The following is a 60,008-nucleotide window of genomic DNA, read 5'->3' on the forward strand; positions in this document are numbered from 1 at the left end:
CAGCTCCCCCGGTACCCGGGGCGAGCGGGACAGAGCGAAGGCAGTGTCCCCGGCCGCGGTCGTCCCGGGCTGGCCACGGGGCTCCCGAGCGGCCGCCCGGGCTCCGGGGCCGCCGTCCCTGCGCAGCGGCACTGCGGCGCGGGCAGCGTGGGAAAGCCGCGCTCGCAGCCGCCGCCGTCCCGGGCGGCAGCGGCGCCTCCGCCCGCCCCCTGCCCGCCGGCGGCCGCCCCGCCTCGGGCCCGCAGCCCCGCGCTGCCTCCCGCCGCGGCTAATCGCGGCGGTAATAACAGTAATACTGCAAACAGCCATTGCTAATAATAAGAGGCAGATGTTTGCAAGGTCAGTGATCCGCGCGTTTGCGATACCGCCTTCTCCCTCCGGCCTCGCGGAGTTCCCTTGCGCCGAGCCTCTAGAGGGGCTTCTTTTTTCTTTTCTTTTCCTTTTTTTTTTTTTTAATTTATTTTTTGCTTTCGCGCTTGCAGGCCCCCCCTCGCGGGCCTGGCAGCGGGGCCAGCTCGGGAGCCCTGCGGGGGGCGCGGCGCGGGGGCGGCGCAGCGGGCGCGGCGCGGAGCAGCGCGGCTGGTGCGCGGGAACGTAGGCAAGCGCCGGCGGAGCAGGGGAGAGGCGAGTGCGGCTGCCGGCTATTTGTGCAGCGTCCGTGGCGGGGGCGGCTCCAGGAGCGTGTCGCCCCCTTTCACACCTCCCGCTCCTGCATCGGGGCTGGGGGGAGCTGTGGATTTCGTAACCCGCTGCTGCGTCTCCCTGCCCCGGCTGCGCGCAATTCACTGCAGGCGGAACAAAGCTCGGGCGCAGTTGTGCTTCCCGGCTGTCGCCTCCTGCCTGCAGACCGCTGAGCGCTTCCCCCCTTGGTACCATCATGCCGAAAGCGAGAAACGAGACGCAGTGAGCGATTCAGGTAACCCACCGAAACGTGCTCGATGTTGGTAACTCTCAGTTTGGTCTCTGGAGGGTTGCAGTGCACAAAGATTACTTTGAAATCTGGCTGGGTTATATCTGCAGTCACATCAACATTGTTTTAAGTGGAGTGTGCTTATCCGTGTAGTTCCTTAAAGTAAATCCAGGTAACTTGTAGACTGGGTGGATTTTTTTTTTGTTTTGATTTTTTTTTTCTTCTTTATGCTGGCAGTTACAGGAGAAGATATCCAGTAACTCTGATAGCATCATGTAACGCTAGACATCTTGCTAGGCTTTTAGAAAATATTTTATTTTATTTTTTTAAATAGACAAGAGGAGGGAAATAAACTGCTCTATGTAGGTATATTCCAGCTCTGCAGAGTGACAGAACTGTGAGTTTGTTGTAGCTTTAGATGCTGCCTGCTAGCTAGGGTTGCGCTGCAAAAATATGTGATTTACAAACGTTACCAACATCTACCATGCTTTGTTTCAGCATGCCGTCTGGTGGAGTGACTTTGGAAGCAGTTCTGTGTTTGCCTCTTTTAAAATGTGGATATGATTAAGATGTGTGCACTAAGTTGTTAGTTGGGGAAGCATTAAGGGTGTGTGTATGTGTAATATATGTATGAAAGAAAAAGAACAAAGAAAACAGGCTTTTGATAACGTCCCATTAATTCAGCTATAAATACTGTAATTCCTCAGTTCTTGTTTACTCAGTAAAACTCTTTTCCTCCTCACAGATACGGGCCATGATTTGTTTGTTTTTTATACTCCCTTTTGTAGAGCTCTTCTTCTGATACAGATTTCCTCAGGTTTTGGTTCTGAGTGAGGCTGCTGGAAAATATTTGTAACCTTCTAACTTCTGCTGCATATGAAGGTCTTCTTTTTAGCCTTTTTGTATCCAGGCTGAGGTCACAGGCCCTTTAGAAATGCCCATTGAGTCTGAACTAATGCAGAACTCATGGGATAATAATAGTAATTTAGATTAAAAAAAGACCTTCCGAAAACGCTATTCTTGGCCATGTAACAATGTGTGATTGGCTTTGAGCTTCTTAATTGAATGAAAGGTAAAATGTAAAAAAGAATCATGGCTGAGGACTACAGAGTTAGAACAATCTTGTGCTGTTGCTGTCTGTGGCACTGGCGTGTCGTCAGCACAGGCTTCTGTGGAAAATTCCCTGCGTGCTCACGCTTTTGTTGGCAATACAGTTAAAAAGCCCAAATCGCTGGTTCAAACCTGTAATGTCTGTCTGTCAGGTTTTGGACAGCTTGCCAGGTATGAAAAGACAAAGGAAAAAGACATTTGTTTTCTGCTTCTTGTCTGGGGGGAAAATTGGTTGGGCCACACCTGATCAAAGTTTTGTGTGTGTGTTATGAAGTCTCCTTGGAAGCACTGGCCAGTGCTGTGGAGTATCCAGATAAAAAAGGCCAGTAGGACAATAAGTATTCAGCCTTAATGTAGTGTGTTTAAATTATACACGTGAATGCAATAACTCGAAGGAGCCGCTCATCCTGAGTTACTGTGACTTAGCAGAGTGCTCAGGGAACTGGCAGATAGAGCCCTCTGGGCACTGGTCTTGATCTTGCGACTGACTCACTTGGGCATCCCGCTCTGCCAAAATCCCTGTGTGTTTTTTCTCCATGCCTGTTTCTGCTTCCAGTTCTGGCTTCTCACCTTGACCCTCTGATGAAGTGGAACAAGAGCTCCATCAGCTGCAGTCTGATGGAGGCTTCATCACAGTTTTAACTTTAGTCTCACCTGTTGTCCCAGTGAAATCAGAGGGCTACACACAAGCAAGCACTTGTGCAAGGGCTTTAAGGTCAAGGCTTCTTATTATAAGCTTTCTACAATGTGAACTGCACTTCTTTTTTACTTGTATAGTGCTTAGAACAAATGCCATATTGTGTTCGGGTTCAGTGTGAAAGAACTGACCTTACTTGGGGACCAATACCTACAAAAACATGAGCAGTGGTGCTTCTCTGCTGGAGTTTTCTGGAGAATTAGTTTTCACTTGGGATCTGAAGTCTTGCTGGAAGCTGGTGATATTTAGACTCTTAAATTCTCCAGTCATCTTTTCCAGTGGAGCTTAGTTTCCTAAGTCACTGAAATATTTTTCAGAATATGACCCCAGTCAGTTGGTACCTGGAGGATATGGGTCTAAAGTGATCCACATGGCCTAGATGATGCCCTGATCAGTTGATGTGACTCTATCAAATGCCTGGGAGCTCCTGGGTGATTTGTGTTTCTGACCATATGGCTGTTGACTTTGGGCTCTAATGTTAGGGCATTGACCTTTTAAAATGGTGGTTTTATATTGCCTTGGGATCTAGTGTTAGGGAGCTGGCCTTTTAAAATGTTGGTTTTATATTGCCTTCTGTATATCTATATTTATTTGTCAGCCAGTTCTGCAGCTCTTCTATGCATCAAGTAGCAGTTATTCAGGCAAGTAGTTCCACTGTCTTGAGTGTGGTTATTCAGCTGAGTAAATGATGTGCGATCTGAGTAAAAGGTGGTAGATTTGGGGCATGAGTGCTCTCTTTTTGTGGAAAATGTAGGGAATGAATTCCAAAAACCTGGGATCTTAGCATGCCTTAAATTCTGTCCTGTTCTTATGCTTTGCCTCTAGCTACTGGGTGGGCTGGAAGTGAGATTTGAACCTGGTCTTTTCCTCCCCTTTACAGTATGTGGGTGTTCTAGAGAAATTCCACAGCTGTTCTTGAGTCTGTCCAGAGTTGCCTGCTTGCTTTGCTGATGCTATTTTCTACACAAATAGCTTTGCTGCTGCTGTGCTGGGTTCTGTGGAGGGAGCAGAGAAGCCCTTGGAACTAATGCAGCTCTGTAGTGCAGTCTATCAGAATAAACAGTGTTAGACGAAAACCTTCCAGCTCTCATGTGTGCAAGTTAATTGTGCAAAATCTCCCTGAGTCCTGAGCAGGCAATGGTTTTGCCCCCCTTCTTTCAGCATTTCGTGTTCTCACTGCAGCACAGTTGACCCCTGTTTCAAAGGCACCTGCTTGCTGCACGTCACTGAAAGCCAGTGGTAGCCATCCTATGGACTGAAAACCCCACTGGATGACTTGGGGTCGGGCCCGAATCATCCCAGGGGAGGTGGGCAGAAATCTTGACCTTTCCCTCTCCTGGCCGAACACCTCTTTGGGAATTAATTCAGTCGTGTTTCCTCTGAGGCCCTGTCAGTGAAGTAAGGGCGATGAGGCCAGCTGGCACAGCATGGGGTGAGGCTCCATAAATCCTGACCAGGAAGCAGCAGAGGAGAGAGAAGCTGAAATCTCTGGGATGAGATCAGCTTCATGCCTGGAACTTCTGAGGAGCTGACAGAAATGAAAATGATTGCGAAGGAGACAGGAGCCCTAGCAGCTTCAACGGTTAAAGTTGAGTAATAGTCCCTCAGCCCTGACAAGCCACTTCACCCCTTTCAGATGCAAAAGACTTTACCATCTCTCTTTCTTCCTGCTGCAAAAATTACCCCTTCCAAGTAACCTTAAAATGTAAATGATTTTGTAATTTGCCCCTTACTGCTCCAGATGCATAAAATCTGGAAAGTTACAGAGCAGACTGCAATATATGCTGTGCAGCTCAGATGCTTGATTAGGCAAGAGTGTGTTAAGGCCCTGTTTCCTGGGATGTAACAGAACGTGGAATTGTCACTAGTCAAATGGACCATAGTGTGTTTTTTGTTGTTGTTGTTGTTGTTGTTGTTTTGTTTTTTTAAACCTAGTTTCCTGAGGAAATGAGTTCTGTCTGTCTCCTGCCCTTTACGTTTGGCCAATTTCAATCAGATTTGACCAACGGGTGGCAGTCTTGAAGATCATTAATTTCCCATGTTTTTTTCTTTAGATTAGTGGCTGGATAGATGGGAAATCTTGAAGTAGTCCTGCTTTTAAAGAAAAGGCTTTAGGCATTATTTGTTCTGCCTGATAGCAGTTGACTGGCTGGTCATCACATGGGTAGTGCTTGAACATCCAGCACATATCCCTGGACAAGTCACAAGGTGCGTGTGGTCTCCAGCATAGTGGTTGGTGTGAAAACAACTGGTAGCAGCTGCAGTTGCTGTGATGGAGGGGCAGGAGGGTAGATGTAGATGACCTGCATCTGTAGCAGACTAGGTCTGTTTGTTATGCTTCTTACAACACAGCTACTCTTATTTTTAAAGCTAAACCAACTTGAGATTTAGGAAGGATGGCAGGCTGACAGTCATAGCTTGGAGCCTGCTTCTCTTGACCTCCAGGACACCTTGGGCCTCAACGGAGGTGAGAATTGGAACAAAAAGGAATGTGCAGTGTGGGTGGGACTTATGCAGAGGTTTGTGTGTTCACAAACACACATGCGCAATGGCAGTGTGATTATTTGGGTGATCACACACCTTCCCTGTTGAATTCAACGATAGTTTGAGTGTGCTGAAAAGATGAGATTCAGTGCTGTACATTTCTCTCAAAATATAATCTGTGAGAGAATACAGTCTTAAATGCTCACACAGCCCCTTCCCCAGAGTTATGGTAGGCCAGGTGTGCTTCAGCTGATGCAATGCTGTGAGATTTCAGCCACACATTTCTGCATGGCTAAGAGCCCCAGTGTAGATGTGGCTATTCTGATATAGGTATCTTGGGAATCTGGTGAAAACAAGGAAAAGCAGTCCCACCCTGATCGAGGTTGTGCCTGTTCTGGAAGGATTTTCAGTACACCTGTGCTGAGCATAGTGGGCAAATCTTTCATAGACCTAGGGTAAGTAAAAAGTGAGGCATCTGTTCAGACAGAGGCATAAGAAACAGGGATGTCAAGGTGTCATGAGCAAATACACATATTTTGTCAGCCCATGCATGTTATGCTACCCTCTCTGTTGTTGCTGATCTTGAGAGACTATCTGTCTACCTGTTGTCCTCAGGCACAGTGTGGCATTTTCAGAGCTCTTCAGTGTCAGTCTCTAGTGTCAAAATAGTAAGCATCACCCTGGAGGGCCGAGCTGAATCTCAAACACCCATGTGTCACTTGTCACTCCTCTTAAGACAGCTTATGAAGCAACTAAGAACAAATACATCTGTCAAGGTGATATGAAGGGAGAAACTGTGTGGTTGGTCCCCCATCACGGGACAGAGCATGTGGCACACTAAGCTGTGCAAACAGGGTAAAGGGGGCTGTTGTTCCCTCCTTGCCTTTGCAAAATCTGCCCATTAGCGACTGGGTTGGAGACCTCTGGAAGTAAAAGCATGAGTAAAAGAACCAAGTTCTTGGGCAGAAGTTGTGCTACCCTTATTTTCTGGGTCTTGAGCGAAGTCAGGGTAGCTTGATTCACACTGACTGTTGGGATGCCTATGTTAGAGCCATGGCACTTACTAAAGGAGAATTTTGCTTTCCTTGCTTTCCTTCCCACATGTACCAGCCACTACCACTGGTAGTGCAGCTCGGTAGATTACTGTGATCATTAGGAACAGCCTCTTGGGCTCAGACCAGACATCCCATGCAGTTCGTTCCTCTGATAGTGCCGTACATGGGAGCTTCAGAGAAAGGTGTGAGAAATGCTGAAAAAGGCAGTTTTGGAGTAACGTGCTTAGAGAGCACCAATTCCTTACCCCTCCCTGGCAGAGGTGGCTCTGTTACCAGAGACAGAAAGACTCCTTCTGAACTCCAGGTTTAGTAAAAGGAACAGAACATTGCTGCAGTAATGTTCCTGCCTGCTTTTGCTAGCCGTATATGGCTAACACGATACAGCTAGCACTATGCATTTAATGCTGGTAGTACCATGTTGCTCTATTATGTTTTAAAAGAAACTGAGTGACTTGCATGCCAAAAGCCAAAGTGCTGTCATCAAGACAGACTTTTCTGCAATGGAGCTTTTATGAAATATGTGAACTGGAGAGAGATGGTGTGGTCAGAGTGCTTGGGACACTCTGCAGGCTCTGACTGGCTGAACCTGAGGGACTTGATAGCTCCAGATTTTGCAGGCTGTACTCTTCGATATTGGGGAAAGATGGAAGTGAAACTTGCACTGTTAGGAACAAGAGAATGTGTAAAGCTTGTGACAGTAGCTGCCAGCAGCTGTTAAACAAGGTAAAAGTACTGCTTAAAAAAAGACAGGGGAGGGGTTACAAATGGGGGCATACAAAGACCAATAGACTTTTACACTTAAAAAAACCAACAACAAGAAAAAAACACCTATACAGTGCCATCAGGCACAGTGCCTCTTGCCAGCTAATATCTGCAAATAAAACAAGTCAGGTTGTTGCTGTTGCAGCTGCTTTCCGTCATGAAGTAGGGTGAGCCAGACTTGTCTGACTCTGAGAAACATGTTGGCAATTTGTCTGAAGTCCACGGCGCACAGGGCAATTTACTTAAAAAAAACCCAATATAACAATTATCATTCAGAATGAACACATACAACTGTAACATTTGCTTGCAGTTGTATTTTCTATGACACACTCTTAGAAGTTGCTTGTTGGCTGCATTTACCAGCAAACACAGGCTGGAGGTGATTGGCTTCATCCCTGACCTGCAGTTAACAGCAATATTATACTTAAACAAGTTTTAATGTGGGAGGTAGGAGGGATTCAGCAGCTTGGCCTGCCAGTTGGGTTATCTGGGGTCCAGGCCTTGGGAGCTTTCATTCTGACCTTGGGCAAAGCTCGTTGATGGCTCTGTGCCTTTGCTTTTAAAATCTGATCCGTTATAACTCATTTCAGAGTAATTAATATCAGTCTTGGTTTCCTCATCTGAAACAACCCCAAATTCCCCAAATGTTTGTACATGAAATTGAAGCTCAAATATAAAATCTCCCTCTCTCCTCCCTCTGATAAAGGTGGAAGAAAAAGAGAATCATTCATAGCCATCTGCTGGAGACATCAATCACACTGGGAGCAGAGTCTGCCAGTTGTTCCACACATTATTAATGATGAAAAGATATAAACATATGAGCTCATAATTATGTTGCATTTAAATTACTTACAAAATAATGACATTAGGAGAACAATGAGGTTACAAAGTCAAGCGGACAAAAGCAAGGAAGTGCCAGAACTAACGTTGCATAGCTCCCCTTTGCATCTGCATTATGATACAATCTTTAATTCTATAATTGCATCATTTTTTCCCTTTCACAGAGTACCTCTTTCAGTGGATAGATAATTACCGCATTATTCATTTTCTCTTCCCCATTTACTTTCTGTGAGTGCCTCCACATCTATTTATTTTACACCCCACCCAAACCTTGAACTGAGCAGTGGTGTTAGTTCCTTCCCAGGGGCTTTGCAAATGGGGAAGTTCTTATTCTTGCAACATCTCAGATGCGGTACTGTATTCATTTTCATAGCTGAGGAATGGAGGCAAAGAGCAAATGCAACTCACTGTTGAAATTCTTTCAGTTTTGGCTACCTAAAAGAGATACTTAGGGATGATTTTATTTTTCACTTGCCTCAGAATACCCAGCATGATATAGCAGCTCATATTGAAAGCACAGGGACAACTGACCTGAGCTGTAAGTCTCAGCACTGCTGCAGGTTAGCCCTGGATGTTCTGGATTTACAGAGAGTGGGGACTGCACCATTAGGGGTCATCTGAGGAAAAACTGGTTTCAGTGATTGCTGAACATCTTACAAAGACTGAAGCAAAGAGAGAGGGAACTCCGTTCTGCAGGTGGCACGTCCAACTTCCTTAAGGGATGTGGTTGTCTTTTTTTTTTTCTTTTTTTTTTTTTTCTTTCTGCATTGCCTCATTCACTGTTCATCTTTCTGATCTCTGCTGAATGAGGTGGCAGGGTCTGAGACAACCTGTCTCATTCCCAAAGCAATTGATTTCCGTGGCACAAAGGATTTGTGATCGTTGAGTTAGAGACAGAATCAGTGTGGATGCATAGGGGAGCTGGATGAATGTTGTTCAGGCAGTCTTCATTATCGTACTTCTTTAATTTTGAGTACTCCCATTTGCAGTCTTTTTATTAGAAATTAAACATAGCTGGGTTTTAATGTAATTTTCTAACTATACAAATGGAAGAGGAGGGAGATGAATACAAATCAGTCCTGTCACATGAAACTGTAGTGATTTGGGTCATCCCTGGCTTTAGACCTTTGAGCTGCACCATGAATTTCTACCCCAAGAGCTAACAGCCTGGCTAGTAGCAGTAGTAGGCTGTGGTTGCCAGAGTAGTTGCCAGAGCAGGGTGACATGCTCGGCAAGTTGTCATCAGCTTTGGTAGGGAGTTTCACAGCCTGGAGCCAGCGTGGTGGGAGACTGGGGAACTTCAGGTCCTCATCCAGGGTGGGGAGGGCAGTGCTCTCTGATGGGTCCCGATACATCTGCGACTTGCTGGTGTTGGTGCTGTTCTCTCCATTGCAGGCAAGTTTCTCATTCCCTTAAGCTCACCCTTTGCAGTTCTGAATCCATTCCCTCTGTTCCTTTGCACCTCTAACAATACCACCTGCTTCTTCCCTGGCTTTCTGGTACCTTCGCTCTAACCTATGCCCTTCTGTTCGTACTGCCAGCACCACCTATAAATTTTCAGAGGTACCAGATCTAGATATCCTGTTAGCGCTGTGTGGAATCTTGATCCCAGTTTAGATCTAAAAGTTTTGCATGTTCAAACTGAGGATAAAGGCCAGCCCAGCATCTTTGAATTAAGCATCTTTGGTGGTCATCTTCCTTACTTTTAGTTGAGAGCCTTTATTGTGTGCATCCTCTGAGATGCAACGGGTAAATGGCTGCTTTAGACCAACTCTATAAAAATGATTTACACCTAAAGAATATGCTGCGTTCTGCCCTGTTTTTCAATGTTTCTTTTTGTGCTTGATCCCACTTATCTTGTTCTACAATTAAGCCTAGGTGGACATGCCATTTTAGGGGGCTGAATGTGAGATTTAAATTACATAAGTTCATAGAAAAGTGAGGCAGACTGGACACTCATGTTCTTTTGGGTTTTGGGGGTGAATTAAAACATTATAGTTGCTATCAAGGGTATGCAGGTTCTAGAGACTGGGCTTCCCACTGAAATGCAAATTAGTGCAATTCTGCTGTTTCCTGGAGAAATAATGTGTGTAGTTCCAAGCAAACATTCAGATGCTCTCTGCCTGCATTTCAATTTTCTGACCAATTTACAGTGAGTTTCTTCCTAAAGCCCCATTTGCCTAAAGGAGGGGAGGGGAAGGAAAGTTAGTACTAGCCCCACACTACAGTAAGAGGGAAGGGGACAGAGATTTCTGATTATGCTCAAATAAGCATAACAGTTGGCTTTCTTTAAATGCTTTGTACCTTTTTGTTTCATTAAAACACGTAAGGAAAAGTGGATGATACGAGCTAGAGAAAATACAGTTGCCAACAAAACCTGATTTTGGAACAGACCAGACTGACCTGCAACAAAACAATCGGCATGAAAATGATTTTAAACTCAGACTTGTGTTCTCGGGAATTTGTGATGTAAATTAGGGCCTTGATGGATATAAATCATGTCAAATTAGAATAATAAAATCATGACAGAACAAAGTGTCTTAATGTTTTGGATGACTCAACAAATTGTACACCTTTATAAAATAAATAATAAGCCAGATACTAAAAACTTGCATCAACCAGTTCTCACTGCATTATCGCCTTGTATGAATAAGTCCAAGGGCTAGTACTACTGAACTCCATGTATTTGAAAAGGAGAGAGTTATCAAGAGGAACATGGGACTGGTTTTCAGCTCTGGTTTGTAGGTGCTTGAGGGGCCAAGAACATCGTCTAATGGGTCTGTGAAGGATAACTGGGAAAAATGAATTGTATCAATATAGAGATCTATGTATTTTTCAGGGGACAAAAAAAAGGTTCTGTGAAACAAAAAAAGATTGTGTATTGCTGACCTAGTCATCTCTAGCTGGGAAGCCAGCAGTGAGACTGTGTACCTAGGATTTGGGCTGAGTTTGGATAGGGGTTGTGTTTTGGCTTCAGTTAATCTCTGATACAGACTTTTTCTGTATGGTCTATGTGTGTGTTTTTCTTTTGAGGTAAACTTATTTAGGCAGATCTTCAGGCACTGTAAGCTGCCATAGTGCCCAAGGGACAGAATCCGCTCCTTGGTGGGGTGGCCCCAGTGCTGCCCCCAGCACTGCACTGGCATCTCTTCATCTTCAGTGCTGCCTCCCCCTCTCTTTTTCCTCTCAGCATCTGTGGTTGGATGCTGAAAGGCAGGGACAGGACTTAGAAAATGCTGGCTCAGCAGAAGAGGTGGAGAGCCAGCTGATGCCAGTATTAATATTCTTTCAAAACTGGTGGATGAGATGATTATAAAATTGCAGAGGGAAGTGAAACTTAACAGAATTCATGTTTTAATTGTATTCTGGATTTTTTTCAGTACCTAGCTTCTAAGGTGCAGGACAGATTGAGCATTTTTTTAGGGATGTTGATGTAGACTGTACAATGTATTGTTAAAAAAACAAACAAACAAAAACCTCAGGCCAGTCTCTTTTCTACACTTTGCTCTTTGCTCTCAGTCTTGTTCAGTTGCACTGTGTGGTAGTATGCTGTGTGTAGACAGTAAATCAGATTTAAAATTCTATCCTAATGCAGCTAGAGGAAAGAGGAATATATCACAAGCAGCTCCAGCTTTACCCATGGTGTTAAAATGCCCAAGCCTGCAAGGTCTACCTGGGTTTGGACTTTGAATTTCTACTGTATGCCCTTCATCTCTGCTGAGAGAACTGAGGATGTCGGAGCTATTAGTCTTCCAGTGATAACTTGAGTTCTTGCATCCTCCTCTCTGCGTGCCAGCCATCTAGCACTCGCACCTGCTTGCCTCTAACCTAGAGAACTTATTCAGCTGACAAGCCCCTGGCTCAGTCTGTGAGTAGCACTTCTAAATTGATAGCCTGCCTTGCAATGGAAGCTTTTTGGCACTTCAGTTTATACCTTTTTCTTTTTTGCTTGTTGTTACTCTTATCGCTACGAGGAAGAATCCCTTCCTGACTGCAGGGGGTGCCTGCACCGCATGCCAGGCGCAGGTATGCATCACTCCGGAGCAGGGATGGAGGCAGCACATACTCCTGCATCATTTCCCTGCATGTCAGATTGGGGCTGCTGTTGCCTCCCTTGAGTTCATCAATCTTCTGCCCCAGTTGGGCCCATTTGTGGGCTGTTGATAAGCCTGTGGCAGCCATCACTGATGGCACTAGTACAGCTCCCTTTGATTTGTGGGCCTGTCTTGAACTCTGCAGTGTGCACAATCCTGAGCTGTAGTGTCAAGGTCCTGTAAGTATGCAGTGAAGTGTACTTTTAGCTTTTAGGCTCTTTATGAGATAGCAGTTCTTTTTTTTTTTTTCTTTCTTTCTTTCTTTTCCTTTTTTTTATAGCCTTCCCAAATGGCATTGAATAATTTTGGTAGGCTGGCTAGCATGACAAAAGTATCATTGTGTCTTACTTCGTGGAGCCCTAATAGCCAGTGTGCCAATGTTTTGCTCTAGGCAGAAGAAGTATATTTGGGTGGTCTAAACAGAAAAGTGGAAGGCTGTAATACCAGGAAAATAATGATCATCATTACCAATGTTGCTGAACTGGAGGCAGTAGATAACTAATTTCTGATGCATTTTATTTTGAAAATATGGTCCACATATTTGTGTCTTGCATAAAGTTTTCTAATGAACAGGAGTTTTGCTGGAGTATACTTCATTTATAACTAGACCAAAACCTTCTCCATTCAAATTTGATTTTCTTCAAGCTTTAACAAAAACAATATTTTCTTAGTAGTAATTTTTCCTAGCCCTTTTTACCTCTTGGGCTGAAAACTTTCCTGTGTAATCTCCTCAGCCCAAACATGATTTGCCCTAACTTCACTTATTTTTAAAAAGCACATGTGTAGGTGTTTTGGTTAAGAGGAGGAACCATCAGTTTTTTCTCTTGCCTCTTTCTGCCTTCTCCCAAGTCAAAAGTTGAGAAGGAGACACCTTTCAAGATATTCCTGTTTAGGAGTGGTCTCTCAGTTAAAGTCCCACTCTTACAAAGTGCTGACATCTTCTGCAATGTGCCTTTTGCTCCCCTCAGCTGCAGGTGGAGTTGCATAGGAGGTATGCTCTGGTGCATGGAGGACTGCTCTTTGTTTCTGAAAGTGAGTAATTTTGGGTGGAGACACTCTTCTCTCTAAGTGTGTTAGAGTGCCCGTTTTCAAGCTTAGTGCCCTCTACCTCTCTCAGTTTTTTGGAAGGACTTCTGGGGTCTGACCAAGATGTAATAAGCTCCCCCTTTTCCCCCTGCTTATCTCCCTGGGGCAGCCGCTTATAATCCAAGTGGTGAGAATAGATTGTGTCTCCCTATATAATTTTAGTTCTTCTTTCTGCGTTTCCTGTTCTAATGTTGGTTGGTTGTTTTAATGTCTTCAAGCTAGAATTAGGGAAAATAATACACTGAAGAAACCGACTGCTTTGAGAGGAAGAGTTTCTTATGGAGGAGTTTCTTATATTCTCAAAGCCGGTATATTCATGTTTAATAAAAATGGTTGCGTAATGTGATTGTGATCGGAGTTACAGAAGCTTCTAGCTGAATAAGTACCAAGTCCTGAAGGTGAGTGGCAGATTGCTGTGGCCTTCTGACATCCTAAATGATGAAAATCCTTGTGTTGTTTACTCTGAAAATATTCTCCCTCTCTCTACAGAGGTGTAATGTTTACACAAACACACACATGTTAAGATTTTGCAGTGCACTTGTGGTTGCTGTGCTTGGGGCACAGCTGGTAATGCTGATAGGAGGATTCCTATTATACAAATGCTTGCTGCTTAGAAAGTAAAAATTTGCTGATAGTGACATAAGTCCAACAATTATCCCATCAACTAAGAAAGGAAATGGTTGCGGTTGATCTATGCTAGGAAATGTGTACATGTATGGCAGCCATTCCTGCTTACAGCAGGATAAGGGATGGTGGAGTGTTCATGTTGTTACTTGAAATATTTAAATTCTTCAAGCTTAATTTCCTAATAATACTTTCTAAATATAATTATTTAAAAATAAACCTCATTATGCTGTTTTCCAGACACTTGGAAGCATGTTTTCTTAATTCCACCACAGTAGATCTGTTAACATCAGTGACTACAGCTACAAATTGCTTGTCCTCTTTTAGCTTGTCTTGGCTTTTGTGGGATCAAACAGGACTTTCCTTTTGTTTGCTACACCGGACTGTCTACCAGTTTTCCCATAACTTTTATGAGAACTGGCAATATGGAACTGATGTCAAGGGTAAGGGGCTAACCTAGATATAATTTATGTCTGATGTTTCTTTTTACCTTGGAAGACCTTGTGATCCAAACTTCACTAACACAGCAATAATAATGCTTCATGAAACACAACACTGTTTTCATCATTTGATCTCAAAGCACTCTTAAGAGAAGGTCAGATCATGATACCTGTCTGTAAAATGGGAAATTCAGAGAGTGAAAATCACACAAGAGCTCACATATGAGCTGTTATCGGGAAGCAGCAGGAGCGGGGTTGCTCCATGAGGGATGACGAGCAGGGAGCTGAGGGTGACCCCAGCATGGGCAGTGCCCTCACTGCCGGGTGCTGTCCCACAGGGTCCAATCATGATGGGCAGAGCTGGGGGTGGGTAATGGGAACCCTCAAGGGCCCCAGGCATGGTGAGGGGTGACCAGGTCCAGGGTCCATCCAGGGGGCCTAGTTGGGAGAGGCAGGAGACAGAGACAAGAGCCTGGGTTGGAGACGAGAACCGCGTCCATGTGGGAGAAGGGACTGGAGCCAGCACCCCTCAGCATCGTGGGGCAGGGACTGTTGGCCCCGGGCTGGACTGAAATGGGGGCCTGAGGCTGGGTGAGGTCCATGGGGTGGGCAGGGACTGGTGGGGCTGGAGGTGCCCCCAGGAACCTCACAGCCATGGAGCAAAACTAGGGATAGAAACTTTTTTTTTTTTTTTTTAAGTGCCAACCCAGGACTTTATTCATCGTGCTATGTTGCTTATTCAGCATTTATTTTTAGGAGGCCTGAAGGTACTTTGTTTTATCTGAACATCACCTCATCCATGAGCTCACTGCATTTGCAGTATCTGGCTGATTTTTGTTTGCTTAGCTAGGGACAGAAGGGCTTGGGAAGTGCTTGTGAGCTGTTATGGTAGCTGGCGATCTCTTAGGCTTAAAATACATGGCTGTATTCAGTAGACTGCTTTCAGCTGCCACAAAGCATGAAATACACGGTGTTATCACACTGAGCTTATTTCGGAGGCACATGGCAGCTTTTGCACATAGGGCTTTGCAATCTAAAGGCTCATTGTTTAAGTCTTAGAGATACTTGATGAGAGGCCAAGATGGTTATTTGCATTAGTGATGAGATGATTAGTAGACTGTTCATGTTTCTCATTAGAGACCTATGGAAGATTGTGATCAAACAGAAAAGATTTTTTGTGTGTAATTTATGAGACCTGCTGCTTAAACCTTCATTAATACTCTCATTTATTATCTTCAAAACTGGCAATGGGGAAGGAAAACTGGAAAATGCCAATTGTATTGTGCACTGTCAAATAGAAACAAAGACGGCTATTGCATCAGGGTAATTTCACTTCCCATAGAGGCTCAGGTGCTCCTGAATGCTCGTGTCAGTGTTGATCAGTGCGGTACTACAGAGCCAGTGTGCTGGGAAACAGTAGAGGGATCTGATTTTCATATCTGAATATATCCTCTGAACATCTAGTCAGAGCTGATGATTTGTAAATGGTATCTTTATTTTTACAGGTGAAATCGAAGGGTCAAGCTCTTTGGTCCAAACCTGTTTGTTCTTGCTATTTGTCACACGTTCAGTTGAATGAATTATTTCAAACGGAAAATGGCTTTTCCAAAACCAAAGAACTTTTACAAAAAAATTTTTAATTCACTTTTTTTTTAAATTTAAAAGCAAAATGTAAAAAGACCCCTCTTGTCTGCTCCCTTCTCTCACTCCTCTTTCTTCTTCTAAGTTTCTCTCAATGGTAAAATGAGAACAGTGGAAGGCTGAAGAAAAAGTTTTGTGTGTATGTTCATATACATATTTATGGAGGGAAAATGAAATAATAAGAAAAAAGAATGCTTTTGGCTTACCAGGAAACTGTCAGAGAGAACCAGCAATTTGTGAAAATTTATTTTTATGGAAAAAGGCACTTTTTTAGCAACTTAAAATAGCTTTGTAAGTTATTCTGTCATGTAGCCTGGTGGTATATAAATGTAGGCTTCATTCTCCACTTTCTTGCCTTAACTTACTCTTTTCTACCCACAGCACAGCTGTATTGGTTTAAACCTACTCTAGGGTATTGGATAGCCATGGCCAATTATTCTTCTAAAGCCAAATGTTCACTTTTTTTAAATACCAGATAGTACCACAGGTGGTAGCGACTCATAGCTCTGTATTGTGCCGTGCACCTCTTTGAGTGATTTGCCTGCTGCATAGCTGTCCCTGGGTCACAGTTTGGGAGTCTCTTTTCTTCATTGCTTTAATGTCGCACAGGTCTGAGCAAAAGCCAAGCACAGCTTTTGAAGGATCTGAAGTCACTGGTGTGATATACTAGATACTCTTGAGATGTAGCAGGTTCCCCCTTTCGCAAATCAAACGGGGTTGCATGCAGTAGCTTTAGCTGGGCATGGCTTGCTTATGCAGTGGAGAGGACACTGGAAAATGCGTGCAAGCATTTAGGTCCGTGAAACCCCCTTTGAATATTTCAGTAATGCCAAACACAACAGAAAAGCTGGACTTCTGTGTTAAATAAATGCACCTTTCCCAAGAGAGAAAATCCCTGACAGTGCTTATAAAAGCTATCGGGAAATTGTGGAGTAAATAACTACATCTATGACCACACTAACATTTATTTTCTGTTCTTGCTGCTTCTCTGATTTTGATATTGAGGTGCAGGGAAGAAGCACAAAAGGGGTGAGAGGAGGGAACAGTTAGTTTGTTAAGGTTTTTGTTTGTTGTACTTCTTTAATGCATCTTTCTTGTCTGCCTCTGATTCCTGGCAGTGTTTTATGGCCTCCTCTCTGCAGGACACTGGTGATAAAAAGTGATCCAAACCAGTGAATCCCATCAGTACCCTCCACTGAGAACTCCCTGCGTGCGGATAAACCTGCAAGCCAGCGTACTGAAAGCCCTGACCTGCGTGAAGGGAACAGTGCGTTCAATCAGCTCTTACTCTTTTCTCTCATGCTGGTGAACATAGGAGGCAACTGTTTAAAGCAGCGGAGTGGTGCTATTGTAAAAACAACAAAAAAAGTTCAATCCTCATTAAAAGAAGTAATGTAAATGATTACAAAAAAGGATTAAGCACTACTCTTCTTCCTCAGGAAACTCCTACTTGCATAGTTGGCCTTATTTTAATAACTTTTTAAAGTTATTGAAGATTAGCTTCATCTGAAAAGAGTACTATAACTTGGTGTCAGTGCACCTGGGAAGTGTGAATTATTCTCTTGTGTCAGGATATATGTGTTTAGAGCTTAAGGGAATACTCTTGAAGTGAAAACTGGAAGCATTTAAGCATTACTTAAGGAGGAAAACATCTTAGGCCACTGAAGGACTGCAGAAATCATAAGCAGAAGAAATACAAGTTGCAGTTCTTCAGTGCTACATAGAAGGAAACTACTAAATGTGTTTGGTAAACTACTAAATGTGTTTGGTAAACTAACAAATATTTGTGAACTGTATTCTATTACTACTTTTATACTATATATTACTATATTACTACTTTTATACTATTCTATTACTACTTTTATAGATTTCTCCATGTCATTGGCTCTTGTTCTGAGGTAGATTGCTGGCACCCTTTGCATCTAAAAAGCTAGAAGAAACTACTTTGTGGGAGTAGCAATTTCAGGAGATTGCTTGGAATCTTAAACTTGTTTATTAGGTTTCTTTGAATTACTGGGTGATGTATTTGGTACCTGATTTTTTTTCAGTACATAATGTAAATAAATTTGATCAGACAAGTGCTCGTATACTTTCCCTCAGTCCTTTGGCTGGGTTTCTCTAGCCTGTGAAAGCACAAAACTCCAGGTAGCATTGGCAAGTTCTCTTCCTGTGAATGCCCTTCCTGTGAAAAGCTGGTGTGGAATAGCAAAAGGATAGACTAGTAGGTGTGCTGCACTTCCCAAATCTGTACAGGTCTGCGTGCCGTTTTGAAAACATGTGCATGTGATGCAGTCAGCCTGGCATCATAGGTCAAGAGTCTTTTTTACTATGCCCCAGTCGCAACTGTCTGGCCTGCTTATGAACCTCACACCACTAGAGGAAGGTAAATGTAGCATCTACCCACCCTTGCCTATTCCAAAAGGGTGCTTGGTATCTGGGAGACATAGACGTTGCCTTGCAACCCTTCCTCTCCCCAGGAAGCTGGTGCAAGTCAGAAAGAAACAGGGTCTTAAAATCACTGTTGTCTTCCTAAGTGTTCAGAGTGCTGTGAATGTTCAGAAGCAATGAAAGCAGATGGCCATGTGCCCAGTGCAAGAAATGATTAACTCCACTGCATTTATTTTTATAGTGAAATTACATTTTCGCATCTCCACGAGGGATACTTTACCAGGATACTAACCTAGCAAAGCATTTCTTTTTGTGGACATAGTGATTTTGGCACAGATGTGATAAAACCACCTACTCTCTTGATGAAAACACACTGAGCTGGTAAAACTGCAATTTTGCAAGTATAACTGAATCCTCTTTAAGGAGACTTGGCAATGCAGCTGTAGTGGTTTGAGGTCATATTTCTTCACGCTCCGGGTTGACACTGCTGTGCAGGAAAAGGTATGTCAGACAGGCATAGCTTTAGCCAAGTTAAATGATGGTGTTTTTAGAGCCAAACATAGGATTGATAACTACCTGGAGCATTATTTGATGGAAATGTGATTTCACTTTTAGTGATTCAGTAGTGTGAAGATTTGAGACTTGTGAGTCATGTTTTCAAACGTGTTTTAACAGGACTTTCAAAGTTATGGGTACATTTTATTGCATTGAACTTTATATGCATGTACAAGCTTGTGAGAACTAAAGCTGTTTGTGCTTGTGAATTGGACAGTTAGTTGCTTTGCCACCTGCAATTTGTGTTTGCATGCAAAATAATTTGCATTAGCAGTAGAACATTTCATGTGCATATAGCACATGTTATAACAAATCTTCATGCAAATGAAGTAGACCTAGGAAATATAACTAGAGGCCACTTAGGAAAGACTGGCTCTTTGCTGGAGGTCACCAGACTGTGTCTTGTCTTAAAAACAGAAGAAGGGGAGGGGAAAAGAAAAAAACAAAAACCAACCAAACAAAGAAACAAAAAAACAAAAGAGGGTGGGGGTTACCTGGTTGTTAGGATCCAGTCTACTTTAATCAGTGCAGTGCAATGTTGATGTCAGAGAATTATGCGGGACTCTGTTTCAATGGGTTTCTAAAATGACTCAGTATAAGAAATGACAATGAGGTCATGTGGATTTTTTTTTTTTTTTTTTTTAAAGGACCTGTTGTACTAATTAGGGTATGTTATGCGGCTTAGTATTAGTTAAGCATGCCCGGAGTTACTGGTAAGAGTTCAACCTTTAATTTTGCGCTGGAAGCAATTTCCCTTCAAGTTTCGGAGATGTACAGCAGTTGTCATTAAAGATTGTAACATATTAAACCCCAAAGCGCTGTATAAATAATGGGGGAAGAAAGTAGCTGCAGAAAGCAAGAAGGAGAATTAATTGCATAATGGGGGACATACTGAACTAGTGGACTGTTTAATACTCGGTGTCACAGTGAGAAGATACGTCATATCAGTGTTTAGTATGTACTTATGTTAAGTCTGTTCATGTGCATATAATATATATAAATTAGTGGCTTCCGTGATTACATATAATGGCTTGTTATGTAATTGTTTGAACAAGGCAACAAAGAAAGTAATACTTCCAGACCCTAATTCTTTTGCTATCGCAAACAGAAGTTCCTCCCACTCCACCTTCAGGCACTCCAAACTGCTCACATTCTTTTTTTTTAATCTTTGTTTGCCCTCACTTCCTGCTGCTTCTCTCTCCATCGCCACTCAATTTCCTTTTGTTTCTGCCTTGGCCTCCAGCTCCTGTAGTGAGTCTGGTGTCTTTTCTTGTGCTGCTTTCTGTATCCTATCTGCTCTCCCTAATCTTCAGTAACACAGTCCTTCCCTTACAGATGTAAATCAGACAGACTGTTTTTCTCTTAATTTCTGTGGCTTAAAAAAAAATCTTTTTAAAACATCTTTGTTCAGTGTTAGTCTTCAGATACTGTAAAGCATGGATGGAAACCTTAGAAAAGATTATTGCTACAGTGGAGATAAGTTAAAACTCTTTATCCATAAAAATCTCACCAGAATTTACATGGCTGAAAAAATCTTCGTCCCCTGATCTATAATTCCAATGAGGTAACTTTAACGAAGTTCAGACTCAAGGTTTTATATCTTAGAAAGTTTGTTTCCACTAAAGCCACACTGTTGGTTCTTTGACATCCTGATATGAAATTCAAGTCTCCAATTTCATCGAGAAATTGTGCCCATGGGAGAATTAGGCCGCAGCTCTGTCTCTACCAATACTAGGGTCTTTGTACTGCCAGATTGTGTGGCTATATGACCGCATTCAGGCTGAATTAGCCAGAACATGCAATGTAGTATTTTTACTGTTTTTTTTTGCTGATTGCGGGAGGAGAGGGGACTACCTGATTGTGTGCAGAGTCTGCTGGGCAAATGCATTTTACCAGTGAAATGAGCTTGAACTGATGTTGCGTGGCATGCCTGTGGCATTTCTGAATGGGTGAGGGGGGCTCAGGACCAGCTTTGCTTTTTTGTGACATGATGGCCTCACGCTGGCAAAAATTAAGGGGTGGCATTGGCAAATCCAGTTGTCTCAGCATCACATTTGGCCTAGTGTTCTTCTTCAATACAAGATTGGCTTGTTTTTCTGGGTGGTTTTTATCCAGACCAAATACACCCATCATCAGCGAGTGAGTGTAACATGCATGTCCTAGAGGACATATCCCATGAACATAACATACCCTGCTTATCAGTGTTTGCCATGAAGCTGTCAACTTTGAGTTCTTTCCATTTGAGCTGTGTCTGGTGTTGGCACAGTCTAAGCTAAACTTAAGCCGTTTGGATACCAGTTTAGCTCCCTTGTTATTCTTTGGGACTGTTCGTTCTTCCCAGTCCAGGCAAATGTCACTCTGTTCCCCCTCCCCAAAGGCTGTTGTAATCCATTTTTTTTTTTGTTGCAGGACTAACAACTCTGTGGCACCTCCAGTAATGCTTCATTGCCATGCAAAAGGAAGAAAGCACTTTGTCAGCAGCCTACTTCAGGCAGAGAAATTTGTATCAGTGAGAAGCATATGTAGAGAACGCCAATTACTCAGATCATCAATATTTATACAGCAGATAATAATCATCATGGACAAGATGAATATTGTCACAACAGCAGTAGCTGCTGTGGGGGGGGAATACAAAATATAATTGCTAGGTTTCTTTAAACAGGATAATTATTTACCTTCTAAGTGATTGGTGAAAACAGTTTAGGGGTTGAATTAAATGTTCAGTAGGGACTCACCTTCTAGATTCTAGAAATTAATAGAAGTGCCCCTCCTTTCTCTCTAGCCTTGTGTCCCACAGCGAAAACTGTCTGGGAAATCATCCTTTACATGCGGCTTTTGCTGAAGCCAGTGAAGGTGCGAGTCACTGAACAAAGCATCATAACCTCTCCCCCAAGCCCCCAACTAAGCAACTTGTTTTGAAAATGAGCATTTTGTACGTCATCTATGGACAGGCACATGTTTGTGGATGAGACAGAGACACGGCTGCACATGCTTTGTTTTTAAACAATGTCATCCAGCACCCAGTAAAGGCAGCCTGCCTTTGGGTGGCCGTTTTACCAGAGCTTTGTAGCAGCAATGCCTTGGCTTCCCTGCTGCGTGCTGAAGCCGCTGCCATTGCCTGGGCCATGCCGGGCTGCATGGCAGCCCGGGAGAGTGGCTCCCCTTCCTGGCTCCCCTTCCCGGCTCCCCTTCCCAGCTCAGCCAGGCGGAGGGAAAGTCTGGGTGGTGGCTTCCTGTTTGCCTAGGAAATGCAATTCTGATTTCTATAGAGAGAACAGTTCCTTCCACCCACCCTTTTTAACCTTTTTATGGCAGCGTGATTATTCAAAGGATGCACCTTCAGTGACAAAAAACTCTGCTAGGTTGCTATGTTTTTAAAAAAGCATTAAACCTAAAACTACCTGCATGTGAGCCATTTGCAACAGATAATTTACTTGTTGAATCTTTTTTCTCCTGCTTATGAAGTACATTGTATTTATTGACACTTCAAATCTGACTATTTGAGCCTTTGAACCCTGCCCCCCCCCCCCAAAAATCTTTAAATTCATTGGGAACAGTACACTTTAGTGTGCCGTACTTGATATTGAGAATTTGAGCTCTGTTGGGTTGGTTGTCATTTGTAAGATAAATCACACAGCTTGAAGTTTTTGAAACACTGAAGTGATTCAAGCACATTTTCAACAGAGTAGATCCACAAAAGACCTTAAGTACTGCGGTATCAAACATCCAGGTGCCTTGTCCTGTGGGATACAGATAATGAGGCTCCCTGTGCAATTCCAGGAGAAAAGTAGGCCCAAGAGTGGTGTTTGCAAAAGCCAAGATCCCAAAGACGAAGCCACATAATTTGCCTATAACAAGACAGGATCAAGAACAGGTCTTTTAAGTCTGCCCTTTCTGTTGCAGGGAAACAGGCGGAACAGCTCACTTGGTTTATTCCTGTCTGGAATTAGGTACCATTTTCTGAGATGTAAGCAGTGGTGGAGCTAGTGATTGCTCTCTGTGACTTAGGCCTGATACTTACCCTGAAGGAAGCTAGGATTGTGTTCCTTTCTTTGTCTGAGGGAATTTGATCATGGATCTTTCTCTTCGTAGGTAAACCCATTAGATAGCCTGGATTCCAGCCCTTCTGTAAATGAATTCTTAATATAAAATAATTAAACATTTGTTGGAGCAGGGGCAGGGACCGAGGTCTTTGCCTTCTGCTCATAGTTATTTTTCCTTTCTGACCTGAATATTGAATTATGTACTTCAAACTAGAATAGGTTCAGCCAGAGGGACTGGCAGAGCTCTGCTGAGCTACTGAAATTACTGGTACTTAAAGCATTCATCTTGGATATGGGAAAATAACATTATTATTTTGTCACATTCACCCTTAGTGAATGAATGTTTTCTTCTGCGGTGATTATACCCAGGTTCTTATGTGAGTTCACTGAATTTGTCTGTGGTACATGGTTTGGAAAAGTCTTGACCCCCGCTGCATGAAGATTAACTTGGACTGGATGCATGTCTGAAGCTAAATTGTTCAGTTTAGATTTTCCTGGTGCAGGTGAAACTGAGGCATCCAGGAATGGCAGTGTTAGTGTTTAAGATGATTGTCACGAGTGCATAGTTCTTACTGCAGATGCTTTCTAAATTAAAGATCACAGACCCAGTATTGTATCTGTGTCTTTCAACTTTTTCTTATGTAGTGTCCCCTAACTTTTTTACTCATGTGGTGTGATCTTTACACAGAACTTAAGCTTGCTGACAGATTTACTTAATTACCTTCCCCATATCCCGCTGAGGCAGTCACTGCATGAAGAGATCATTGCTGTTAAGATTGTTGCAGTATTATCTGCAAAGGTGTGTTAATCCAAGTGTTGATTGCTCCTGTTGGGGAACTCAGTGTCCAGTCAGGAAGGGCAGCAGGACAAATACCTTCCCAGATTCCTCTGGGCAAGGAAGACTGAGTTGAAGGGGGGATTGGTGCTGTTGAAGGGTGCAGTTGTGTTTTGCTTGAGGTCCTGCAAGTACTGGTCACCTCATGGAGAGATGGCTGCAATTTATAAGCCTGCCCCTTAAGTGAGAGAGCCAGCCCTGAGACAGACCCGTGCTTGACACTGATTGCTCCATCAGTTATATTGGAGCTCAAGATAGCTTGCTTTCTTTTTTTTTCTTTTTCTTTTTTTCTCTCAGAGTAAGGAGAAGAGAGCAAGGGACCATTGAAGAGAGCTGAGAGTCAGCACTACTGATATTCCAGATTACTGAATTGTGTTGAAAAAATGAGGTTTCTCATCAGGTGAGATTGTTTGTACATAATTCTCTGAATCTTCTTTTCATTATGGATAGTTGTACTGGGATCTGGAGATTATGAAAGGGATCATTTCTCTTCCCCTCCCCTCCTCCATTTAATAGGGTATTGTGGTTTGATTGTCTTGTCTCCTGTCTAAGCCCTGACCCATTTATATTATGATTCCATAACGAGATATGAACAATGAGAAGAAACGGGCTGCTTTACAGCATCCAGAACCCATGAGCCTCTCTAATTCTGCTCCTCTTCAATGCCAAGCACTGGAGCACCACTGTAAAGATGGTAGATCAAGATAATTCTGCTGTGCTGATGCAACCTAGCTAAAGCCTTTAGGGGTTTTGATGCGTCAGAATTTAGAGATTCTGTCCTATGTAGTAGTGTTCTTCTAAACTAGATGTGGGAAGAATTGTATGGCAAAGGATGAAGTCAGGGATATGTTGCTATATAGTTTAGGTATGCTCCTGAGCAGAGAAAAAACACCTTCTTTGCTTCTGAACTGTAAACAAGTGAAGCTGTTTGCCTCTTTAGTTGATTTTATAGCTGGTTTGAAAACTCATCCTGCATTTCGTTCTGGAAATCTTTTCTGCATCCCAATTTCGTCAAAGGATTCAGTGAGATTTTTTTGTTAGGTGTCATGGAGGGGAGAAAACAAGTCTCCTTTCACTGAAAAATCAGGATGAACAGTTAGGTTTAGGAATGCTAGCGCAATCTCCCATGGGAACTGTACTTAGTATACTTTGTTTTCCCATTCTTTCCTTGGGGCTTGGCTTTGTGGCTGACTAGCATCTCTTCTTTTCATGTTGAGTTGCTGTTGTGGTTACGGAAGATGTAATCTAGCTGGGAAATCCAATCTGTGTTGGTGAATGGGAACATGGGTCATCTTATATGTAAGTACCTCAAGCTAGTATGGGTAGCATTTCAAGACGCTAAAATTGGGCCACCAAATTTCCAGTTTTCAATAAAAAGGCAACACTTCCCTTAGCACAGGTGACATAACTGTGTAAGGTGTTCATTTGAAAACCCAAATTTCAATTGAAACACAGTTTTGATTAATTTTAAATCAACATCTTGGCTTAATTTGGCAAGAATAAAATACCAGGTTTTTAGGGGCTTGGCTTGCAGTAATTAAGCGAGTCGAGGGTATTGGAATTTGTTGTAAGGTCAGAGTACAGGAAGTAGGAGATGGTGATTTGATTTGTCTGAGGGACCTCTCTTGCTTGTCTGGAATAAATATTTCTGAAGTGGAGAATGGAACTAGACTGGGAAAGGAAATAGGCATAAAATTCACTTCAGACTTCAGATTTTACTTTTGAAATCAGATTAACTTGTTAAAATAGAAATCAACAGAAATATTGGGGTTGTATTGACTGAGGCAGACTGATTACGTAGTCAGACTGTTGGGGGAGGAAACATTGCAGTTTATGAAGTTCAAGTATGCCTAGAAATAAAAGCTCTTTAGTAACAGCAAATTGGTAAGAATTAGTGAAGTAATATTGCTCTCAAATTAGACTTTAATAAGCAATCAGCTATTTTTATGAAGACACCGTCGCTGCTGGTACAGTTGGCTAATTAGCAACCACCCTTCAGAAGAAACCTGACCTTCTCGGAAGTCTTCAGGTGTACAGAAGCTCAGGCTTTTTATTCTCTCAGTTTCACTGGGTCTTCTCTCTTTCTCTGCCTTTTTGTTTATGACCTCTTGGAAGCTGTCACTCTCTGTATTTGTGTGACTTCCACAGAAAACATAAGTAACAGCAGTTGAAAGGGAATTTTAAAATAGATCAGAAAATCTAGGGCATGTCAGGATGATTTTGAGGTGTTCTTAAAAAATCCAGCAGCTGCCGTTTTTGAGAGGTTTTGCTGAATATTTTGAGACTTAGCCTCCCTCTTTATCCAGTGGTCAGGAAGAGTGAAGCTTTCTTCTCTCTCTCAAACAGCATATCGCGTGCATTTACATTTGCAGCGAGTGGGACTGCGTGTGGATGACCTGTTCTTCACTGGAAGGATTTGTGGGGAAAATCTGGCTGAAATCCACTTGTGAAAACAATTATCATGAAAGAGGCTTCACCCAGCTCAATGAAACTGCTTCATGTAGGAATTACTGATGCAAAGAAATACTGGAAGGACTGGACCCAAGTTGTCTTTGAGGCTTCAGAGAAATGAGACTTTAAAGAAATTGTTTATCTATCTGCAAAGGCCACATGGTTATTTGTCATATATAAATTTCTAATTATTTTCATATGTAAAATAAACAAATTCATGCTATTATACTGGTGCTCCTGAACGTCCTTGCAAAAGGGCAGCAGATGCTGGTGGAAGGATTTTGATAAGGAAATGTGAATTTTAAGAGAATATTATGCTCATGGTCAAAAATAGTTTAGGGAAAAAACCTCACACTTTGATTTCCATCTCAGAGTCCTGATCTGCAGTCCTGGTATTCTCTCTTCTGATGCAGCCAGATCTGTGACACAAGAAGCTGTGAGGCTGTTTATGGTCTTACCTTGGTAATGAAGTTATTTAAACGAAATTTGCCGTTTTATGACATGTTTGCCTTCTTCCATATGTCCAGTCTTTTGGAATCAGCACAACCCAAAAATGAGTTGTGGTGTTTGGTGAAGGGCAATGGAAATATGTCTCCTCTACTACAGGAACCATTGGAGAATCCCGTTATAGTTCAGTTGGCTGGCATCATCAAGATTTCTGTGTTTTTCTTTCCTTCTCCCCCTGCCCCCAAGCCTGTGTGTCTATAATCATAAGATTCTGTGAGAACCCCAGATTGTTTTAAAAGACAAAACTTAAATTCTAAGCATCAAGATTGTGGAGAAAGGTTTCAAAACACGACTGCTGAAAAATCAGCAAGGGGATTCCCCCCACCCCACCTTTTAAAAAAAGCAAAAAAAAAAAATCCCCAAACCCAAAACATATTTTGAGGAATCTGACTCTTTTCCAATGCTTAGGATTACATTCCTGCGCTGCCACCTTTTCTGCTGGCTGAAATTCCTCTCTGTGGTCCATGGGAGAAATTCTTATCTTCTTACATTAATGGGTGGTTATGAAACAAGAACAAAAAAAATTGAAGATCATGTGCTGGCAATTTAATGAAATGATAAGAATCTACAACTTTGTCCTTTAAAAAGATGATAAAACTGTTGTATTTTCAAATGGAGAGACAGAGAGGTGGCAGTAACCTCTACAGGGGCGATTTTAAATCGGACGGTGAATCAGAGTTGGAATTTTCAGTTTGCTCCTTTAGAGGTCTTATTTTTTGGCACTTGTGCTCATTTCTTTGGTGTAATTTTTAAACAATATGCAGTAGCATTTTTCCATCTGCATAGGCCTGTGCATTTCCATGACCTTTACTGCATTCTTTAGAGGGGTTATGCAATCAGACATAAGGGAATGAAAATACTTAATGGTGTGTTTTTAGAAAAAAGGTCTTCGGCTTATGCCCATGTAGAACATGGTTGTATTACTCACATTTAAGCACCTGTGTTTTGCACTTGCACTCTTATTTTGAGGAGCCTGAAAGTCCACTTGCAAAAGCTGAGCTAATTCTTGAAAATCAAACTAAAAAAACTATATAGGTGGATAAAACGATCAACTTTAAAGAGGGAAGCTTTCATTCTGATATTCCATCACTCTTTGGTATCACATCCCCCTTTAATATGTGATTTTTCTTCTAAACTTGAATTCTGTACTTACAAAGAGATCAACTCTTTTTATTTGTGCAGAGTAGTTGATGACAGAGATTTTTGTGTGCCTTTGTGAACCCACTTATCAGCACTTGCCTACGTTTTGCTGCTTGGGAGCATGAGTGCATATTAATTGCAGTCTCCTGTATCAAGAGGGGTTGCTCATTAGAGAAGTAAATTTGTTAAACAGAGATAGGAAAATATTGAAGTCTCTGCACCCATTAGTTCTGTTTCCATATCCAGCAGATGGAATATCAAGCAGAGTATGTATCTGTTAAGGGAGACCCATGGAGACAGCAGATTCAAATAAGTTTTTACAGCAGCAACTGCATAACCTGCTAACTTGGAAATATTTCTGATGTCTCCTGATAATCACCAGACAGTTACACACTTCATTGCTGCTCAGTGTTAAAATTGGTATGGGTTACAGTTATGCCTCATGACTTGCTTTTCCACATATGAATTCTTTATGAACCAAATCCACATTGGGATAGCTGCTAAGAAGGCAGAGTAACCAAGAACAATTGACCCATTCCTGTTTCTGTGCCATCAGCCCATTTCATGTACTAAAAGATAGTTACTCTGAAAACGTGTATTGAACAAACATTCTTCTGTGCCGTATGTGTCATACATTAACCTTAAGCTGAACTGTGCCTCTTTCAGTAGGTAATGGTAGAGAGCCATCAAGAAAAAAGATATGTGTCCATTGCTTGTTAGGAAATGAGTTTGGAATTCCAGACATAAATGTATTTTCTAAAACACAACGAATATCATGTGGTGGTGATTGTGAACCCCGTTCTCCAAGAAGGGCATGTTGCTTTGCCTGGTTTTGTTTAGGTTGTGTGTGTTGTTCATATCCATGGAGATGACCTTAATTTTTTCCAAATTTGTGTCTATTTATGTGAGGTGTCAATTAGGAGGGAAAATAATGCGGGTGATATACTAAAGTATACATGAGTGGAAAGGTGATCACTTTCTGGCATATCTTTTCTGCTATTTCCACGTCAGCAGGTATCCCATGGTACAGGTTTGCCTTTGAGGAGAGTTTAAGCAGTATATACTTTTGCTTGTGTGCAAGAGGGCTGGTTATTTTCAGTATTTGTGTAGTTTTTAGGTAATTCATAAGGACATCTGATAAAAATGCAGTTTTTTTTCTTTTTTTCCAACCAGTTATATGACCTTTAATGTTTTAAGCTCTAAACTTTTCCAGGGGAGAATAGCACGGGATTATCGTCTTTTGTCAACTGAGCTGATTCATTACCTCTCTTAATGTTTAATGGCTGTGCTGCAAATCGAGAGTTAGACAAAATAACTGGCCTCCATAGCTCATCTTTAAATTTTCATTTTCTAAGAAAACAGCACAGTCTTCCTAGATATAAGGCGGCCTCTTCCTATCTCCTCCAAGTGGTGTTTTAAAGGGCTTTGTTTTGGAGACAAAGGGACTGGGAGGTTTTCAAACAGGAGCAAAACAAGAAATTGCTGTTACAGTTGGTAAGAGTTGCAAAGAGTCAGTGAGCCACAGCTCTTTGAGCTAGGTTTCTTTGTTCTGGCTGACATAGAGGCTTTCCTGACAGTCAGTGTTTAACTGGGAGACGTGTTGGTTTGACTGAATCTGCAAGCTTTGGAGTGAGGCAAGAAGCTTCAGAAGAAGGTGGGAAACTTTACCATGGCTTCGCTAAACAAACAGTAGTGATGCTTTGTAACCGTGCGAGTGAGCACTGTATTTTTTTATGAATGTATAGAGTATTGCTAAAAATAGAAGCGAAACTGGTTTCTTAATCTTTGGGGCGTGTTTTTTTGTTGTTGTTTTAAAGCAGTAGAAGCCAGCATTATTTCAGCTATATCCCAGCCTGCTCCTTGTTTGGAGAAGTGTAGGAGAATGGTGGGAGGCAGTGGGACGCCGCCATCTCTCCATGCAAAATATGGAAGGTAACTCCACCTGCCCTACAGGAGCCCTGCCCTTAGTCAGGGAGCGAGTCATGAGCTAAGCACTTTGGGACGCAGTCAACAGATGTGCTAGTGCCCTGTTCTCTTTTAGAAATGGCTGAGCAAGGTGCATCTCACCTTGCTGATGCATCTCATTTGGCGCCAACATAGTATTATGGTGATAAAAGGTAGGACTGGTAGCTTTTTGTCCCTTCTGTGGGAAAGTGGAGACAGTCGTCTTAAAGCAAACCAAACCTCCTGAGGGGTGCTAATGCAAGGTAGTGGCAGGGCACAAGCAGAACAAGCTTTATTGGTCCTGCAAGCCCTGGTGCTTAATGCTTTATATTCTGGAGTGCCACCTACTGGCACTTGCTCTATTAGCTCTCTCTCTTCCAGAGAAGATGAGAGTTCAAACCAAAGCTCATGGATGTTAGTAATAATAGTGTTAATAAAAACAGTATTAATAATGATATTAACAATTTTATTGATCACTACATTATTGTCATAGGACTTAAGTGCCCTGTTCATAGACAAAGACCTCGCTCTGGCAGGTGGTCTGCAACTCGGTGTGAAAGAAACTCTGTCACAAGCTTCACAGCTTAAAAAATAAAGAGCACAGTATGAAGGAATGGTTTAAAGTATAGAAAAGTTTTTTTTTCTGATTTATGCTGTTTTTGGCAAAATATAAAGTATTGTCTTGACTTCATAAAATATTTTGGATTATTTCTGTGGTTGTCAAAAAACGAAATTACCTTTCAAAAAAAAAGCAAGCAAGCAAAACCCCTTTTAAGTGGTAGTAGTTCACCTGACTGTGAAGTCACTTAGACAAAAATTAGTAAAACATTACCCAGCTCTAAATAGTAACAATGATGTCTGTAAAATAAATAGTTCTGAAAACTTTTTGGCTAGAAAGCACTGGGTGTTGCAGTTTGGCACAATGAAAATCTAGGTCCAGAGCTGGGAAACTCATCCTAATCAAGAACTTGTTTTGGGTGGTAATGAAGAGGTGTTTTTTGAATCTGTTTTGTCACATTGATTTTCTATCTGTGGGCCAAATCCTCAATGGCTGGAAGTCAGTGTGGTTCCTTTGGCATGAGTTTGACTGGATGCATTGATACTTCCTGTGTTGAGTGCGCTACTATAAGGCACACAGATATTACTATAACAAAAATGGAATAAAGATCTTGACTCGCTAGATCTGATTTACGTCCTGCATAGATACTGAAAGCTGCCTGCACCCCATGTCTTCTTAGATGGTATCTTCCAGTCCAACAGTTTCTAGAGTTACGGCACAGACTTTTTTCCTTCCTTTTAGCAGTCCCTAAAGCACCTTTTTGATTTATAACTGCTATTCTATGTGATGCTGCATATAGTATAATTGGAAATAGGTGATGAACCTTGCATGAAGTTACGTCCTCAGAAGTTACTATTGACTTTGGGGATGTACTCTTGAGATCCTAGGGATGAGGATGATTTTTCAGAAAGTAATAAACTACCTGCCCTTTCAAAATAAGATCCTATAGATACTTAGCAAGAAACACCTCTGAAAACTCAGAATCACATCAACCACATAGTCCTTTTCAGGCTTTGATCACACCATGGGATCTGACTTCTCTGTTGAAAATTTCACAGCAACCAAAGGGGCTGAGAGATTGTCTTTGTAAAGCACTGGTATGAATCTGTTGCTGATAATTTTGGTATGTTTATCTCATTTGCTTTCGCTAGGCTGGGAAAGAAAGTGGTGTACTGCTAGACCCAAGCATTACAAATTCAGCAGTAGAGCCATGTGAGTAATACTACATTTTTTTATTTCTAAATATATATATATATATATATATATATGTGAGTAAGAGATGCTTCTGGCTCAGTCAATGGCTGACCAAATCAGAAAAAAAAAATTCCAGAATTGGTACAAAAAGCTTTGCACTTTGCTTTACCTTTTTATAAATTTCTTCTGAAGAGAAATAGTTAAATTGAAATACAATTTGAAATGACCTGAAATTTTAATGCAGATGACCATTTTTGCCTAGGGAGAAAGTATTTTCTTAATTTGGTCTGAAATTGTTAGTGAATTTGATCCCCTCAAAACTACATTACTTTAGTTAGAGCTAACTTAGATTCAGAGTTCCAAGAAATCATGAGACTGTCTTGCAAATTAGAGGCTAAAATTTAGGATGTTATATCTAACTGTGGGATTTAAGGCTTCTGAGATTCATGTTTTCAAGCTTTTTTTCTGAAAAATGGGACTAGATGCTGTTTTTAATGAATACTGAATGGATTCTTCATAATCATGTGAGCCTAGGATCCACTGTGGCCATATACTATCAGGATTGTGATGAAATCTGGAGCATTAGCAATCCTATGCTAGTTACCTTTTCTAAGTTTGTTCTGCTATTACATTTCAAGGACTGCAGGATCAGGCCCAAAATTAAGAGGTAAGGCAGTTTGCTTCATTTTGACCTCTTGCTCGAATGTAGCATAACACAGTCCTTTCCCAGCATTTGCACTCCCTCATACAGCAAAAATGCTATAGACTTTGTGTAAGTGCTGACAAGTGAAGGATATTTAACATGAGGATGTTTCAAAACCAGCCAGGTTTTGACTGGCAGAGGTATGATGGGTGATGTCTGGCCTAAACTTTGAAATGCACTGTAAAGAATGAAATACAACCTGACAAATCTTGGCAGGTCTGATTAAACTCCTTGTAGCTACAGAAGGTGAATGGCTCTTGGAATTGAATACAGTCTCTGTGAAGGAAAACAACCACAGATTTCAAGTAATGCAGACAAAAATAGTTTATCTTCACATGCCTAAGCATTTGAGCGGCTGATTGCGTGGCTGCCAGAGCAGAGAGGCTAGTGGCCAGCAGCTTTGAGCTCAGTCTCAGGGGGCTATAATTTATCTCAGCTCACCAGAGAGAGTTGTGGTGATGTGCCCCAGCAGGCCCAGTTGTTAACCCTGGACTGTGGCTGCTGACCACGAGAACGCTGTATTGCTTAGCTGCAAGATGGCTTTGGTCTGCCAACTGTGCTAGTTCGTTTGAGGGAAAGAGAGACTAGATTAAAATTCCCTCACCCTTTTCTAGGCTTCATTTGAAAACCACCGAAGCTAACAGGAGTTGTCACCTTGCCCTCTGCCCCATGGACTGACAATGAGAGTTGAGGACCTCTCCTGGCATCAAGTTGTTCGTTGCCTACTAGTATGAAATATCTCCCAGCGATGCCGGGGTTTTGAGTCCCCATGTGCAGCCTGTCGGGGTAGTTGCAGCTGTGTTGGGAAGGTTGGGTTGTGTTTCCTCAGGGCGCGTGTTTTTGGGGTGGCGCGGAGGGAGCAAAGAAGAGCTTGTCTGCAGCTACTGACTTGCTTGATCTGCCTGTGGCTGTTGCGATCAGGTTCTGCATTAGTTGTATTGATTGATAGTGTTTTAAGTATGTAAATGTGCAACCAACTTCACGAGTGTGTGTTGTCCCATTAACTTCAATGGCTAATGTCAGGCCACGTAATTAATTATATTTGACTGAACTGGGACCTTGTGGAACATTTATCATCATGGGTAGAAACATGTGCTTTGGAAAAGTATTGGAAGAAATTATTTATTCAGGATAGCCTACTAAGTCTTTATAAAGGATTTTACTGCTGTAGAAACAGTGATATAAATCAGGACAACTGATCACTTAGAAATAGGAAATCATCAATATGTATGCAGTTCAGGCTTGGTTTAACTCTGCTTGTGATCCATATTTGCAGTGGGAGTTGGACTGTTCCAAAAATCCAGGAAGTGAGCATGGTATTAATATTACCAGCTGCCAGAAGTATTACAAGGTGAATGATTACTTTCCAATAAGAAAGGAGCTTTTGGGCTGGTGCCAGTTCCTTTTGGGGTTGTCAGCAAACCAGAATGACCAGTGCTGTGACCTGGAGCAGCTGTAGTGCTTATCAGGGACTGGAAATGCACGAAGATCATGATTTGTCTGCATTAGGAAATGACATAGTTAGCAGTTGACCTTGAAGAGTTGTATTAGTTGGCTATTTACTGCTCTCTTGTGAAGATAAGCTCTTGGAAGTGGTTCTTCTGTGTTATGACATCAGTTACACTTTTTCTCTTGATGAATGGGGGACTTTAATCTATTGTACTGCCTATTTAGAAAATTTCATGAGAAAGATAAAAAGATGAAAATGCCCCCCCCATCTTATTCAACTTCCTTATGGTCTATGAAAGAAGAGAATTTCTTTATTATTATGAGGCCTTTAATAAAATACTTTTATGATTTCTTAATACCATCTAATTCAATGTAAAATGGATGTTTTACTTTGATTTCCTGAGGTTTGTTTTTTTTTTGTTTTTTTTTTTTAACTAGCTGAAACAAAAAGAAACAAGCCCTTCCCACACCCAAACAAAACAAAACCCGAACCAACCCAGCCCTTGATGTGAATACTGTGAGTGTAGCTGCTTAGTGATGTGGGTCTCGGCATCGCTTCCTCAGGAAGTTGTGTTTTGTGAGGGCAGAGCAAGCTGAGCAGGTTGCTTGTCTGAGACAGGAAAACAGAGCACAGTCACAACAATTAAAACCCTCATTTGAGGGACTCCAGTTTCCTGCGGTAAGTGCACAATTGAATTTTCAGTTTGTGAATTATCTAGGAAATGTGTTAGTATTGATTCCTTTCTCTCTTCCTCTCTTTGGGCTTAATGCAGGTAGAGTTTGACCTAGTTTTGTCAAAAAATACTCAATGACCCCAGAGAGCTGTAGCATTCTCTCCTGTAATAGACTGGCTGTCTTAATACACTAATTCAAGCTGATTACCACTCAGTCACCCACTGACCTATATCAGTGAGAAGCTTCTGCATTTGAGATATATTTAAAATTAGATTTTTTTTTTTTTTTGATAGTGGTATTTTGTAAGTCTAATACCAGATTCTCGGGGGAGGGAGGGAAGAATCTTTTAATTAAGTTTCTCTTCAGGTATCAAGCAAATTCCATCAATGGCAGGTTAAGCACAAAGCTCTAATGGAAGAGCAAAATTTGTCGTTTGACTGATAAGGTGCTTCATGTCACCTCAGTCAAAAGAGATGAGAATTTTCTCATTCTCTCTCTCTCTCTCTCTCTCTCTCTCTCTCAGCATTTTCAATACCACAAAATTCTGTATATTATCGCAGCAAATGAAAATCTCTTTTGCAGAGAGGATGCTGCATTGCAATTAAAAGCTGTTACTGAGAGCATGTCTGATGACTACACCTTTTACTCTTTGCATGGGCAAAGCTCCTCCTGTATGTAAGGTTGCAGGATTCTGGCCTTACTGACTTAATTTGTGACATCACTTTAAATTAGGCAAGCAACTTCTAAATCTGTCTTTGCCATTCACCTACTCCTTATGTTCTGAACAGAAATGACTACTGGTACTGCTTATTTTTAGGGTATGAGAGGTAGACTTCTTCCTCTCCTCTCCCCCCCACCCCCACCTTGTTCCTCTTGATAGGAACTTGAATAGCAAATAGGTTTTTCACTTGGTAGTGGAGAAACCTGTGCTTTTTTAATTCTTCTCACTTGGGAGTTTAGGAGCGAGTCAGGCATAATTAAGAGCAGCCAACAAAATGGAAGAAATGCTAATGGGACTGTAAGAGTTGTACTTTTGTACTTAGAACGGACTGTAAAAATGAGCGTTGTCCCTTGGGATGTTCTGAACACTGGAGATTTTATTTCCAAGCTGGAAGGGAACCTTGGAGTTTCATTAGAGGGGAAATTTGCAAATTTGGGAATATCTTAGCACTATTGTTGAGTGTCTCATCCTGTCAGGGCCTCATTCAGAAAGGGAAACTCTGGGGCTTATGGACAACACGGAAATGGTACCTTCAGATGCATAACAGGCCAGGACCAGAAACTGGAGTTCCTTGTAATCTGCCAGGTTGCCGTGAGCCTGCGAGATTCAGATACCTGTAGCTCCAGGGCAGCTTGGCAAGTGAACCGTAAAAAAGTTGGGCTGGTAAGGAGCAGGGTCAGGGCTTGCAAACCCTGAGCTCCATGTCTACCCGCGCGGAGGGCTGCCGAGGGGCTGAGTAGGCAGCCTGGCAGGAAAGCTGTCTGCTTTCTGTCTCAGTCTGATTGAAATTGGCACGTTTCTGTGGAATATTTTGATTTCAAATAGCATTTCCCACTGCTGAAGCGCTCCACATGAAACTTTCTGATGAGATGTAGTTTTACTGTTTTGACTCAGCAGTAAGAAACTGAATCAGTCGTTTGCTGATCTGGCACATTATGGGTGATTAGTAGTGTTTGCTGTTGGAACAAAGTGCAGCTTATCCTGATCATATATTTGACCAAAATAAGTTCTTTGGAACCGGGGAATGTGGACGTGTCAAAGTTTGCAGATAAAAGGAAGGAACAACACAGCTGGTGAGGAGAAATGGAACAACATGCAGCATGTGAGTGTTTCTCTCTGCTTTCTGTAAACACCTAAGTTTGTTGTTTGCACCTGAGCTATTTTTTGGTCCAAAAATGTAAGCTTTTTATGTTTAGTTACGTTCTTAGGCCCCCCCCTTTATGTATCTGGCTCTTGTTGCTAGGGCTGGTGGGTGACAATTTCTAATGTAAATGCTCTGGGTTAATATGTTGCAACCAGACTCCCTTCTCATGATTGCACCTTGGATTGCTAGGCTGCCAAAGCAGCAGGAGAGAGGCCAGCTTCTGTCTCGTTTGATCTGTGCAGCTGAGATCTTCCAGAGCTGTTTCTCCAACCTCCCGTCAGCATGATTCCCCTGGCTGTGGTTCATAGGATGTTTTAGGTTCATACGTTACAATTTCACTCAGCTTTATTTTCCATGGCTTTATGCTTCCGCAGGTGTACACCTGATTCTCATCTTGGCAAATGCTTGACTGAAGTTGAAGGAACAGTGCCAGCTTGTGCTGACTAAGGATCTGGCCAACTCAAAATGCTTTTGTTTTGTAGTATTTTTGTGCAAATGTGAATAACCATATGGGAAGGGTGTAGGCTGACTGGCCTAGAGGAAGGTGCCTGGCAAATATGTAAGTCCAGAGAGAAGAATGGATTACCTTTATTGTCTTATTGTTAGCTTTATGTCCCTGCAAATGCATAGAATCTCTCAGTTGTATTCTACATGATGGATGGACTGTGTCCATTGAGATATTTTGCTAAGTTCTGGATCACAGGCTCTCACGGCTTTCATGGTTGATGGAAAAGGTAATGTCTGCAATGAAAGCCACAGAAGATCCCAGGCATACTGTGCAGATGCTGTCACCTGGGAGAGATGGGGAGAAATGTGTGATTTTCTGTCCTTTGTTGTTTCTCTGTTGGAAATAAGAATCTGTCCAGAAACTTTCACCCCTGCCTGGTGGCTCATGAGATGAAAAGTGGAGATTTGCTGAAGTAATTGTCCAGGAGCTTTGAGGGAGTCTGGGTGGTGCTTGCATGACCTTGGACCAACTGCTTCATCTTTCAGCACTTCTTTTCTTAGATGATGAAAGGATGTAATGACGATAATACTTCTCTCTTAACAAGAGTGTTGCAATGAATAAATTAATTAATCTTTGTGGTTTTCTCAGTTACTATAGTAATTAGTGCTACAGAACAGCCTAAAAATAAATAGGATCATTTAGTGAAGGATATTCAGGGGATATCAGGTGGCATATCCTGGGCATTTGCAATGACCCCAGTACATTATTTTTCAAGTGTAAATTTGTTGGAAACATGCATGGATACTGAATTTCATAGCAGAAAAGCTTCCAAATATTTAATATATTCCTTCTTCCTTGCTATCAATTTGAAGCAACTCTAGCAGGCATTTCCTTTCGTATCTGTGGGCAGATGATTCTTGCAATTAGTTCCCCTTTTGAGAACAGTCGTCTCTTTCTCCGCCCCCTCCCCCCATATCTCCTTTCCAGCCTGAGGGCACCTAAAACAAATGGATCTTTCTCCATCATAAATCATACATACTCTGTAACACTGTCAAAGAATGCTTAATGTGTTTGGGGAGTTTATGTAATGAACCTTCCTTTAGAAAGGTGATGTATCATCAATGCACTGCCTTGCTAAAAGTGTGTTATTAACCTTGCCGTAAAGCATAAGTATATACATAAGTCTCTGCAAAGTTTTTGAAGTTTTCTATGATCTGCTGACTACATCAGCCTACCCCTAAGCCATCCTCTAAAAATATGGTATGATATTTAGTCTTCTGTGAATTGTATTAAATTCCACAGGCATCATTAAAAATAAATTTTGGGGACTTTCACATTAATATAATTTTGGACCCTCCTAAGTTAGGAAGTGTATGTGTGAAGATAGCTCTTAGTTCTGCGGTGCAGGCAGAACCCCTTGAAGTCTGTGGTTTCCACTGCTTAGGATCGCTGGGGCCATCCTTATATAGCAAAATTATTTGTTAATAGGCAATGATTTGCCATTATTCTGGTCTCTGACTTGTTGTCCAGCTCTCATCACTCATCACTGGATGTTTTATGTCTGTCTTTTTACTCTACTGGCAGGGTTCCAGAAATAACCATCTTTTTTGACCTGGCCAGTTTGGGACCAGTTTATAGTTATGGTTTGTGCAGAGCTTTCTCTGAAGCAAACCTAATTTTAATCTAACTCCTTTGCTTTCTTCTTCTTCTTACTGTCTGTAGTGTTATACTAGCTGCAGCAATCCTCTTCTGTTCACCTCAGGCAGCATCTTCCCACACTGGACTGCGTTGGGAAGCTAGGAATTGCGAGAGAGCAAGAAATACAATTTCCCCCTCTTCTTTCCCTGGGAATAGGAAGCCGCCACCTTGGCATGCTGAGCCTTCTGCTCATCCAAAGAGTGAGTTTGGAGCCCTGCCGAGGCCTCTGGCAAGGTGCTCGCAGCACAGGTAGCGTGACTAACGGTTGAAATACATGGTTTATTCCTCACAGGGGTTTGTGTCTTCCGTTGCTCTTGAACCACATGGTCTTTTCTCAAATCTTAAACTCTTCCCTATTCCAGAGAGCAGCCCAAATCCACAAGGAGGAACTCTGTCATGCTCTCAGTCATCCGGCTTTACTGTGATGTCCCACTGCAGGATTCATCTGCTTTGCATGTTGCTCTCTGGCTCTCCTCTCCCAAGAGCTGCCCTGTCTCCTCTGCTGAATCTCTTGTTTTGCTCACTAGCTGCGGCTGGATAGCTGGTGTGCGAGCCGCAGCAAGTGGAAGGGGCCGCGGGTGAGGGGAGGGGAGGGGAGGCAGAGAGGTTTCCTGGTGCTTCCTTGGCAGATCTGTCTCTTCTCGCTTCCTTTGCTGCTGCTGCACCTTTCTGACACTTGTGTTTTGGTGCCTGTGGATTTTCATACTCTGTTAGTTTTTATTAATATTACTAGTTAGATCTCAGCCCTGAACAGCTTTCAGTTGCTGTCAGATTTATGCCAGGCAGAGTTATTAATCACAATTTCAGATGCTTTTGTTAGTGTATGGTTTCATTGTCATGTTCCCCAACCCTCCCTTCCACATGCATGCACATATCCACACGCATGCTGTCTCTCCTACAGAGTCCTAAAGATATCCCTGTCTTTTGTTTTTTCTTTTTTCTCTCTTTTCTTTTTTTTTTTCCTGCCTGTCAACAGTTCACCCCCCCCCCCCCATCTCCCCAGCTGCCACTGGCTGATGAGCACAAATAATAACAAAACAATGTTTTTGACTAATGCTGAAGTCAGCAGTGTCCTCCTGTGCAGCCTGGCTGCCTCCTGGTCTTTGCGCTCTGAGCACTAAGAGTCTGGTTTAACTCTGCTTTGAACACAGTGTTTGTCCATGATAACTGAGTCCCTTCTACTGCTATGGAAGGTGCGTGGGTTACAAACTCTTCAAGAGTTCAGTCCCCTGTCAAAGCAGAGGTCTGCTGGAGCATGAACTCTCAGCATAGCTATTAAAGTGCTAGAGAAGTACCATGAGAACTCCTGTGGTTTTTGTTTTCTTCCAACTATGTACAAAGAAATGAATTAAACAGATATTGTGCAGTTAAATTCTAACTGTAGATGACAGATTTGCTTTTTTTTTTTTCTTTTTTTTCCTTCCCTTCTTTCAGTGCAGGCATGTTGTAAGGCTTTCAGTATGGGTGGAAGTAAAATCGCATTGCAGCCATCAACCTAGGTACCCAACCTTTGAACCAGGCAAGCTCATCATTGTCAGTAAAGGCCAAGGGGTTAGGTGGCTGTGGCTACTCTTTAACTTGTCCTTAGATATATTCTGAAGGAACCATATCAGCCCCTCTGCTTACAGGATGTTATCACTGCTCTGTCAAAATACATCTCTGATCATAATTTGAGGCCTTTTGGGAAAGTAAGAAACGTTGCAGTTTGATATAGGTATATGAACAATATACCCTTGTTATTCCAAATAATGTATGTAGCTGTTCTTTAAAACAAGGAAAGAAAAAAAAGTCACTTCAAGACATACAGTTGGAAGAGACAGTTTTGAAGATTCAGCACCAAAATAAGACTGTCACTAGAACAGCTTCTGCACTACCTAAACACTGTATGTCATGCACGTGGTAAGACCCATCGTGGCTTGGCAAACATTTTAATTTGGCTCCATAAATAAATAAATCTGGCTCTCTTTTCCTTTTTCTTCCCTTAGATTACATTAACACTTTAAAAACCTCAACCTGTTGGAGAAGTACTTCACAGACGTATATAGCACTCAGCTGAGATCTTGTGATCAATTTTTTCTTTTTCCTTGGGTATTGTTTGCCTGGAGGTGACTTTAATTTTATACTTCAGATATTTGAATACCTCATCTCTTTCTGGCCTAGCACTGATCTTCTACTGTAAGGCTGTTACTGCATCAGGGATGAGGGGCTTGATAGCCACCTGCATGTATGACTCCTGAGCAAGGATATGAGGTCAGAAAAATAAGCTTGATCCTGATCACATTCACATCGATACAAATTGGTTTAACTTTAGCACTGTACATGGAGAGAGATGGTTATAAATGACAACTAAATGAGGTTGGAGAACTTCACGAGTCAATTCACTGGCATCCAAAATGCACAGGGCAGACCTTCCATGCAGAGATATCGATTTATACTGACTCAAGGACTACCTCTACTCTGTTTTTAAACTTAAGCCTCATCTTTTGAATTTCCAGGCATTGGGGCTTTTTCTGATAATTATACTGCAATATTGTCGTACCTAGTTTGTTTATTTATTTTTTTAATAGATATGCAGAAACCTAGGACCATCTGTAGCAAGTCAGAGTTGCGTCAGGAATGTCTGAGCTGGTGCTTGGCATGGGGGGGGTGGATGCATGACTGTGAAGCAGGTATTGTATGAACATTTCTGTGCAAAATATAGAATTCCTTGATTGCAGGTGGCTGATGACTGGAAACTGGATCTGATTACTTGAATGATCCCTTCCTGAGTTCCTATAACTCATTTCTAATCTAGCCTGTGTCTTGAATGTTTTTTAGCCAGGAGTTGCATTGCATTGTGAATAGCACGCTCTCCCATTTTTCTCTGTTGAATGCCAGTCATTCAGTGATCCTTTTTGTCAGTTGTCTTTGCGCTTGACTCTATCATAGAGATGTGAAGATGGTAATAGGAAGGAGAAGATAAGGGGAAGATAAAAACCTTTCTTCATTTTCTGCTTCTTTCCCTTGTGTGGCCTGCACATAGGCCATGAATGTAGACCCTCCTCTGCAGCAGTGTTAGACTCTGTCTGCAAGGACAGCGTTCTCTCATGCTTCCTAAAATACAAAGTTGGTGCCTCAGCACTGCACCCCAGCACCCTGTGCAGAGGATGTGCCGCACAGACCCAGGCAGGGTTCCCGCTGGCAGGGTCTCTCCTGGCCATGGTCACTGTGCCGTGTTTAGACACAGCAGCCCCGATGTCCTGTTTCTACAGCTGCAACATGCCTTTTCTGTCTACGGCAATCACCCATGTTTCACAAGCTCCCGCTTTCCTAACTTCTGCTCCTGCTTAGTCCAGAGTCGGTATTGTCACTGTATGCTTGTTAAAAAGCCTTGCGAGCCAAAATCTGCTGCTCTTACAAAATCAGCAGCAAAGCCTGTTCTGCCAAAGTCAGTGATATCAGTCATTAACATCTGAAGAACTGACATGTATTTTGTTTTCCTTACACAAATATTGGTAACTGCCAGAAGCAGGGTATGAGAGAGTGTGGTCCAGAGGCCTCTTCTGCATTGCAGACCCCACATCTATGCCTCCCTTTTCTTCTTGAGCCACGTTATTTCTGTTCTACTAATGTCACCTATTCATTAGCGTCTTGCAGCCTAGTTGCTATGATCTGGGGAAGGAGAGCAAGAAATAATTTTATTTCTTCTGGAAAAAGTCTTCCAACAGCTACAGCCCTCAGGTGTTAGCTCTGTTTTGGGAATAACATTACTATAAGAGAAATTCAAAGCTCACCATGGAAATATTTTGAGTTGTCTTTATTGTATTGTTTGGAGACAAATTCAGACTGATACTTCTTCAAATACACCACGGAATGCAAAGAGGAAAGTTGTGAAAATATGTCACCCCTCTGTATTTATTGTGCGCTGGAGTGGCAAAATCAAACAGAGCTAAACTACCCCTCCATGGAAGCAAATACAACTGCCTTTTTGCATAGCTATAAGAAATTGGTGGGTAAATGCAAAGAATCCTCTTACACTGACTAGTGTGGAATAAGATTAGTAACAGTCTGCCTTTAATTCAGTGCATTAACAGTTGTTTCACATGGTATTCTGCAGTCCTAGGTCTAAATAGAGTCTTTTATCTTGGCTGAGATTTCCAGTGATGACAAGACTTATGTTTCAGAGAGCCATGTCCATAGATTGCATAATGAGGCAAACAATTTTATTGAAAAACATGCCATCCCTTTTCATTGTGTACAAATGTGGATTTTTTCAGTATAGTTACTTGTTTGTTCATTCATGCACATTATTTTACAGGCATAACTTCAGGAGCCTGTGGAAATGCATCTTTTTTTCTTTTTTCTTTTTCCCCTACCTTGCACACATGCACACAGACTTAGTGGTTGAGCCAAATAGCTAAAAATCCTTAGGGGTTTAAAGGATTAAATGAGAACAATTGCTAAGGTGCAGAAAGGGTTGAAAAGCTCTGAAAATATGACAAGAGGTAGATACTGAGGGACCAGCTTTATGAACTAGCCTCTGATTTTATGGGTATAAACAACTGCAGGTGGAAGACGGGTGGTGGTAGTGATTTTGTAACTGCAAAAAAGAAGGGAGATCTAGTGAAGGCTGCTGTGAAAGTTTGACGCTAAATAATTTTGCAATGCTAAACAGAGTAATGCATACTTATGAGTTGCAAATTTAATCTTTCTGCTACATTACGAAGACAGCTCTAGCTTTTATTTACTGTCAGCTAGACTTTTGTTTTGTTTAGTTCCTTGAAGTAACCTGTTCACTTATATTTTTCTGTTTGTCTCAGATACTGGAAGATTCAAGTCAGAGTTTTTTCTGCAGTCTTCCTAACTGTTGTCCTTCGCTGTTGGGAGAAGTAGTTGTAGAAAGAAGAGAGCTTCCGTCCAGATTTTGGGCCCTGTGGTGAAACTCATTGCAAGGCCCAGGGTGTTTGCCTGCGTGGGCCGCAATGGAGACGCTGTCGCAGGACTCTCTGCTGGAGTGTCAGATCTGTTTCAATTATTACAGCCCCCGCCGGCGGCCCAAGTTGCTGGACTGCAAGCACACCTGCTGCTCGGTGTGCCTGCAGCAGATGAGGACGAGCCAGAAGGACCTGCGATGTCCCTGGTGCCGCGGGATCACGAAGCTGCCGCCAGGGTATTCTGTGTCGCAGCTGCCTGATGACCCCGAGGTCATTGCTGTGATTGCAATCCCCCACACCTCAGAGCACACGCCAGTCTTCATCAAACTCCCGAGCAACGGGTGCTACATGTTGCCCTTGCCCCTCTCCAAGGAGAGAGCGCTCTTGCCAGGAGACATTGGCTGCCGCCTCCTGCCCAGCAGCCAGCAGAAGTCCCTGACGGTGGTGACAATCCCGGCAGAGCAGCAGCCCCTGCAGGGCAGCATCCCCCCAGAGGCTGGAGCCGAGGAGCAAGACAGGAGAGGTGTTGTGAAAAGCTCCACCTGGTCAGGAGTGTGCACTGTGATCCTGGTGGCCTGTGTCTTGGTCTTTCTCCTGGGCATTGTCCTCCACAACATGTCGTGCATTTCCAAGCGCTTCACGGTGATTTCGTGCGGCTGAGGAGGGGCTGCTCTCAGAGTACTCTCGCGGGTAGATCCAGGGGTTGGGTAGGTGATGGTGGTGGGATCAAGTGAGACAATTTGCTGCAACTTTGACCAGTTACTACAGAACGCTTGACACACGGACAGCTGTTTGTTAGTCCGATAGCAATCCTAAAAGGTGGAATGCGAGGTCTCTTGGCAACATGGGGAGAAAATCCTGTCGAGTATCTGATGGTAACAGCACTGAGGAGGACTGCATGCGTCACCATAATCATTTATCAAAGGGACTGTAATTTCCAGTGATTTTTGTCATGTTATGAGATTAAAGACATCTATGTAGCTGGTTATACTGTAAAGTATATGGTATGAGCTGTTCTCTAAACACAGTAGATTAAAATCAAAATTGCTCTATGTAGAAATAAGAGAGAGAATTGGTGTGTGACTCAGTAAAAGGTGTTCGGTACCAATCCACGCATACATTATTTTTTAATGAGGGGAGAGGGAGACTTGTAAAAACAAGAAATCATTTAGTTGGTAAGGCATTTTGTATGTTTTAAATTGCACATTAATTAGACTAAGTTAGAAAGTTGTACAATAGTTTTTAAAAGGAAATATTTTACAAGCAATCATTTTGTTTCATGGTGTGTTTTTTGCCTTTCTCTGTCTCTGTTTTCTTTTTTCTGTTTTTTTCTCACCTGTAGGGAAGTGGCACTTCCAAATTGCTTCTCTGCTTGGATTCTCCATCAAATAAAACAAAGTGAGCTAGGAGGAATACCTAAAAATGCAGCCAAAACATTTCTGCCTGACTGGCTTCACATGAAGGATGCCTTTGAGTGGTAAACATTGGACATGCTGTTTTACCTCTGATCTGTCAGCAGGCCTTCCCGAGGATCTGGCCTTCATAGGGATTAGTGAAGATGTGGGTTATGAGAAGTCCTAGGATTCCTTTCTGCAAGGACGCGATAGCAAATTGTTTTTTTGTTTTGTTTTGTTTTTTAAACTAGAGGTCTGTTTTGTTTTGTTTTAAGAACTTCAGACCTGTTTTACCTCCCTCTCTCCTAGGAGGTGCAACTGTGTACCCACAGATGGTGTAAAAGAGAGGTTACCCTGAGGAAGCCTCACCATCTGGACTGAGACCGAGGTCTGTTCTGTGCCATCATTTAATAACAGGTGGTGACAGGGCTGGGAGCAGAGCCTAGGCCAACCTAAGCTTCTCCTTGGGTTATGTTACCCCTCCCAAATCACTGTGGCTGTCCTGATGTCAAAATGTGTACGTGAGCATAACTGAGCCCTTTCCACATTTCAATGATGTAAATCTTGGGACATATGGACAGATATGCACATATGAACTGATGTGAAAAAGGACAGCAAAATATTTCCCTCCACCTGTGAATGCCAATAAGCCCCCAGTAATTTGCAGTTCATTGCTTGGAAAGAGCCAAATTCCTGTACTTTTTCTTCAGTTCAGTAGCGCCTTGCACCATAAGCAGTCCCACTAGCTTTAGTAGAACTGCTTGTGAAGTAAAGTAGAGCTCAATGTACATTTTGAGTACTTGGCAAGTCTGAAAGCTCAAATTTGTGAGATTTAAGGATCAGATCAAGGGGCACATGACACAGATCTTTAATGAGGCAGAAAAAGCTATTGATTTGCACTGATTCTTTTTGCAAGTACAAAGTGTGAACAGTTGCTTAGGCATAACCTCCCTGAAGAATGTTCTCTTGTCTACTGCTAGTGCTCTTTCTAAATTAATTTGAGATTGCTCAATGCCATAACACCAGGCAACAATTTTGACTATACAGTGCCAAAGTTAGTCCTGTAGAAGAAGTTGGTGGTTTTGTGATTATGTCACAAAATCAAATTTTTGGTTCACAATAAACATTATTTTCAACTAGAACTTCCTATTGAGAACATACCTCTCCCTTAGTGCTAGATTTCTTCCCCTCCTTCTCCAAACCCACCATTTTCTTCCTTGATTTCTGTTAACTGAAGAATAGCATATATGGTGCTTAATCATTATGGGGTATGTAAGGTCATGTATGGAGAGAAAATTAAGTACATTATGCTGATTTTTATCTACTGTCATTTGTATGCATAGCACAGCAAAAAAACGAGTAATCCTCAGATAACACATGTTCAATGCCTTTTTCATGTAAGGTCCATGTGCAGTATGCCTTGAACCTGACTGAGAAGTATTGTAATACACGGACACCTCTCAGCAGCATGTTCGATTCGGTTGCAGTAGGGAACAACAGTAATTCCAAAAGTGTGTGTTGTGAACTTGTTAATCTCTTGTCACCACTAGGCAGCCAGATTTCTACTGACATCCACGCTACACTGCTTGTTGTGTAAAGGAAAGCCAGTTCACAAAAAAATCTTGCCTTTTATAAGACTCCTAAGAAAGTGACCAGATACAGGATTCAACCCTCTACTGCCTTATTCCCTACTGGTAACTTATGCTTGTACCAGGAGTGTAGAGCATAGCTGGAAGATGCTCTGAGAACAACATTGAAGCATTTTAGACCAATTTCTGCATCTGTTTGTCAGTCATGAATGACTGCACCAAAATGCAAGGCAGTCAAAGAGCAGGTCCCGGGAGTACAATATTAATTATGTTAACCTCGTTCTGGCTGTGCAATGCCTGTAGTAAGCTCTTGAGGTCGAGGGTTCCCTTTGGTGTTGCAGAGAATGGCTGTCTGGAAAACTGCCGGTCTTTGTGCCTATGTGTAGGGGGCAGTATGAAAGAGAAATCAGAAATTAGGTTAAAATACCACACTGCATAATATATTACGCAACAGGCAGACCTGGAGTTTATCCGGTATTAATGATGTAAGTATTATATTAGCAGAATACCATCCTGTATTACGTAGCACAGTGCGTTGTTTTGTTATTATGAATTTCCTGTACTTTTAGTGCCTGCTGAAATGCATGTTTGACCTAATTTCTGATCCAGACACTTGCCTGCTCACAGCCTTGTGTAAGAGCAATAAATAAAACCTCAAGATTTTAGTCTGTGTGGGCGCGTGCGCGTGTGTGTATGTTAAATTCCTTTTTAATAGGAGTTCTGGAGATGTTTTTGTTTTTGCTTTAGACTGTGACTCTCATTTTAAATTTGCAACCGCCATATCATGTTGGATCACCTTGCTTTTTGCTGACTTGTGTAGAAGTGAACTAAATAGTTTGTTGTAATGTACAGTGTTAAAATGTTTCTCAAGTATGTTGATTGTCATACTACTTTAAAAATGCAGTGCAGTCTATCCCATTCCTCGGTCTAGTACCTGGTATTAAAAAGTGATACTGCTGTATACGCATCTAACTTTTTTTTAAACCCTTGTCTGTGTAGCTTTTCCCCAGGACGAAATCTGAACCTGAGGGAAATCCCAGGTGTACACCATGTGTACACCAATTCTGTATCAAAATCATCACGTCCTGGGTTAGTTTTTGTTCCCTGGTATCTAATAAGCAATCACTACCCAGTTCTACCAAAAAAAGGAGGAAACTTATTGTGACTTGGTACTGTTTGAGCAACCAAAACTTATGCTAAATATTGTTGTGGGAAGTTACTAATGCACCTGCATTTTTAGAACAAATTTACTCTGTATGAATGTGTATTTATTTCCTTGTTTAATGGGAGGGGTGTGTGTGTTGGGGTCTAGGTTTCTTTCCCCCCCCCCCTTTTTTTTTCTTTTTTTGGGGGAGGGGGGAAGATCCCAGTTTCCATTTTTCTGCTTGTGCTTTCCTGGCAAACAGACTTTAGGATTCACTTTGTGAAATTTTGTTTAGTGAATTTAAAAAATTCAAAATATGCAATTTTGGTATGCAGGATTTTTTTAAGAAATTGTGTGTTCAGTGATTGTTCATGCTTAACCAAGATGTAAAGGAGCCTGGATGTTTTGTAAACATGGAGCAATCATGAGTTCAAAGTTTCATCTTTATCAGTGAAACTCAATCTGAATAAAACATTAGCGGGAAAAGAATGCTGTCAAGTGAATTATGGTACCTGTGTTACTTTGCCATGAAATGAAGAGCATGGAAGGGAATTTGGCAGAATTGGTCTGTATTTTTTGAGGGGGTGGCTGAAATTTGACTCAGTGTTTTAAGGCAAAGTGTAAGTGGGGGTTGTGGTAAATCTTGAAAGGTTTTTTTGTGGTTTAACTGCCTTGGAATACAGAATTAGAGCCGATGACTACTGAGCCACACAGCAGATTTTTTTTTTCTTTTTTTAATCAGGTGATTTAAAAGTTTTAAGTGAACTTTTTGCTTATGGAAGTGGGGGATTGTTGGCCTTGGTTTAAGCGTGTGTTGTACAGACCAGCATGCTGGCTCCCCCTTCTCCCTTGAGCCCCTCCTCCCAGTCCGTTAGTCATGCTGGAGCCCAGGGCAGCTGACCTCCCTAATTTTACAAGCGCTTTTCTGGAGTGGAGATGGGTGACCTTGCACTGGGTTTGTTACATTCACCACAGGGCTGCTTCGAGCCGCTCTGTTCCCTGGGTCTTTTCACATAAATGCTGACGAGCTGAGGATGTTGCCTCCTCCCAGCCGTGGAAAGGGGCCCTACCCTCCACCCACAGCTAAAGGCCCCCGGGAGCGTGGCCTGCCTGCACGAGACACTTGTGTGAGTGCTGCAGGAGACATTCACGTGTTAAGTGAACACCTCTCCAGTTTGGTTTGAAATGCTTCCTTAACCCAGTTGCACCAAAAGCCTGGCTTGAAATTTGTTTATTTCTTCAGGCTTTTTTAGAGGTAGAGGGGAAGGGAGGGAGAAGGTGCATGGCAGCAGATGAGTCCCAGCATCACCCAGGAGGCTGTTGAAAGGATCTGCTGTCCCTGAAAATGTAGGTTCTTGTGTGAGTGCCTCAGTAGGGCAAGGTTGTGTTGAAATGCTGCCATGGATTTACAGCTTGCTAGTGACCTTTCTGATGCGGTACAGTGTCCGTAGGCCTGACAGCTGGGACTGTTTTGTTCTCTTTGTCACTTTACCTCTTGCACGCTTGTGTCAACAAACAAAGCTGCTTGCTTCATCAAGCTGAGCAGTTTTGCAGACATTTCTTAAGTTGTCCTGGGCATCTCTCATTGAAAGTGCTTACCTTCTAAGTTCAGTAAAATTTAATGCTTAATATGTGTTCAGAAAATGCATTTTTTTCTTCAAGCATTTCCTTATGCTTCAAAAAACTTTATTTTAGTTCTAAGGAATTCTGATAACTTTTGTACTAAGCACGTTCCTGAACATCAGCAGCAGTTCTGAGAGATTAGGTAAGAACCACAGCCAGAGGAAAATATTTCCTATCTCCTATCCATTCCACAGTACCCTTCAGACGTACACAAGCCTATGCTTATTCCCCTCAATTATACCATGCTGGAGCACTTGTGCATGGGGTGAAATGGGGACGTGTGGGTATGTATAGAGCCCCTGTGTGTGTGAGCTCAGAGAGGTGTTTCCACATGCACACAAGGCAGTCTTGCATGTAGCAGAGCAATGCCGACAGGCTTAGTACGAGGGCCTCAGGCTGTTATATCTCAGGAAGGTGGCAGGCTGTCCGGTGCCTAGAGGTGTGCTAAGGCAGCTTCGGAGCGTGAAGCCTGGGTATTTCTACCTGCATTTCCCATGTGATGAGTTGCCTCTTTTCCTCTCTGAACTGCCCTCTGCAACCCGGACCAAGACCGATTCCTGGCGACGCTGCACGGGATGGACCACTCCAGGGTTGACGCCTTGTCGAGGTTCAGGTGAGGAGCCTTTATGTTGCCATGTGCCTCCAGCTGGGGATGTCTGCTCCAAAGGAGAACAGCTGGATGCCTGGGCTTTCAGTGGATCAGGGGTTTGTATACCTTCAAGTGAAGGTCTTTTGACACAGAGCTATATAAAGTGCTCCTGAAAGCCAAACCAACTGGGACTGAGCTGGTTTGAGAGAGTGAAGAAAGGGTGCAGAGGGAGAAGGACAACCGGAAATGAGCCGGTGATTAGGCAGTAGCCTAGAATTTCAGATCTGAGATGTGTGAAAACATCTATTGGCCATGTTTTGCTGTGAAGACAAAGTACTGAACCCTCTGTGTGTGTGGATGTGTCACATTGTTTAAAATAAAAACTTGTTTTATTTGCATACATGTTGACTGAACATAAAAAAAGCAGGTGGCCACCTCGCAGGATAAATAATGAAGGTGACTGCCAAAGCTGGTAATGCCAAACAGGGGTGGGGGTGAGGGAGGTTTGTTATTTGGTACAGGTATTCAGTTTACAAGAAATAAAACAGTAGGATTAAAATAAGGGTCTGTTGCTTTCTGGTTTGGTTTTCAAGGTGGAGTAAATAGAAGACCTGAGGAATCTGAGCAGTTTGATACTCAAGGTTATTTACTTATCCATCTTGAGAATTATGAAAAGTTGTGTTTGCTGTCACTGTGCTGGTCGGTTTTGGAAACATTGACCTGTAGGCCCCTGCCTGCACTGACTAGATCTGAATTGCTGTGGTTTGTATCTGTTTAAGAGAAATCTGAATCTACCTCAAGATCTGAAAAAATCCTCACCCTGCAAGATTGTTTGAATTCAGGTTGATATTTTATATCTGAGTTCCCCTATCTGACCTGCCTAACCTCTAGTAGTTGAATGGTCTGTTGCTATGAATAGCCCTATTCTATTCATCTCTCTGAAATCAAAATTTTCAGTAATATTCAAATATTTTGTCTAGTTCTTTTTTAACCTGAAGTGAGATTAAAGACTATCAGCCATTACTTATTGTAAAGTATGTGATCTCACTCTAAGGTGTTTAAGTAAGGTGGAAGGTCTTACAACACTTCCGAAGTCGCTTGTCAGGTGGTAGAAGCACGTGGCTGACTATGAGAGTAAGAGGAAGCTCAGTTCCCAAGCACGGCCAGTTTGCTAACTGAACTGCAAATGAATAATTTCTTGCTTAAATTATTTGAAAGAATGGTCACAGATGTTTCTCAAAGATTTGCTTAAGAAATGTATGTAAGTATTTGGGACATAATTCAGGAAAATATGCTGAGAAAGCACTTCAGCTTTCTTAGACAGTTAATGCTTAAGGGATTTGTTCGTACATGATTAAATACTTTCTCAAATAGAGATGGACTTCACACTTAGATGTTCATTTCTTGATATTTGGCTAGTCTGCATGATTCTTAAAGCACATGTGAAATAATAAGCTTTGCTTTGGGGAAGATTTTTTATTGCAATTTGAAAACAGATTGACTAGGAGATGCTCTGTAATCTCCCAAGACAGCTGTTTTCAAGTATTTGAATGTAGAAACTTGGTATTTCTATAACTCCTATTTTTAATTGCTCATTGCACATAGCTGAGAATTCTTAACTCAAGGGGGTGGGGGAAGGTGTGCAGTCCAAATCCACACCAAAAAATACCCTGAGAGTCTGGAGTAATAATGATTTAAAAAAACTCAGGAGAAATAAGTTGAATTCTAATCGCTTTTTCCTTCTGTGTTGAAATGCCGAGGGATTTGCTAAACCTACAGGTTGATATAACTGAATCCCTGCTTAATGATTATATTTACTGAACAGGCTAGCTGGAATGGATACATATACCGTTCTTCCTTTTTCTTCCTCCCATCATCTGGTTTAGAGAAGATGAGATTTGGACAGTTGTAGCTGGATTGAACAGAGTGATAAGAGTTGTAAAATGTTACCAGCAGGAAGTGTAGTTTTGTGATAAACAAGGAATTGCAACACTGAATGTCTTTGGGCAGCCATCCAGGCAGAACAAGCAGGCAGCAACTCCAGCAAACCCATGGGATCTAGAGAAAACTTGTCAGGAGTAGTAGATACAAGGGGATATTTTTGAATAGCCTAGATACTCTCTGTGTTTGTTATTGCTGGTGCCTGACATCTTTGGGTTTGGGTTCTTTCTTCTGTCCTTTATAACAAGAAGGAACAAAACCTAAAAAGCCCTGTGTATCGTTTCTTTACTAGGGTGCCATCTCCTGTTCCCCTTTCTTCTGCCTGTTATTCAGCTGTTCTATCTCCTGCAGATTCGCATAAGTTGGAAGAAACTATATTTTTATAAATTGCAAATTTCTACTACATTTTCACTGATTAACATGCTTACAAGTTTCCACAGAATTAAGGAACATCTCCAGGCCTTTATGCAAAGTCTGATTTGTAATATCCCTTTGTCTGCTGTCATTATTGTCAGTCCTTTTTAAATATATGCTGGGTTATTATAACTTTCAAAATATTATATCCTAACATTTTTGAAAAGAGCAAAAGCAAAACAAATTGGAGACTAGAAATTATTTCTGCAATTTATTCTAGTGCATCAGTGTCATTAATTCTGTGATACTGTTTTCTTTGGGAGGAGGGAGAGAAGGAAGAAGAAAATCCATATTCTTGATTTGGATTAGGTCTGCTGAGTTTCAATATGTATGTATGTGCTTCTCTTTTGTAATACCTCATAAACCTTCTAACAGCTGAAAACTGCAATAGCACCAAATCTCAATGAAATGTCACATGCTGCCTATTAGATTTAAAATGCCTGCTGAAATGTGCAAAGCCTGGACTTTTTGGATTTTGAGCACACAGAATACTATATGTGGCATTAGTTTTGATTGTCAGTTCTCTGAGATCAAAACTGGGTCTTATGCTTTATTTAAAGCAGTTAGTGGACTCAACCTATGAGGATCTTTGTGATATGGCTTTGTGACATGGCAGTGGCAGCTCTTATTATATAAATCTGCAACAAGCAGCCTTTGATAAAGAGATATTTACCGATTTTGAGGGTAAATCATCTGTCTCCTTAAGAGACTGTTAAATCTTTGCTTTGAGTTAGTGACCCGCATTTTGCTAAAGGAAGACAGGATTTGATTAAATCACGTCCGCACAGTGTAGCCCCAACATTTGCTTACATGGCCCAAGGGGAGGAGTTGCTCTGGGGCAGATGTTGAACTGGCTGAAAAACAAATATGACTTACTGCAAATTTTTCAGCTCTGTTGGAGCAGTGACTCTGTAAGGACACACTGTAAATGTCCTCGTGGCTGCAACAGTCAAGCATGACATCTCCGGTTAGAGCTTGGAGTCTTGTGATTTCTTTGCTATAAATATGATCACAAGGAAACATTTAAAAGAGATGTGAGAACCTTCCTATAAGACTTCTTCAGCTTTATAAGTCATCGCAAATGTAGAGCTTTCCTGCTGTTCTGTACTTTTATTCAGCTTCATGTAAAAAGGTAGTCCAAAAGGAGGCTGCCTCATTGCAGGCTGCTTCTTCTATTGCTAAGCTGAGGTTTGTTGTACTGCTTAGATACTCTTTTGTGGTAGGCTCTAAAAAGTGCTTCTAAACCCCCCCCCCCCCGACCTTATCTTGCTTATAATTGTTTTGGAAGAACAAAACCAGGCACTAGGAAAAAACAAAATGAAGAATAAAGCTGTTCTTAATTCAGGCCACGTTTATACCATCTGTTCTATATCTATTTAAACACTGTCAGAAGAAAGCAGAGGTGCCCCTGAAATTCAGCTGTGCTCCAAATGAATCCCAGTAGGCTTCCTGTTGTGGAGACTAAACCTTGCTAAGTAGAGGAGCTTTGAGAATACAAATATTTTTAAGCCCTGGGAGTAAGGAGATGAAGTCCGTGGTTGCTGGAAACAAAGAGGGAGCAGTTGCGCGACTTCCACTGAAGTGTTTCTCCTTGCTGTAGTCCCAGGTGGTCCCTGTGGTTCAAGACCAGTGGGCTGGTGTGTATGGGACTGCAATGGGGAGGGTAGGACTGACTGTGTGCACACACGTGTTCTCCAGGGGAGCTGCTTGTCATCTTCCCAACATGTATTTCAAGCTCCCTGCAGTTGATTTCAGTTTCTATTACTTCAGCCATAGTATTTCTAATCACTCCCAAAGCACTGCCAGTGAGCTATAACTTAAAGCAGATCTAAAAAGTACCTACCAAAGGGCCTGTCTTTGCGCTCTGAACAAACCCTGGTAAAGGCTGCTGTATTACTGATGGACTTAGGAAGGAGTGGCAATGGCTTTTCTGGTGAAGGTAAATAAACTTTGACAGGTGTTAAAACAAAAAGGAAAAGGAAAAATACTGAACAATCATTATGTCAGCTGAAGAATTCTCGGTTCAACTTTGAAGCGAGAGCTAGTTCTCTATCTCAGTGCCAATGTGAAGATGTGTGTATGTAGTCGTACACTCAGTACATTAATTAAAACAGGAGATGATGGAGGGCTTGGCTTTTGCTTTAAGAATCAAAGGCAGAAATGCCTATTTTTACATCAGTAGTGCTGATGTCCTCTTCCCTCCCCCTGTGGTCCTTCAGGCTTGTTAATAGCTCCACCAGAAGCTGTGAAGGTTGTGTTTAGCCCTGGGCACGCAGGTATTACATGGCTTTCTTACAGCTCCACCACCCTCTCTGCTCCTTGGCATACACTTGTGTTCGACATGTTCCCATGCCCTCTGCAGGCTCCCTCCCCACCCCTTGTTAATTATATTCTAGCCAAGCAAGCTGGCACTGTTCAGGGGCTGCAAACTGAAGTCCTTGACATGTTTCAGAAGCAAGAACATACATAACTTAGTTTTAGGAGAGTTGTCTTTCTTCTTTCCTTGTAAAGAGCTAACTAGCCTGCACAGATATATGAGCTACTGGGCTCTTGTGTCAAAATATTGCCAAATATTGACTATATAAAGGTGAAATCAAAGTGCTGTCAATAAATCTGAATGCCCGTTGAAGCCTTTGCTTGCTTTGTCTGCCCTAGAAGATGTCTAAACCCTTGCACAGTTTCTATCTTCCCCCTTCTCTCCCTGTTTTAATATGTGGTATTTCTGTAGGCCAGTCTCTGGAGTCTTGTCCTTTGTATATGTGGAAGTGCTGATTTTATGAGAAATGTGCAGACATATTTTCTATGATTAAAATTCTTTAAAATGATTTTCAATAGACTAGTGTGTGCTTTTCTTTTTTAATACAAGAAAATAAAATTGCCTGGGACATTCACTCATCGGTTCCACTGAGAGCTTTAATAGAGTTGTGCAGTAATAAAGGAAAACTGAGATCCTCAGCCAAGTTTCAGATGTGCAGAGGTGACTTTCAAGTGGTTCATCAGAAAGCCACTTTTATGCGCTTGTGAAAGAGATGGAGAAAAACATCTTTTGAATGGGCTGCGCTTCCCTTCTTTTCTGGGTGGCTCTACCTCTGAGTTTAGTACCACTTTTGCCTTGTCTGACTTGGGTGCAAACCCAGCAGCCGTTCCTCTGCGACAGGTGCTGCTATGACATCTCCCTGTGCAAGGTCTGTAATACCTGAGCGTACGTGTGCTCATACACATGCGTGCTCACATTGATGTGTGCATGTAGAGATATTGCCTTACCTCCTAAATGGGCACCCACCCTTAAAATCATGAGGTTATAAGGTATAAAGAGTACTGGTATTAATGAATGTAAATCTAATGACCTCAAAGGAGCTCTGAGGATTTACAACACCCAGGGAGAGGACCTATTTGTACATATAGATAACTTTTGATGTTCAGCAGTCTTCTTCAGTGTTTCAAATAAGTCTATTCCCTGTGCAAAACTGCAGCTAATTTTCCTTGAAAATCTTTCATTTTAAGCCTGCTTTCTTATGAATAGGAGACATGCACACTCATGCTCTGTGTCTGTGCGTTCCTTTCCGCTGACCTTTCAAACCAAATTTAGCACAGCAATAGCCATCTAAAAGATAATTAAATTTCTATTTTGATGACATGTGGATAGAAGAGGGGGGAGAGAGAGAGAGAGACCATGTAAGTGCCAAACCTATGAAAAAGCTACAGTGTGGACTTGCATCTTATTAGATCACTCCTTATTAAATGACTCAACCAGAAGAAAAACTTAAACTGAAGCTTGCAGTCAACAGTGAGACAACAGTCCATAGGTAATTAGATTTTATTAATGCCTCTCTGTGGATTTCCTTTTCTTTTGAAATGCAACCTGTTTCAGCACTTTGTATACATGTATTTCAGTCTTGAGTGATGAATTATGATGATACTGTTGCCAGTACATAGCCTAGGGCAAGCTGAGTTATGCAATCACAAGATAAGAGGCTGAATCCCTTCTTTAGCAGTGCCATGACACAACTTTTATGATGCCACTTTGCATCTAGTGATTTTGTACAATTAAGCTTGGATTGCCAAATTTCACTGTGATGGAGCAAACACTAATTGATAGAAGTGTAAAGGAACATCATAAAGGAAGGGAAATACCTGATGATGGTGTGTGTTTTTTTTTTTTTTTTTTTTTTAATATCAATAGCAAGGCAAAAACAGGCAGTGCTCTGTCCCTTATGATTGCTTAGTAAGTATGGCAGTTTTAGCTGGGATGAGCTAAGATTGTAAATTAGATTTGTCAGCTGAGGTGAGATATTTTATTAGATGGAGTGATAAGTTGAGGGAAAACCACAAATTTTTGTGCCCACAAGCCCTTCTTTTTCAAGCCTGAAATAGGAGCAACCTACATGAAAGCTAAATACAGGCAGGTGACAGTTGTCCTGAATTTAGCTTAGTTATGCCACTCGCTTGGAGTACTGAGAGAATAAGGCAGTTGTTCCCTGTTGAGGAGAGAGGAAATTTTAGTAAGAGGAGAGGCAGGAAAACTTTTAGGCGAACTGAACAGGTAGAGAGTGAAAGAGGTAATTTCACCAGTGACAAAATCGGGAGGTTAAGGGAAAGAAGGCCTGAGGGAGATTTATAACGTGGCATGAAATAATTATATTCAGTAGATCCCAGTCTAATGGATGAGGAAATGTCAGGATCCAGTACGGCTGTTAATTCCCAGCCTAGTTGGAAACATTCTCAAATGGCAACATTTCTCTTTCCCTCTGCCATCAGCAGACAGTCATAACGGACATTTGGAGTGTCTTTAAACTCAGTAGAGCCAAACAGGGCTTCTGAGGAAAGCTAAGAAAGGGAATTTGATGCCTTTTAATGGTGTAAGTCCCACATAAATGAGGTTTGCTCAGAGACTTTGCTCAAGACATTGCTTCGGTGAGAAGAAGCCTTTCATACGCTATCGTACTAACTGGAACAGCTTAAAGTGTGCTAAGCACTGAAAATACGTGTCAGGGGAGCAGAAGTTGTGTTTCAGCAGTTACGACTTCAAACAGATGGAGAATGAGAAGAGACAGAGAAGTGAAAAGACTTACCTAGGGTGACTTGGGGGTCAGAGAGCCGCTAGGAAATCCAGATTCCCCCGACTCCTGTGCTTGTGTCTGCCCTAGGCCATATTGCTGCAATAAGAGAAAAGGAGCTGCACCCACCATGGGAGAGCTGTATAGGGCACCCAAAGATATGAAAGATACTGTGTCATACAAACCACCTTTTGCCAATAGCTGAAGGCATTGTAAAATATTGCTGGTAGCTGCAGTTGTATGCAGGAAGACTGGCTGAATTACCACGGGACTCCTCGTGGCCTCCTGGCAATGAACCTGTGAAGCAGTGAAGTGAGTTGCTGCTTTCACCATGGGGGAATTCATCACTGCAGCCAAATTAAGGACTGCTTTTCAGAAGCTTCTCCTGCTACCTGAAGGACTGTTTTGCAGCCTGCTGTTTATCTGCGGCATTTTAAAGCTTCACCAAGGTGAGTGTGTTGCTTTGCGTGTTTAACACTTGAATATGGTGTTCCACCTTGATGCTGTCCATTGCTTTCCCCTCTTCTTTTGCTGGGCTTGATGATATTTTAACAACTTACTTAGCTAAAGCCTGTTATTTATTTCCCTTGAGGCTGTGCTAGAGAGAGTTCCCTTTGCTCCTTTGAGGGGGCATGCTTGCAAGTAGACCTTATGGTAGAAGCAGTGGGACGGTAGCGTTTCATTGGTATTTTAGGCTGTGCAGCCACCATTTTAAGATGTAACGTGAGGTTTTGTATGGTGCCAGAGTACTGCAGCAGGGCGAAGAGGGGAATGAAGCAAACAGGTCAGATGAGAGGCTTTGAATGAGCTTGCAAAGCCGTAACTGCAAGGCGTAGGTATATTTGCTTTGCTGTCGGTGTTATGTGAATACACACCCTTGTCTGGGTTTAGTCAACACAAATTATTGCCAGCACTATCCTGATCTGGGGTTATCACTTTAAATTTTTTTTTTTAAGTGCTTCTATGCCCTGTCATGAATTGAGAGCTATGGAGCAACAGTGAGAAGACTGGTAGCTATGGGAATGGGATGATTACAAAATGTAATAGGTTAAATTAATCGTTAAGGAAATCTCACTGAATAGGAGGGTGCTGGTTTGGCTTGATACCTCCCCAGCATATCTGAAAAAGGCAGTAGAATTAATACACTGGCTTGGCTGATAATGAATATGTAATGTTTTTCGCCTTGACACTGTCTTTTACTTCAGAACCTCAAGTCTCCTACCTAATATGAATCAATTCGAGCCTTCCATCATTCTTATATACATGTTTTGCTGCTGAGGCTTCTGAATACTCAATGCTGAGTTCTGGTTTGATGTGCCCAGGATAGACCAGCATCCTCAGATTTCAATGAATGAGACATCCTTAAATCCCAGGTTTCAGAGGCAGCTAGTCAGCTCCATGTCCTACTTTTATTTTGGAGGAAATAAAAAAAATGAAAAGCTGTGATTTAGGATGTATTCAGGGGACTCAAACACAAATAACAAGAAAAAAATCAATGTTTTTATTCATTGCTGCACTGGTTAAAAGGCCAGTACAATTGTCTGTGGCACACAAACAGCTCCCAAGCCACTGTTTTCAGCTCAGCGGTGTCCCCAGCCTAATTAATTTGGTCACAGGTGCAGACAGACACATTAATTGTGACAATGCATCACTTGTGACCGGTCCCAGTCATGCCTACGTTAACGGGAACAATGCGACACGTGCAGCCTTTTGTGGCGGCTGTACCGAGAGGTGGATAAATCATGACGGCCCAATTCTGCCACCTCGACTCTGGCGGAGCAAGATTCCTCCTAAGGAGAGCCGTTCAAACCACCAGGACTAATGGCGAGTAAAACACCCTCAGCGTGCGTGAGTGTTACTGAATGGCAGATTAACACTCTAGGCCAAGCGCTTATCTAAAATTAAGTGTTTTCCTCTACTTACGCCCTGAGATTCTTGTCTCTGATTATGTTTGTTTTCTCTTGTTTCTGGGTGTATTCAAATATCGATAAGAGGAAAATCCACACAGACCAAAGGATGGATAAAGCCTGTGTAGCACGATAAAATGAAAACACCTTGGGTGGAGTTCAGCCGTTAAATCTTAAGGCAGTACTTAACATATTATTGTCTTCATTTGGGCTTGAAGTATTAACGTACCTAGGCAAGAAAGCAAATTTGCAGTGAGTTAGTTAGGAGTTACCTCTGCAGGAAGAGCTACAATAAGCAAAATGTAGTCTGAAACAAGGCCAGATTGCTCTGGGAGTATTGAAAGGGGCTCTGTGGAAATTAAAACAGCTGTGTGTTAGTAAACTAACACAGCTCCCCTTTGGCATGGGATTGCTGAAGCCAGCCCCCAGACAGCCACCGGGTCCCAGCATGTGTGACAACACACCATGCAGAGGAGGCTCTAATTCACCTTTCCTTCCAAAACTGGGAAGGGCTGCGTCTGCTGGCCATGGGCTTGAATTAAAGCAGCAGAGCAGGAGGTTTGGGCATGCTACAGGCTAGAAGGTGCCACTGCAGTAGCTCTTACCAAAACCTCCTCTTCCTCCTCAGCAGCCAGCTGGGTTTTCCATGAGTCTGGTAGGAGCAAAGCAGGAAACGGGGCTGTAGGTGTTCTGCTCTAATTGACAATCTGCTGCCATAAAAAAATGATTATTTTGCTTATGCCGAGAGCTAGCCCTGAGGAGAGGGTAAAGATTTCTGCTCCCTCAGTTGACCTATTTGGAGGTTAGGAGGTGGCCTCACTGGTGTGCGTAGGCACTTGCACATGCTAGGGATGATGATCATAGATCTGCTCTTTTGACCTCAATGATAAATGCGTGGCATGTTTTAGCGCTTTTGGACAGGATATTGACTGAGCAGTGTCATGCTCGCTGCTGGCACGGGCAGTCCTCTGAGATGCCTCATGACCATGCCCTGCTCATGTGCTCCAGGTCATGTTAATCACCACACTGGAGGTCAGCAAGAAAATCTCCCTCCAGTCTCAGCTGAGTGTTTCAGCTTTTTCCAAATTATGGGGTGGTTAAAGTGCTGAGGTCACCTGCACGTGTCTACTGTACTGAGGCTTGGACACCAGAGTGCCCTGAGGCAGTGCCAGTCTTTCCTGCTCTCTGCAGGTGCCCCGTAATTTGGCTTTTGGAGGACTGATAAATACCTGCAGCATCA

General features: G+C 42.2%; 1 protein-coding gene across 7 annotated transcripts; it reads left to right on the forward strand.

Moving 5' to 3' along the window:
* Window positions 1–271: 271 nt before the first annotated feature.
* RNF152 (ring finger protein 152) lies at window positions 272–47,740 on the forward strand. 7 transcript variants are annotated; one of them, XM_067290968.1, is made up of 5 exons: window positions 272–339; window positions 847–916; window positions 23,862–23,964; window positions 31,317–31,377; window positions 42,997–47,740. In XM_067290968.1, exon 5 carries the CDS (start codon window positions 43,159–43,161, stop codon window positions 43,768–43,770), a length of 612 nt encoding a protein of 203 aa, XP_067147069.1. In that variant the 5' UTR covers window positions 272–339; window positions 847–916; window positions 23,862–23,964; window positions 31,317–31,377; window positions 42,997–43,158; the 3' UTR covers window positions 43,771–47,740. The 7 variants fall into 7 exon arrangements, 6 of the variants coding, with proteins under 6 accessions (XP_067147069.1, XP_067147070.1, XP_013796169.1 ...); XM_067290969.1 differs by lacking the exon at window positions 847–916; XM_013940715.2 differs by lacking the exon at window positions 272–339 and having other exon boundaries at window positions 621–916.
* The last annotated feature ends 12,268 nt before the right edge of the window (window positions 47,741–60,008 follow it).

The sequence above is a fragment of the Apteryx mantelli genome, chromosome 2 (genome assembly GCF_036417845.1).
Source record: "Apteryx mantelli isolate bAptMan1 chromosome 2, bAptMan1.hap1, whole genome shotgun sequence".
Lineage (NCBI taxonomy): Eukaryota > Metazoa > Chordata > Aves > Apterygiformes > Apterygidae > Apteryx > Apteryx mantelli.

Excerpts from the sequence above, each read along its gene's own strand:
- RNF152 (XM_067290968.1), top strand. The coding sequence starts at position 43,159 with ATGGAGACGCTGTCGCAGGACTCTCTGCTGGAGTGTCAGATCTGTTTC.